The sequence below is a fragment of the Musca autumnalis genome, unplaced genomic scaffold (genome assembly GCF_047663935.1).
Source record: "Musca autumnalis isolate F117 unplaced genomic scaffold, ASM4766393v1 scaffold_3, whole genome shotgun sequence".
In the NCBI taxonomy this organism is placed as follows: Eukaryota; Metazoa; Arthropoda; class Insecta; order Diptera; family Muscidae; genus Musca; species Musca autumnalis.
In genome coordinates, this window is record NW_027411866.1 from 216,519,884 (window position 1) to 216,591,972 (window position 72,089).

The window sequence follows — 72,089 nt, forward strand, 5'->3', positions numbered from 1 at the left end:
ATAGGTATCAACTTTAAGGGGAGCATGTGCAACTAACGTTTTGAAAATTACAAGGCCGATATTACGTCTCAACGGAAATGTAATGTAATTGGAAAGCCGTTACTACACCAAAATGCGGGGCACTGCATTATCGATGCCATGTATGTATGTATTTGTTAAAATCAAGCTCTTGTTGTGGATACATAACTATCCCAGCAAAATAAATTGGAAGTAGTGCAATGTAGACTAGTTCTTTCACGGCATGTTTTTATGCAGTTCAAACGGATTCGTGAAAAAGGCACTCCATTCCTCACATTTTAACCGCATTTGGATGCAATCCAAAGAATCACATCCATTTGTCACATTTTAACAACATCCGGAGGCAGTTCAACGGAGTCGTGAAAAAGGCACTCCAATTCCTCACAATTTAACAGCATCGGCATGCAGTGCAAACGGAGTCGTGAAAAAGGCACTCCGTTCACTACATTTTATTAGCAGTTCTTAGAGATCCCTACATGTACATAAATCAGTTTGTACATCTCTACAGGCAGCGGAATACATCTCCAAAAAGAGATAATCATGTTAACATTTCCAAACATTTATTAAAACAAACTAAATAATATTTAATTTGTGAACATTTTTCCGGTAACTCACGAGAAGAAAATTTCCCAATGGAGTGCTGTTGGAGTACATGTCGAAATCTGAACTGGATTTAGCAGATGAAGCAAAAGCACTTAAGCTTGGATTAAATGAAGGGCGGAGGAAAAACACATGTTTGCGATTGAATTCAATAGAGAATTTTCATAATTTGTGTTAATTTAATAAAGTTATTAATATTTTTGTTTTACACAAAGAATAAATGCATTTTATTTTGTTATTCAAAACACGTGCTCTGGACTGCCTCCTATTCTACCCCAAAGGGTCAGTTAAAATGCAATGCCAAAGGATCAGTTAAAATGCAATGCCAAAGGGTCAGTTAAAATGCGGTGCAATGGAGTGCCTCTTTCCGGGGTCACTCCCTTGTAAAAATCATTAGTGAAAATGCATAATTTGATGCACTTCCAAATCACTTGTACATATCATTTAACTGCCTCTTTGGAGGCAAACTTTTCGCTGGGTATGTTTCTAATTTTTAAACAAGTTTTTGTTTATTGTTTTCTAAACATTTTTTGATAAACAAAAGATTACTCAAGGTAAACGAACAACTCAACTAAATTCCAGAGATAAAATAACATTTTATTTTCAGGAAAATTGTGTTTAAAATGGGAAAAATGGTAAATTGTGCGCCTTTTGAAGTAATGTAACACTTGTCGAAAACTGGAAGACTCTGGCGCGTAAAGGAACAGAGCTATTTTGTAGCAAATGTTACAATGAGTGTATACCCGTACAAAAAATTAAAACTTTTCAAATGTATAAAGAAAACATTTGTTTCTTACACGTTCTGGAACAGAGTTAATATGCTACTCGATGTTGCATATTGAGTGCATTTTGACAGTTGTGTGACTGACAAACTGCTAGAGTTTAGTTGAAAAAAAAAAAAAAAAAACAAATCAACTACCTAATTTCTGTTAATATTTGATAGGCCTCGACAACTGTGATTGAATTCTGTAACACATTTTTTTAGTTACCGACAAAAATCGGTAAAATAAAAACACAAACATATGAATAAAAAGTATCAACAAAGTTGACAACACTGTTGCTATCGGTAGAACTTAGCGACAGTTTGATTTTGGTTGTTAACATACCGAAAATTTTCGTTAATTACTGAAATTATAAGCTATTTAATTTTACCGATTTTTTTCGGTAAGTCAAAATATGAGTTACAGAATTCCACTACTGATATATAAAACCCATTCTTATCGATATTGTATATTTTCTACAAAATGTAGGGTATTACCAATTAAGTGGCATATGTCTCATGATTGTATTTTAATCACGTTTGTATATTTATATAAGATTTTTTTATCTTGTTACACTGAATTGATTTGTAGACATTTTTAAGCGTCGATATGAGTTATAAATTATACGCTTTATGATTGCACATTCGCCGGCTACATACATATACTGTACGTAGGTCAAGTAGAAAATTCTCTAATAAAAATAAAGGCCTCAAAACATAATGTTGTCTACATCACAAAAAGTCGGATGCAAAGCTGTAGGGAGAAGATCAATGTCCAAAAAAATATGATTAAAAAAACAGATTTAGGTACATATGTATATAACATATTTTTATTACAAACGACATACATACATATAAACAGATTTAAGATTATTGTGGTGAAAATCTGCATAGCCAAGAAAGGGCTTTGAAAAAGTTTGATCTCTAGAGTTGTGCCAAATGAACTATATGGAACTATCTACGAGTAGTTCACTACGCAGTTCCAATGGCCCACATCATTTGCATGAACAAACTGCGTATACATAACATCACACGTTAGATTTTATGAGGTTAACCATATGGTTTGAAGTACTACAGTGAACTAGGAACCAGATTAGGATCAACTATACTATTCTCCTTCTACGCTAGTGTCACCCTTCATGTGCCTACAGCAAATCAATAGTCCTGAACGTTTGAGCAAAGCGCTCAGAGGACAAACTAAGTTCATACTCGACAAAACGAAAAAGTAGTGTAGTGAGGCGGACTAAATCACATTACTTGGGTCATAGATGGGCTTTCTCGCATACCAGCGTTGGTGTGGGTTGTTTCTCTTTTTCGTTGTAGGTGGTCTCCGAGTTCGGCATTCACACTGTATCTTTGTATCCAATCTCATTTATACCTTAGAGAGGGGTCCTCTCTAAATCATGAATATCATGTCCCCAAGATTGTGGCATGGATGCTCATAGCGATAACACCCAAGCAGGTACTGCATTGACAACACCTTCTTGCGCTGGCTGATGCATAGATGAAATCTTCATCTCCTCATAAAGGTGGTACACTGGGGTCAATCCCACGGCAGCGGGTTCTTTCGTACCGGATGAACCCAGAACTACACAACATCATCGTTCCGGCCAGCGGCTGTCCCCTCAGTGTACATGTGTTTGTATTTGTTTCGTTTTTCTGTGCTGGGAGCAGCATATCCCGAAATGTCTGCTCCGGATTCTTTTGGTCCGTGCCGGGACGGAGGAAAACCCAGGACCAATATATTTGTGCTCGGTTTGTCACATCCGTATCTTCACCCATATGCAATCTTCGGTGAGATGCAATAGATGTGCGGAGTGGGTGTATTTAAGGGGTTGCTCTGGAATTGCCCACGCGAGGGACTACGAAAGGGACTATGTTGCTACATGATGCGCGAACACAGCCCCCACTGAGTCGTAGTCAGATTACGAAACTGCTTATTCGTCAGATTACGAAACTCCCCCGCAACAGCAGCCGCACGCGCAGCATTTAAGACCAGCCGTTGTTGTTCCAATCCCAGAAAATGCATCCTTTTTGCAATTTAATGGGCTCCGAGGTAAGATCGATGAAATAGTGGAATTTATGAATCGGAAGAAGATCAAGGTCGCGACGGTGCAGGAAATCATGCTGAACGACCGCAGCTCATTACGTTGTGATGGTTACAACGTAATACATGTTGAGGTGGGGGATTAGCTTTCCTTTTGCATCAGTCTGTTCAATACATACCTATCTCACTTGAGCCTGCGTCTAACGACCCGTACATGGAATGTATGGGGGTAGCAGTCAGGTGTGGAACTGCCGAGATTGAGTTGCTGAACGTATACATGTTTGAACTTAACCTGTATTTCAGATTATAAGCCTGACGTTAGTCCGCTTTTGGAAGGTCGTAATGGTCTGGTCCTGGAGACTTTAATGCGCGTCATGAGATGTGGCATTCGGCCCTCGAAAACGACCAGAGAGATACAGCGCTGGCTGAGCAGATTGATAGCTCTATATTTTGCTCGGTCAATGAGGACGCCCCTACCAGAATTAGAGGAGCGTGTCACAGTTAGCCAGACATAACCATCGTGTCACCTGGTCTGACAAATGACCTCATCTGGCAACCCGTCATTTCTCTTGGATCAGACCATCTCCCCATAATTGTCTCCATCAGCAGACTACCCAAGTTCATTACCTCTGAAAATTCGTCAATCATAAGAAAGCTGATTGGCAGAGTTTCAGAGAGTTCACCAATCACCCCTTCAGAGAACTGCCCAATCCTTCTGACGTTCGGGTAGCGGAAAGGACGTTCCGAGACATCACCACTGCTGCAGCCGCTCGCCATATCCCTGCTGGTCGAAGTAAGACCAAACTTCCCAGCAGAGGCGACGAGATTAGCAAATGAGCGTGATGAGCTTCGTCGAACCAACCCCAATGACCCCAGAGTCAGGGAGCTGACACTGGAAGTTAACAGTGGTTAAATCATCTGAAGAGTTGCAACATTGGAGCCGGTATAGGTGAATTGTGGGCAACGGTTAATTCACTCTCGAACCCTGGAAGAAGGGAAGATAGGACCTCAGTCACGTTAGACGACGTTACGCTGACTGATCCGAAGAGGTGCGCAAGTTATTTTAATCGACAGTTTGTCGAGCACCCCGAGAGTGACAGGGCGAAGAGAAGAGTATTACGTCGCATCAGATCCCTTCCTGCCGAGGAGTAACAATGGATGATGTTGCGAATTCCATCAGGAACGCTAAATCATCCAACGCGTTGGGCCCTGACGGAATTTCCATGGTAATGTGGAAACAGCTGGATGAGCCGGGAGTGAAGTATCTCACTAAAGTTCTAAACATGTCGCTAGCCACCCTTATTGTTCCCGAAGTCTGGAAAATGGTCAGGGTGGTCCGCCTACTGAATTCAGGCAAGGATGCCAGCAAAGGTGAATTGTACAGGCCGATTTCGCTTTTGTCACCTGTAGCGAAGACCCTTGAGGCCTTAGTCCTCCCCAGCATTAGAAATAGCTATCAAGTTGCCCATCATCAGCATGAATTCCGTAAGCAGCACAGCACGACAACAGCGCTGCACGCCATATCCAAACATATTTGTCAAGGACTCAACCAGGATCGACCTTGTGATAGAACAGTGATAGTGGCGCTTGACTTATCAAAAGCCTTTGATACTGTCAAGCACTCCACGCTGTCCGAGGACATCGAGCAGACAACCCTCCGGCCAAGTTTGAAACGTTGGAAAATCAACGATACGTGTGGTCGCAATGTCGTATGTGGAATTCAGGAACAATAAATTCAAGCCCCGTAGAGTGAAACAGGGAGTTCCCCAAGGAGGGGTGATATCTCTGGAACTGTTTAACCTCTACCTTTCCTGTATTCCGACCCCTCCAGACGGCATTGAGATCGTAACGTATGCGAATGATTGTACGATCCTGGCGTAAGGTACCTACCCTGATGGCATCTGTGGGAGACTGAACTCCTATTTATCCGATCTTACCACATTTTTCCACACGAGGAATATGCAGATATTCGCCACTAAATCGACGGCCAGTCTGTTCACCACATGGACGGCGCAGTATAGAAGAGAGTTGAATATCAGGATCGATGGTAGCAGAATTCCCACCACAATATGCCCCAAAATTCTAGGACGACTTTCACGTCGTCCTTGCATGCCGGCAACACTTGGGGATGCGATAGGTCGGTCTGTGGTAAGCTATGCGGCGCCAGTTTGGTCCCCAAATTTATGTGACAACTGTCCTGGTATGTGTAAACGCAGGGTTAATCATTGGGATTCCGCGTTGGCCCAATGCTTTGAATAACTTTGTGTTTCGGATGACATCTGCAACATCACCCATTGCAAATTATGGTAGTACCTCCTCGGCTGAAAGGGTTCTTATACGGCATTATACACTCTTCTTCGCCATATCACTCTCGGTGTGCTCTATAAATTACAGTTTAAAATAACACGCGCACCTCTTCGGATCTGTCCCTGTGACAACCTTATTTCCCGGATTCGACAGTGATTTAACCGTTGCCCACAATTCGCTCAATCTTTTACCAATGTTAGTTGCTTTGCTTCAGGTGGTCTAGCTAACCTAACCTGTTGACTTCAAAGAGTAAGTTCCCTAACTCTTGGGTCTCAAGGGTTCGTGCGACGAAGCACATCACGCTTATTTCCGGATAACTGATTGAACCGAAACCATCGTGTTTTGGCCAGCGGCTGCCAACCCACCCTTCTGCGTAGGTTTCTGTTCTGCTACAGCAACAACAACACTTATTTCCTAGTCCCGTCACATATGCTAGAAAATTCGATCTTATTTCGGATATTCAACCAAAAGATATGTAGTTTCAGAAATTTTTCTCAGCTACCTGAGGATCTGAGGAATGAGCAGCTCTTTGAAGTGGTGATTGGTAAACTCTCCGAACGCTTATAATTGTTCCACAAACATCTCATAAAGGACAAGGGAGACATCTCTCATATCAAGGAGTGCACCCCAATTCATTTTAGCTCAATGATATGGGATCTACAGTTTATCGCCGAGTCCGAACGGCGTGTCTAAGACACCACTTTTTGGCTAAAATTCTCAGGAAATGTTGCCAACATTACTGAGGGGTATTTGTCACTGTTGAAAAGTGTTTTGATGTTGCATGGACGGGGAATCGAACCCACGACCTTAAGCGTGCAAGGCTGGTGTGCATACCATTGCACCACGGTGGCACCCATTGAACCCACTGATTCCTTGCCAGTCACTTTTTCATGGTTTAAGCGGTCAGATGCTATGAAGTCAGGTGGTCTGTTAGACGATGATAGGAACCTGGTCTGAATTCTCTGAACTCTTGCCAATCAGTTTTCCATGGTTCAGGCGGTCAGAGGTTTTGATGATAGAAAAGTGGTCTGAGGCAAGATAAGTGGCGGGGGTCCAGAAAACGTAATTTGGCTTTCTATGGAAATCTCCTCTTATTCCTCTAGGAGTGTTTACATTCACTGTGCAAAATGTGGAGTTATGAATTCGTTCGGCAATTCTCTGATCATTACCTGACAAGGAATGCCAAAGCCAATGATGAGCATTGCAGAGAGGTCGATCGTTGCCAGAGAGAAAATCCCCAGATCAAGCAGGTTTAAATAGCATTCACGCGAATGCAGCCGCAGATGGCATAAACAACTATCGTGTGAATACGATCGTCGGAAAATATTTCCATATATATCCGATCTGAGGAACGTTAGCTGCCACGACAAACCAGAGTAGTTTTGACTCAATTATGCTTGGGATGGTGTAGCCGCCGTCCGAATTTATATAGGGCAAGGATCGATGACACCGTGCAAAACATATGCCTAGCATGCGGCACAGGGCCGCACAACACACTGCACCTTTTCAACTGCCTTGCCAAAGGGGTTCGATATGACCGACCATCCGATGCTGATTTTTGATATCATGAACACCACACAAAGTTGGATTGCGAACTACCTAAATGAAGCAAGCAATGAAGCAGCTAGCCCTTGACGATTTTATTTAACATATATCCTGGAAATATGTTGAATTTTATTTTATAATAAAGACGTGAGCTTCTAAAGTGTCTCTATTCACTTTCCGGACGAGAGAAGTCAACAAAAGTCGCCGATGACAGGTGTATTCCGACTGTTTATAACCCAAAGATGCTTGGAATAGTCTTCGATAATCTCCTTCACTTCCCTGCGAACCCTGCCCTCTACTCAACCAGAAGTTAAAATTCAAGAACACAGTCCTAAAAGGATTATCTTGCATATGTTGTGCCAAAGATATGGAGACGTTGATAGCGACATATAAGCCAATTGATCGCAATGTCTTCAACTGCCGTCCCTATCTGGACCTCCTTTCTAAGTGATACACGATAGATGATCCTACAAACGTCCCAAAATAATGCCCCCCAAATTGCTATCGTCCAGATGAAAAATATGAATCATGTTCATGGGAAGATCAGGATGTTGTCAGTCCGACAACATAATGGGGGTTATTCAGAATGAAAATTCCTTCTCAGTTTCCTCCTCTAAGTTGAAATGGCGGAAAGACGAAACTTATGGGAATTTTTATTTAGAATAAACCCAAATATGTTACAGACTAGTTGACAACACCGTTGCTATCGGTGTTCCCCGTTTTATTGCATACTTCAAATTGTTCGCTTCCCCGTAGTTTGAAGAATTATATATAGCGCATATGAGCGCATATTACCTACAGAAATTGTTCGCTTCTCCGTAGTTTGAAGAATTATATATAGCTCGGAATATGAGCGCATATTACATACAGAAATTCTGACAATATTTTTTCTTGCAAAATCGTGACTTTAAAATTACAATTAAAATTAAATTCCCACATTCCCTCAAAAGGAATATTTAGCGATATTGGGTCATTGTTCTTTGAATTACACACATGTGTCCATGACATCGTGGTGTTTATGACTTTTCTTTGAAAGATTGTGACGAAAATAATGAAAACATTTAAAATAAAACAAAAACAATAGCATGCAACAAATATCACATACCCTTCCTATCAGAAATAATAAAAGCATTACTTATATGACATTGCTATTAAGTATTTATACTCGTACACTTTGTTATCCATTGGACCAAACAGCAATTAAAGACAGTGGAACAAACCTATGGTAACTAAATACTAATAATTTGTTTAGTCCTTGGTCACACTAGCTGGTATCATTGAAACAATTTCATGAAATCTACGGTTCCTAGGTCGATATCCATACTAGAGCAAAATCATAAAGTTGCTGTAGTGGGGAACTCGATTTAAGAATCCCTAAAAGTTTCAATGAAACCACTCTAGTGTGACCTTCGACTTACTTCTCAAATCATTTTGATTCAATCCTGGAGAAGATTCAAGAGAAGCACATTTATTCTTATCACATTGTTTCGACAAGAAGTCTGCTTTAGACAGTTCTATTATTGTAAAAGGTCGTTCCAAGCTAATAAATGTTCTAATAAAGTACGAAAAACGAAATTAAAAATTTTTTGAAAAGGCATATTCCCGCAAGGGGAAGAAAATCTGGTAACAGATACAGATAGTGAGCTGATGATATATGTATGTACATACATATGTCGATGGTATCTAACACTTACTTAACAAAGTAAGGCTGGTAAGAAGTAGGCATCAGTAGTGAGATTCTCTGACGAATTTTTGGTCACCGACAAAAATAGGTAAAATTAAAATGCTTAAAATTTCGGTAATTAACTCAATTTGTAGGTAAGTTTGTAGCCAAAATAAATTTGTAGCTTATTCCTACCGATAGAAACAGTGTTGCTCATACTTTTCATTCGTAAATTTTGCGTTTTAATTTTATCGACTTTTGTTGATAACCAAAAAAAAAAATTCTTTAGAGAATCCCACTACAGAAGTTAAGTGCATGACCACGAAGATTCAAAGCGGAGCCGAAGATAATTTCTTTAAATTAAGCCGGAGGCCGAAATTTATACCACAAGCCTAGCGTTCTAAGTCTACCGTACTGAGTACTTACAATGAACACAATGTTTCACTTTCGACTACGGCTTAAGATACAGGCTCTGACCTTAGATAAGATACAAATAAACAACAATTTTCCCAAGATAGTCTCCTTGCATATCTGCAATGCAAAAGTGATTCATGGGAAACATAAGCGCACAAAAACAAACTTTTATCAAAAGAAGTTATCCACTGTAGGTATGTATGCGTGTTGGAAAATTGTATGACTGTTCCACATCATGCAATGGTGAAGTTAAATACAATTGAAAAAGTGAACATGCAATAGCATTCCACGATATAGCTAATCGTTTGTTTTTATTTCATTTTAAATATGGGAAATAAAAAAGGACATCGTTTAGGTGGCCGGTTTTTTGTCCGACTAAATATTTCCAGTGAAATCATTTATGGCCAACTTGTTTTCTGTCACACTCAAATGTAATTTTTGGTATGTATGTCACCGAAGCATAGTGTGGTTTAGAATCATTTCGGTCAAAATTCTGTAAGTTTAAAACGGATAGAGGATATTTTCACAATTTTCTCATCGACATAATTTCCTATACATCTAAAGTGATAAAATTCGGTCTAGTAGTTGCAGAGAAATTCAAGGTCATTGTTAAAATGCTGGTTTTTTTATATTTTTTGTATTAAAAATTAAAAAAAAAAAATGTTTCTATTTTTTTTAATTTTTAATTTATTTTTTTTTTAATTAAATTATATATATTAATGTTCATTAATTTTTGTGAAAATTAAAAATAAATATTTCTTATTATTATCATATTAGTGTTTCAAATATTTTTTAATTTTTTTCAATAATTTTGAAATTTGTTCAAGAAATAAAAAAATACTCCTAGGTTTTCTTTCATAAAACTCATATATTAAAAAAATTCAATTTTTGTAAAAAAGCTACAGCATCATTCTGGGAAAACGACACTATGTTCCATGCTGTTACCAAAAAGTTCTAGTCCATAAAAATGGAAATCCAATACAATTTAGTACGTGAGAAAAAAATACAAGTTGGCGCAAAAGTAATCTTCCGAAGTTTTTTGGCTGTAATTAAAAAAAATGAAAAACTTTAATTTTTCTTGTGGATTATTTTTAATTTTTTTTTTTTTTACATCAAGTCGAAAATATGATATCAGATAAATGGGGGCCGCCACCGTTTATTGTCTTTTGAGCCCTTTTTATGCAATTTTCCATCACTTTGGCCAAAACTTCCGGGGATAGGTTCTCACATTCTTGTCGGATATTGTCTTTAAGAGCTGAAAGAGTCTGAGGCTTGTTGGCATAAACCAGCGACTTCAAAAAGCCCCACAAAAAGAAGTCTGGAGCGCCTCTTCACTCAGGATTAGTTTTGATGAAAAATCATCTTGCTGTTGGTGGTGATTAAGGATGACTTGATCGTATGTTAGACGCGATTGGCGGTCAGCATCTAACATTTGATGCACCGTCTTCAAATCTTGTACCAAAATTCGCTGTAAAGACCGTCAACTGATACCCATTTGCGTGGCACGTCGTCTGGCCTATGTCGACCGCGCTTCCATGACATCCTCGGCTACAGCAGCAATATTCTCTGCAGAACGCATACTCCGGGGTCTGGCATGCATGGCAGCATCACGTGTTGTGCCAGTCTTTTCGAGGCGAGCGGCTAAACGTCTGCGACGAAATTCACGTTGTGCCAAAGTCACCGACCGATTATTGGCCAAATAAGTAGTCACCAATATTTCGCGTTCTGGAGCAGTGTAGCGTAACATTGTTTATTAACGTGTATTTTACATGTGTTTACTACACAAATGTCAAAACAGAACTGAAATTAGGGGCCAATCGCAAAAATTATAACATTTTCTGATAGGAGGATTACTTTTGCGCCACCTTGTATAATAGCTCACTTCGTGTAAACGCAACAGTGACTTATTAAAACGTTTCTGGACTCCGAGGTAAGATCGAGGAAATAGTAGATTTCATGAGTCGGAGGAATATCAAGGTCGCTGCGGTGCAAGAAACCAAGCTCAACAACAACTGTAGCTTACAACGTTGCGATGGTTACAACGTGCTAAGGAAGGATCGCACCAGAAGTGAATGTGGGGGATTAGCTTTCCTATTGCACCAGTCTTTCCAATACAGACCTATCTTGCTTGAGCCTGTCTCTAATGACCCGTACATGGAATGTATGGGGGTAGCAGTCAGGTGTAGGGATAGGTAAGTCGACTTTCGGTTAATCGATTAATCGACTTTTTGCAGTCAAAAATCTAAAAATCGTAGTCGACTTTTGTCTGGAGGGAAAATCGCATAATCGATTATCTCGTGATCGATTTTCGAGTTTGCCCATAGATTGTGGACTTGGCGGTTTTACACTTTTGGCGGTTTTACAGTTTCAAAAGAAAACTCGAAAATCGACGAATAGTCGATTATAATCGATTTTCTGCGGTTATGAAAAAGTCGAAAGTCGAGTTTTAAAACAACTGAAATAATCGCAAGACCGAAAAATCGCATTTTTAGTTTTAGGCCAAAATCGAAAAGTCGAAAAATCGATTATTGCTTTCCATTACCTATCCCTAGTCAGGTGTGGAACTGCCTAGATAGAGTTGCTGAACGTATACATCCCGCCGAGAAATAGCTGTATCTCAGATTACGTGCCTAACATTAGCCCGCTTTTGGAAGGTCATAATCGTCTGGTCCTGGGGGACTTTCATGCGCATCATGAGATGTGGCATTCGGAAACGACCAGAGAGGTACAGCGCTGGCCGAGCAGATTGACAGCTCTACGTTTTGCACGATCAATGAGGACGGCCCTACCACAATTAGAGGAGAGTGTCACAGCTCGCCAAACATAACCATCGTGTCACCTGGTCTAACAAATGACGTTACCTTGCAACCCGTCATTTCCCTTGGATCAGACCATCTCCCCATAATTGACTCTATTAGCAGACCACCCGATTTCATTACCTCTGAACGCCGCACATTCGTCAATCATAAGAAAGCTGATTGGCCGGGCTTCAGAAAGTTCACCAATTACCGCTTCAGAGAACTGCCCTATCCTTCTGATGTTCGGGTAGCGGAAAGGACGTTCAGAGACATCGCCACTGGTGCAGCCGCTCGCCATATCCCTGCTGGTCGAATACCCAAAGTAAGACCAAACTTCCCAGCAGAGGCGACGGGATTAGCAAAATAGCGTGAAGAGCTTCGTTGAACCAACCCCAATGACCCCAGAGTCAGGGATCTGACACTGGAAGTTAACAGGCTGGTCGGCGAACATAGGCGGAACAAGTGGTTAAATCATCTGAAAAGTTGCAACATTGCAGCCGGTATAAGTGAATTGTGGGCAACGACTAAGTCACTCTCGAACCCTGGAAGAAGGGAAAATAGGACCTCAGTCACGTTTGGCGACGTTTCGTTGACTGAAACGTTGGATAGTCAACTATATGTGTGGACGCCAGTCGTACGTGGAATTCAGGAATAAGAAGTCCAAACCCCGTAGAGTGAAACAGAGAGTTCCCCAAGGTGGGGTGATATCTCCGGAACTGTTTAACCTCTACCTCTCCTGTATTCCGCCCCCTCCAGACGGCATCGACATCGTAACGTATGCGGATGACTGCACGATCCTGGCGTCAGGTACCTATCCTGATGACATCTGTGAGAGACTGAACAACTATTTAACCTATCTTACCACCTTTTTCGATTCGAGGAATATGCAGATTTCCGCCACAAAATCAACAGCCACTCTGTTCACCACATAGACAGCGCAGTTTGGAAGAGAATTAAATGTCGTGGTCGACAGTAGCAGAATTCCGCCCACAAACTGCCTCACAATTTTTGGGGTCACATTCGACACTACCTTCACGTAGTGCGCGCACGCCACATCTATCTGCGACAAACTGAAAAGTAGGAACAAGGTCTCCAAGTCCCTAGGCGGCAGCATTTGGGGTGCAGATAAAGAAACCTTGTTGGTAAGCATGCGATGCCAGTTTGGTCCCCGGGATTATGTGATACGAATTAGAAAAAGCCAGAACGCTGCCCTGAGAACAGCAACAGGGTGCCCCCTGAAATCTACAGTGGACCATCTACATGAGGAGGCAAAGATTCTTCCAGTACGGCAACATAATGAGATGCTATCGTTGCAGTACTTGCTCGGGTGTTACCGCGAGAGCCATCCCAATCACCATCTGCTGGCCACCGATACACCCAGGCATACGAGCCCTAACCACTATTAATTCGTACATCAGGTATTTTTTCACTATTTAACATCAAACTTAATTAACATCAAATATATGTCTAAAGTGAATAGATTTTCATAAATTTTTGTAGGATTAATTTTTCAGCCACAATAATGATCTGGTAAACTTTTTTCCATCGATTGGAAAATAATTGTGGCCTGTAGAGCGATTTTCGGAAAATTCGTTTTTGGTCCCCATACAAAGCTCTATGAAAAATAAAGAGCGGCCAGAGAGCACGGGTTATCGTTAACCGATCATCATAAATTTTTGTAGAGATCATTTTTTAGCCACAATAATGAACTGCTAAAGTTTTTTCATCGATTGGACCATAATTGCACCCTTTAGAGAATTTTTGTGAAAATGCACCTTTGACCCCATACAAATTACTATGGAAACAAAGATCGCTCGGTAGATACGGGTTAACGTTAACCAATTCCCGTAAAATTTAATATATAAGAGTTTTTGGATAAAATCGAGACAAATTTAGTAGGTAGGAGCTCCAAAATAAAAATATTTTGTTTTTTATGGATCGCCCTAATATACATACTTTAGTAACCCATTGTTGAAATATGCTCTGTGTACGAATTAATAGTGGTTAGGGCTCGTATCAAGAAGGATAATCATGCTCTAGAGACGGAGGTCCAACAATATAGGAGAGGACCTCTAGATCAACAGGCATATTAGGCAGGTTTGAACAGCATTCACACGGACGCAGTTGCCAAGGCCTTAAGCAATTATTGTGCGAATGCAGTAATCGGGGTACATCCCCCATCTATAGCAGCTGAAGGGTGTCAGCTGCCACGACAAACCAGAGTTGATTTGTCTTAATTACTCTCGGGATATTGCAGTCGCCTATTGGTCGTGAATCGATCGCACCGTGCAAGACATCTGCCCAGTATGCGGCATGGGCCCGCACGATACTAAGCACCTATTCAACTGCCCCGCCAAACCTACTCATCTAACTCCAGTGGATCTGTGGTTACATTCCATCGAATTAGCCACTTTCCTGGAACTGGAGATAGACCCATAGCCAGCTTAAACAGGAGAACGAACATACAAACATAATAATAAAACACTGCTACAACAACAACAACTAAAATCCTACCTATTTAACAAAAAAAAAACAATGAACACAATATCTGTTATAGTTTCTGAGAAATAGCTGTTTCTTTCTTCAGAAATTTCCAAAAATTTAGTATTGTCCAAAATTGGAGCGTCTTTAGGAGCACGCCACGTCCACACTTCCAATAATTTTATCTACTTTTTGTTTTTCTTAGTTTCAATACGTTTACTATCGAATCCCATAGATATATTAACAAACGGTGACAACAAAAAACTTGGGGTATTTGCCAGGAAAATCGATTTCTGAACCTCTGTGCTCTGTTAGCTTTGCCCGTTTTTAGGGTCAATAACCGTGTCTAAATTTCATCGAATGTAGATAATTATCTTGAAATGCCTATTTTTTCCTTTATTACTCCTCTTGGGAGCATAGGGCTTCTACAAGATGTTTCCACTTATTCCTATCATTACAATATGTTTTTAATTCATCGAAGGATATATTAAGTTTCTTGATGTCTGTGAGGATTGTTCGTCGCCATGTTGTATATTTATTGGCGTCTCGTTTGTTTTCCTCCATACATCAGCGTTGGAGATTGTATTTGGCCAAAATATTCTGCATATTCTTCGTAAAAATTTGTTGAACTGGGTTTGAATTTTTTGATAAATTGCATTAGTTGTTAGCCACGTTTCACTTCCGTATAATAGCGTCGGTTTGACGCATGCATTGAAAATATCGACACCTCCAAATAATAGTATGCTAAGTCTAAAAAGTGGGTGCCACCGTGGTGCAATGGTATGTACACCCGCCTTGCACACATAAGGTCGTGGGTTCGATTCCCCGGCCAGGCAATATCAAAACACTTATCAACGGTGGCAAAATACCCCTCAGTAATGTTGGCGATATTTTCCTGAGTATTTCAGCCAGGTAAAACTTCTCTACAAAAGTGGTGTCTTAGACACGCCGTTCGGACTCGACGATAAACTGTAGGTCCCATATCATTGAGCTAATATGAATCGGGGTGCACTCATTGATATGAGAGAAGTCTCCCTTGTCCCTTATGGGATGTTTGTGGAACAATTATAAGTCAAAAAAGTGAGTTTTGCAAGAGAAGCTCTCAAAGTTTGGAATTTTTTTTGAACTTCAGTACTATGCTAAATCAATATTTGTTTATAACTTCTGTTCGGATTGACCGATCATTACCAAAATTAGACAGAATTTAAGTTAAAGGACGTTCGACACCTCCATATAATAGTTTGCTAATTCTGAAAAGCGAGTTTTGCAGGACAAGTTCTAAAAGCTTGGAAATTTCTTTGACCTTCAGTACTATGCTAAGTAAACATTTGTTTATAACTTCTGTTCGGATTGTCCGATCATTACCAAAATTTGACAGAATTTAAGTTAAAAGACGTTAAATAAAAAATGGGATATCTGTGTTGAACGCCATATATGGTTTAATCTACCAAAGACTGAGCGAGCTTTCCCTAACTTGTATTGGACGTCGTCATATATGCCGCCATTGTCCGACAATATACACCCCAGATAGCAAAATGAGGTCACCCATTCAATTTCTCCTAGCCGTTTACAATAAATTTATTGGTATTGTTGTGGTTGATATGCATGGTTTTAGTTTTTTTTTTATGTTCACTGTTAAACCGGCTTGTGCAGACAACTTCACTACATATCACTGTGTCTATGAGACATAAGACATATGTCATCGGCGAAATCAAGATCTTCGCGGTGGTTTTGAAGATTCCAAACTATCCCCCTTTTCTTTTTACTAACTTCTCCCATTATGTTGTCTAGTGTGACGGCGAAGAGTAGAGGTGATAATGGGCAGCCTTGTTTCACTCCAGCGTTAGTGGAAAAGGTTTCGCTGTACGTTGTCCCATGTCGAACCCTTAGTGTGGCTCCTTCGTAAATTGCTTTTATTAAGTTGACAATTTTAGGGGGTACTCCTTTGGCTTCCAGTGCTGTCCATATTACGCTTCGGCGGATGGAGTCAAATGCCTTCTGGAAATCAATAAATACCAGGTAGAGTGGAGAGCGCCATTCGATTGACTGGTCTATGATAATTCGAAGCGTGTTAGCTTGGTCAACGCTACTGCGGTGGGGACGGAACCCAGCTTCTTCGTCTCGTAGAGTTCTTTCTATTTCCTGGAGTCTAGTGTTAATTATGACTGCAATTAGTTTGTATATTGTATTAAGTAATGTTATTCCTCTACAGTTATTTAAGTCAGGTTGCCATTTTTGGCAATTTTATAATAATCCTCGTTTTCCAACTTTCTGGGAGTTGTTCCTGTTGCCAGGTTTCCATTATGAATGGGAGAAGGATTTCAGTTGAAACTAGTGGGTCGACTTGGAGAATTTCGGATGGTATGCCATCGTCTCCGGGTGCTTTATTTTGTTTCATGGCTTTTATTGCTGTTGCGATTTCGTCAACACAGGGCGGATCGATGTTTATAGCTTCTGTCGCCGATGGTGATTGGTATGTATTACCAGTTGCGACTTCGCTTTCCTCATTTGGATTTATGTTGCTGGTTGTTTAGAAATGTTCCTTCCAACGCTGGGTTTGTTTTTCAGTTGATGTCAGAAGTTGTCCACTGACATCCATAATAGGTTTGTTTTGATTAAAGTTTTGTTTTCCAAGTCGTCCTATGATTTGGAATAGTTGACGCATATTATTTGATCCTGCGGCTTTCTCTGCTTCGTCTGCGAGTGATTTCAGATATTTTCTCTTGTCAGTGCGAGCAGAGCGTTTAACTGCTTTGGCTATTGCTCTATATTCAGCCCTTGGGCCGTTGTCTACGTTGCTCTGCATTTTGAGGATGTTTCGCCTTTGAATAAGATTCCATGTATTGTCGCTTATCCAAATTTTACTTTCATTTTTATTTGCGTATCCTAGATTTGCTTCTGCTATATTGTTTATGGATTTACAAGTTTCTTCCCACCCTATGCGTTGGTCCGCACTCAGCATTTCTCTCATTGAGTCCGCAATATCTTTTTTCTTCCATTCACTAGAAAGCATTTTTAGGTCATATCGCTTGGTTGCTGCCTGTTTACTGTGCTGTCTATACAATTTGTTTAATTAGAGTTTGATGAGAGCTAGTACTAGTTCATGATCAGAGTCTATGTCTGCGCCGCGTTTAGTTCGCACATCAATTAAGGATGATTTCCAACGGTGGCGTTTGCAAATGTGGTCTATTTGGTTTTTGGTGTAGCCATCTGGCGATGTCCACGTATATTTGTGTATATCTTTGTGGGGAAATAGTGAGCCTCCGATAACTAGACAGAATCCAACAAAACGCTCACCGTTGTCGTTTTTACTTCCCATGCCATGTTTGCCCGTTATATTTTTTGCGTCGTCATTATTTGTACCAATTTTTGCATTAAAATCACCTGACAGGATTAGGACGTCACTTTGTGGTACTTTATTCATTACCGCTGTTAGTTCATTATAAAAAGTGTCTTTCGTGATATCATCCGCATCTTCAGTAGGCGCATAACATTGAACGATCGTTATGAATTTCTTGATAGATCTGTAGAATCGTGCGGTTATGATCCGTTCATTAAGACAACAGTTACAACTTTGCCTCTGAGATAAATTCAAATTTCATAACGGTTTGGAAGATATAGTCCTGACTAAATGACCCCTTTTTACATCAAAGCCTCAAACCTTCGGATGCCTATAACCGCGAAAGTTGATGAGATAAGAAAAAATGGCGAGACACGTGTCCTCTCTTTTTTGGCCTTCTATCACGCTGCGGTGTCAGAATACGGTTAATACGTGTTGTGTTTGAATTTTTCCTCGTTATTATCATGTATAAGATTTAGTGTGCATTCAAAGTGCTGTTTCCCCTCATTTTTATTGGACAAAGGAATGCCATTTTTGTCTGCAATCATAATTGTGCTCCTAGTCTTGGTTGCATTCTAATTAATTTATAATTCTAAAAATATTCTTGCCATTACCGTGTGCCTTCGCCAATTCCGCTTATTTCCGTGATTGTCTATGAACTTGTTTTTATCAGCTCTAAAAGATATATGTATTTTAAATCTTGAAAATGAGTTGGTATATTTTCTAACTGAAGATTTTTTCTTGCAATCGTTTTGAGCATCACCATTTTACCATTTTAATTTTGAGCGCATTATATCACGCCTTATATTGAATCTATATATCATCTGTAATGATATTCCGATTTAATAATGTTTATTTAAATTACAATAATTTTTTCTGGGTGTATTCAGCACCCCCCAAACAGGCATCAAATAAATTATACAAACATTTATTTAGTAATGTGCAATGAATATAAAAAACATCATCCAACCATTTCAACAGTTGATGAAATTGGAAATATGCACTCGTGTATAGAAAAATGTGTATAGATGTGCTTCAATGACGTCGTGTTGCTTTATCTAAAATACAAAAGTGGCGAAACTTAATAACATAAAGGTGCATTACAAATACAAATATGGATTAGAAATGTAAATTTTTATATGACGTCTTAAAAGCTCAGTTTATATTAATTTCGATAAAATGACCCATTCGAATAATTTGGGAATAAAAGAAAATATTTCGGACATTGAAGGTTGTTGTAATGACACACACATTCACGAGTCGTGCATGTTAAGTTTTCCACCGCACCAAAATATTAGAAGCCCCTAAAATGGTGGAAATATTTATTTGTCTTGCCATTTCAATATGTAATTTTAACGCATTTTATTTAGAAGAAAAAAATTTACTTCGAACTATTTTAAATTACACTTTTGTAAAATGACGCACATAGACAAAGTGTGTACCATGTGGCGCATACTTAACGACAACAATAATACGTTCTGAATGACATAATAAAAATTACACATCAAAATTACCATCTCAAATGAATAAGTACGATGACCGACAATGTGCTGACATTTTATTAATGCCTGAGGATTTTTTAAATGGGAAACATGTCTTGATGCGAAAAGGAACAACAAACGTTTCATCTTAAAGTAAAAGAATAAAACCGGTCAACCCTAATGCAAAATCAAAAAGTACCTGTTGGACCTTTCCTATCAAATTTAAAGATGTCTTAGGAATTAGAAAACTAGTTAAAAGAATCAGTCGGCTTTGCCAACAACTAAATATCCTTAGTTTACGACTATACAAAGAACAATAGCAGGAGTGGTGGACCTTACTTAATGTACTATGAACAGATCCCTTAATTTGAAAAGTAAATAGCTTTTTCGTAGGTGACAAAAGGCTGTTTGGAAGTATTCATATTCCACCCACAGACCTAACCCTGCGTTTACACATGACAGGACAGTTGAGTACATGTATTGATTGTCAAAAACCCAAAACTTGCCTGTGACGTAGGCGTCCAGACAACTGCAAAACCTATTGTAAAATTATGAATAAAAAATCGTCGATTTCTTTTTGTTTTCAGTCAACATATTTTGTTTTTGTTTTGTTACATCCCAGTCCTGTTGTCTTTTTTGTTATTAGATTTGTTTTCATTTTTTCAAAAATGTCCATGTTTACTGTCTACGAAAATTACCAGACAGTGCCGAGGTAACTAGCCAAATGTTTGTATGTATTAGTAAATCAGAGTTGTATTTGCAGACAGTCTGTCTTGTGTAAACGCCAAGTAACTACCGCAGGCTACGCCAATAAACACAATTCTTCTTATATAGCAAGAATTCCACGTGTACGGGGTATTTGAAAGATTGGGGACATTATCAAAAGGAGTATAGACAATAAACGTATATCGTTGTAACAAAGACCACAAAGACTATTAAAAGGTTTTGTGTGAGAGGTGTAGGAAGGAGAGGTCCTAAATTTTGGGACATTTCTGGACACATAACCCATAGCAAAACGACTACCCGCTATAAAAACTCCAATCGAGAAATGGATATAAGATCAAAGCTTGAGCTTTTGCGGATGAGTAATCTATAGATACATAAAGGGTAACTTGTAGACAGAAAACTTCCTAAATGGGCCTTTTATATAGAGAAAAAAACCTAGAGTGATATTTTATAGACTGAAGACATCCTTTTAAGATTCCTCCATAGACAGAATATTTCGTGAAGGAATTTACTTTACACAGGATACCTCATGAGATGATCTTTAATATACAGATGATATACTGACGGGGTATTTTATAGTATCCTGAAGGGGATTTACTCGAAAGTATGCTATAGACAGAATTCATTTGAGGTTCTCAGTAGACAAAAGACTTCCTGCAGGTATCCTCTATAGGCAGAAGACCCTTAAAGCTTTTCTCTGTAGACATAAGACCTTCTGAAGGTGCTTTCCTACTGAGAAGACCCCCCGCCACCCCCGAATTGGCATTCGAAAGGCAAAGACCTTGTCAACAATACCTTTACAGGTAGAAGATCTCCTGAAAAGGTCTTCTTCTCAATGGATCTTCTATAGACAGAAGACAACAGAAAGGTTGAGGATAAAAAGTTCCGGAGATATCACCCGCTTGGGGAACCCCTGTTTCACCTCCTGAAAAGGTATTCTATAGACAGAATAACTTCAAAAAGGTCCGCTATAGACAGAAAGAGCCCTTAAAGGGAATCTTTTATAGACAGAAGAGTCTTGTCTTGTATAGACAGAAGATCTCACAAGAATGTCTTCCTTAGATAGAAAACCTCCCGAGAAAGAAGATCTCAAAAGAATGTCTTCCTTAGATAGAAAACCTCCTAGGCGAGGACCTTCTAAAGGATACCTCTATAAACAGTAGATCTTCTGAAAGGTCTTCATAGATAGAAAACGTTCTCTTCTACAGACAAAAGATCTCCGAAAGGCGTTCTATATATAGATAACCTCTGAAGACATAATGTATTGGCATATTGCCTCCAGAAGGGGTCTTCTATAGACAAAATACCTTCCAAAGGTGTACTTACTTACTTAGCTGGCCCATTACAGAACATTTGTTCCATAGACCGAACTAAGAAAAGATCTCCAATTCTCTATATTTGTTGCTTCGCACTCTGAAATACCGCGCCTTGTCATCTCATCATCCACTTGTTTGCGCCATCTATTCTTTGGCCTGCCAGTTCTGCGTGCACCGCCATGTGGCTCGAATTTATACGCCTTTTTAGCGGGTTCATCATCGCTCATTCTTATTATATGGCCTAGCCAACGCAATCGCTGCATCTCGATACGTTTAACTATATTGATGTCCTTGTATAGCAGATACAGCTCGTGGTTCATACGACGTCGATATTCACCGTCAACGCAGATCGGTCCGTAGATCTTTCGAAGAATTTTTCTCTCAAACACGCCAAGCACTGCCTTATCTGCTTGCGCAAGTACCCAGGCTTCGGAACCATACATCCTCACGGGTAGTATCAGGGTTTTGTAAAGCGTTATTTTTGTTTGACGAGTTGTGGCTTTGTTTTTAAACTGCTTACTTAAACCAAAGTAGCATCTGTTGGCCAATACAATTCTTCTTTTTATTTCACATCTGATGTCGTTTGTTGTGTTTACGGCGGTGCCGAGGTATACGAAGTCTTTTACTACCTCAAAATTATAGGAACCAACTTCAACAGTTGGTCCGATCTCAACGGACGCATTACGCGTCGACACCATCAGCTTGGTCTTCTCGCCGTTTACCGGCAGACCCACTTTAGCACTTTCTTCGACCTTCATAAAGGTATCGGTTACTTCTTTTACTGATCGTCCCATGATGTCTATATCATCAGCATAAGCAAGTAACATGTGGCTATTGGTGTAGATTGTGCCACTTCTTTTGACGTTTGCCTCCCGAATAATCTTTTCCAGCAGGATGTTGAAGAGATCACACGAGAGGCTGTCTACGTGCTTGAAACCTCTTTTGGTACAAAATTCTTCGGAGAGGTTCTTTCCTATTTTAACTGAGGATCTCGTGTCAGTTAAAGTCATTTTACAAAGCCGAATGAGCTTTGCGGGGATACCAAATTCAGACATGACCTGGAATACCTTTGAACGTAGTGGGCTCTAGAAGGCGGCTTTATAATCGACAAAAAGTTGGTAGGTGTCGATCTGCATCTCTTGGGTCTTCTCCAGGATTTGCCGCAGGGTAAATATCTGGTTAATGGTGGACTTGCCAGGTCTAAAGCCGCATTGGTATGGTCCAATTATTTCGTTGACCATGGGCTTTAGTCGTTCGCACAATATTCCTGACACTATCTTGTAGGCGATAGGAAGAAGACTTTTGCCCCTATAGTTAGAGCATACAGTATTATCTCCTTTCTTGTGGACAGGACACAGGATGCTCAGGTTCCAATCGTCGGGTACGCGTTCTTCCTGCCAGATGGAGCTAACTATCTGATGCATACACCTTATCAGCGTGTCGTCTCCGGTTTTAAACAGCTCGGCTGGTAGGCCATCAGCTCCTGCTGCCTTATTATTATTCAGCCGGTTTATTGCTGTCGTTACCTCATCTTGGCCGGGTGGTATACATTCGATACCGTCTTCTTGGATTGGATCTGTGGTATCTTCGTCGACTCCGCTACTATTGGATACCAACAGTTTGGAAAAATGCTCTTTCCATATCCTTAGCACACTATCTGTATCAGTTACCAAATTACCTTGCTGGTCTCTACAGGAGGATGTGCCAGTTCCAAAGCCATCAGTTTGATGTTTCACTCTTTGGTAGAATTTTCGGACTTCATTCTGTCTCCTGTACATCTCGATTTGTTCACACTCCCGCTTTTCCATCTCTCTCTTTTTCCTGCGGAAAAGACGTTTCTCCTCTCTCCTTTTCTCCCGATACCTCTCTCGTGCGCTACGCGTTGCTACTGATTGTAAAGTAGCCCTATATGCCGCATTTTTCTCTTCGGTAGCAGCACGACACTCCTGGTCATACCATGGATTCCTTGGTGAAGGTCTCTGATATCCAAGTACTGATTTTGCGGCTGTTTGCATGGAGTGGGCAATGTTTTGCCATTGTCCTGATATGTTATCGGGACGAGGAGTGCTTTGATTAAGCAGTTGGGCCAGTTGAGTGGAATATGCTGTGGCTATCTGTTGTGATTGCAGCTTACCGATGTCAAACTTCCGTGTTGTGTCTGTTCGCACTTTGTTTGCTACGTTTAATCTGGTACGTACCTTTGCCGCAACAAGGTAGTGGTCCCAGTCTATGTTTGCACCTTGGAACGATCGTACATCCAACACACTTGATGCATGTCTTCCATCTATCACAACGTGTTCAATTTGATTTCTTGTTCTTTGATCTGGCGACAGCCAGGTGCCCTTATGAATATCGAGATGCTTAAATCTGGTACTGCTAACTACCATGTTTATTGCAGCTGCAAAGTCTATCAGCCTCATACCATTGTCAGATGTTTTACTGTGGAGACTGAATTTCCCGACTGTTGGGCCAAAGATATTCTCCTTTCCAATTTTGGCATTAAAATCGCCTAGTATAATTTTAATGTCATGGGCAGGGCAACGGTCATATGTTTCTTCTAAGCGCTCGTAAAATATATCTTTGGTCTGTTCGTCCTTTTCTTCAGTGGGAGCATGAGCACAAATAAAGCTGATGTTGAAGAATTTAGCTTTTATTCGAATTGCAGCAAGTCTTTCATTCACTGGGGTGAAGCTGGATACCAGATGTTTTAGTCTACGACTAACTACGAATCCACAACCAAACTCATGCTTTACGTCATGGCAGCTATAATACAGTGCGTCCCCTTTAGGTGTTGTTGTGACGCCTTTCCCAATCCATCGTATTTCCTGTATGGCAGTAATATCGGCCTTGTACTTTTCAAGTACGTCTGCCAATGCGAAGACTGCACCTTCTCTATAAAGAGTGCGAACATTCCAGGTGCAGATTCGCAGATCATGGTCCTTAAAACGTTTGCGGGGTTCGTCAACTTTAGAGGGGTTTGTTTTTCTTTTCTTTCGTTTTTTCATAGTAGGATGTTTTTTTCTAGGGGAGGGTTACTAACCAGACGCCCAAACCCAAGTTTTTAACGTTCTTATGGGTGAACGCGCGGCACATGTTAGCTCACAACCTTTAACGGGTGCTACCACGGGGAGGTCAGTGTCCACTTGAGATGAAAGAGGGACCAAGATAAATCCTGGGCTTTGCCATGTTAAAGCCGGTCAAGACCGTTGCTTGGTATCATTCATCCCCTACGTCACCCGAACTTTAATCCTAATCAACATTTTTGTCGGTTCATACGACCAACATTTTGAAACCCCACATTAGAAAATAAGCCTAAAGGTCACTTATTAAGACATCAACTGTTTAAATTACATTGTATTCAAAATTTATCTTAAGAAATTCGTCCTAATCAAAGACAAAGAGAATACTGAGAATACTTTCCAGTTTAAACTGACTCATCATTGAATGAATTCCATAACAAAAATATTTGCATACAAATATGCAAATTCATATAAATTCCTAGAAACACAAAAATACTTCATATCACCCTGACAATGTTTGCGGAAAGAACAACGCTCTGCTGCCAAACTAATTTAAATAAAATCCCCCTCAACATCAATACTCCGCATTAAAACTCGATATTTTACTATACATATAAAACTATTTGCAAGAGAACTGGAGCGCACAACTTGCAACTTTTTCAAATAAACAGTTAACGAGTATTCCGAGATACACACATGTACAGAGAGCGTAAAAACATATGACACACATGACAAGTCACTGAGTATCGACTGAGGACAATTTCAATTACGATAGGAAAATAAATCATAAGTGACCATAAAATACAAAAGGGGGTGTGTGGGAAATTAATTTTTATTTTGTTAAACAATGGCAGAAATAGGAGGCAAGAGATTATATTTGAAATCCATGAAAAAATAATAGAAAAGACTAGTTGATGTTCTTTAAACCCATTACCGGTTCCAAATTTACTTCCCAATTATTTTTACTCACTGTATACCTATAATTGTTTTTTTGTTCTTCTGTATAAAAATATGGACATGAGTACACACAAAAGACATACATAAATACATTTATTTGTATGTATGTACATAAGTCTACATTGTAGAAGGTATGTCCGCCGATTTAATCAATAAATTGATTACGGAATTTATTCCGATTTCTCAACTGAGTTGTTGCAAAAAGACAAAAAAAATCGCAACAGTAACAACAACAACAACACAAATATCATTATTTCAAACATTATTGTCAAGGTCAAGTTGAATAAGAGTAACCAGCCAGCCGGCAATCAACAAGTTTACCAAGTTTTAAATATTCAGACACTTGTGCGAATGTGAAGGCTTCGTATATGTGTAGGGGTATATATGTTTTTGTAATATTATTAGCAGTGAAAGCTTACAATTAATTGAATCTAATATATCAACTTTTACAAAGAATTAATTATCAAAACAAAAAATAATAATAAATAAAAAAATTGCGGCACAACTTTTTTTAAAAAAAAAGGGTGCATTGAACTCGGAGTGAAATATTATCTAGTATTAAGTTGTTGTGGGTTGATCTTCCAGTGTTAGATGATGTCAAATAGGTTTGATATAAAATGCATTGTCTTTAGAAAAGAAGTAAAGAAGTACCTTTTCCCTTGCCTTGTGATATTTCTTTATTCCATAATTGCTAACGTCAATTAAATACGAATATTCATTTAAAATCAAGAGGTATTTTATATTCCTATTCAAAAGATTCTCTATTAAAATACAATGATTTTTATATACATCGTCAAAGTATGGATATTCATGGGTTATTCACCACTGTACATGTATTCAAAATTTAATCCTACAATCGCAGTTTCCGTGTGGAGCACTTTGCATACTACCCGAAACAATTGTTTAAAAGCACTAAAAAATCTACGGTAAACAACTAGATTTTCTGTCTTGAGAAATGCCTGTTTCGGATTATTTTGGTCCGTGTCGGGATGGAGGAAATTCCAGAGCCAATAGGGATACTCTCGTTTTGTTACATACGCATCCACCACCGCAATCTTCATTGAGATGCAATAGATTTCGGTAGGGTGTGCATTTCAGGGGTTAGTCAGGGGTTTTCCATGTGCAGGACTACGACAAGGACTAAGTTGCTGCGTGACCACAGTCCCCAGTGAGTCGTTATTAGGCATTAAAGTGATCCGAGAACTATTTTGTATTAAGAGGTTAATGGACGTGATGACCAATAACAGCAAAAAACTTTCAATTTTTAAAGGATAAATCAACATATTTGGGACGTATACGTTGTGACAACAATCATACGCACTATGTTCTCAGAAAGTGGTATTAATCAACGAGAAGAATTAGAATGACCAATATTCGTAAGTTTTTTGATGAATATGTTAGAAGTATGTATCTATTTTTTTAATAATCGTTATTTTTATACCCTCCACCATAGGATGGGGGTATATTAAGTTTGTCACTACGTTTGTAACTACTCGAAAGAATCATTGTAGACCCCACAAACTATATATATTCTTGATCAGCGTGCAATTCTACATCGATATAGCCATGTCCGTCCGTCTGTCTGTCTGTCCGTCTGTCCGTCTGTGGAAATCACTCTAGCGTCCGAACGGATTGACGTAGGTGGATGAAATTTTGGGAAAATCTATTATTTGTACGTAGGACTTTTGGTATTGAAAGTGGGCTATGTAGGTCTACGCTTTCGTATAGCCCCCATACAAAATGACGCGTGACGCGTCGTCGTTTTAAGGAATTTTTAGGATATTTGTCCCATTTTACCACCGAATTGGCTGTAATTTGGTATTTTATGTCTCCAGAGGCCAAAAAACATTCCTACCAAAGTTGGTTCATATAGGTCCACGTTTTGGTATAGCCCCCATATAACGCCCCATATAAAGTACGCGTCATTTTAATATATTTTGAATGTATTAGTCCCATTTGACAACAGAATCGGTTGCAACTTTGTATTTTGTGTTTCCAGAGGCTAAGAAACATTTCTACCATAAAATGTTTATATAGGTCCACGTTTTGATATAGCCCCCATAGGACGGTATCTCCCGATTTTCGGTATTTTTAAGGTTTTGGCCTCATTATCACATCGAGATGGCTGAAATTTGGTATTTAGTCTTCGTTGGGGATATAAAACTTCCCCCCCAGAAATTTTAAGTATAGGTCCGCGCCATCATATAGCCCCCATAGAACGGTAACTTCCGATTTTCGGTATTTTGAAGGTTGTGGCCTAATCCACCGAAATGGCTGAAATTTGTGGTGGAGGGTATAAAAAGTTCGGCCCGACCGAACTTAACGCTTTTCCCACTTGTTTTTAAATATTTTTCAATAAACGTGGATTTTTAAAAAATATTTTTTTGATTGCTTAAGTCTGAGTATTCCCCCAATGGCTTAGCTTCATTATTACTCTCTATTACAGTGAGTAATGTTTTTCAAAACGAACTGACAATGTTGCACAAAATCATCATTTCAAAAACTGAAAAGACAATTGGTAATTCTCTTTGCCGGGATGAAATCATCGGGCATGTGGAATTCACCGTGTATCCATTTCACATCACACATGCACTTCACCTGTGAAAGCAATTGATGTTCTGTGTTTCACGTGAAAAGAGCTTTCATATTTCATGAAAGAACTTTGGAAAGCTGTATTACAGCTTTCAAACTTTATCATTAACAATGAATAATATCATGCGTGTGTGGGTATGTACGCTTTGTTCGTTTGATTGTTTACGAAACAGGCGTAAACAAAGAAACGAACGTCTACAAGAGCGCGTACATGTTGAATTTGGTACTTTAAGAAAAAGCACATTTTTAAATCATATTGTGTTAAGGAAATTAAATATTTTTTTTAAATGCTAATAGAAAACACATATTTTAGTCCTATGCAGTTTTTTGTAGAAAATGTTAATTAGTTTCTTTAAAAAATAAGGATTCACTCAGCTCTCGCCATCAAAATTACAGTGTGAGGAATACACCCCAACTAGGTGTAAAGTGTGTTGCAGAACAGCTTTAGGTGTGTTATATACACGTGAGGTGCAGAGGTGAATGCCAGAACATGCCTGCATGATATTGGTGTCGATCAGTAAAAATTTTGCAACACTATCAGTTTTGAAAAACATTACTCTATGTAATAGAAACTAAAAATGAAGCCATTGGGGGAATACTTCAAGCTTAAGCAATCAATGAGATTGAATCTTCAAACAATAAACAAAATAAATATGTCGATTAAATAAAAAACCAGAATTGTTTGAGCTTGAGGTCTTATTTTTGTTGTTTATTTATTTATCATTTCCAATATTTCGCAATTTACATGAATTGCATCCTCAGGGAAATAAGTAAAATCAAAATAAAAGTGTCAAGTTAGCTTAAAAACTATGATGGGCTTCACCATCATCGACGCTTGTAAATATAAAAAAAATATGTTTCGAATAATCGTGGATTTTTAAAAAAAATATTTTTTTAATAAACGTAGATTTAAAAAAAAATTAATAAACGTGGATTAAAAAAAAATAATAAACGTGGATTTAAAAAAAATATATTTTTTTAATAATCTTTCATTGGGCATGTTTTCACTTCACTCATGCAATTCCCCTGTGAACGTGAAAATAACTTTCCAAAGCTTTTTTAGAACTTTCATCAATAATTACCTTCGTTGGCACCTCAACGAAAACACATGCGTGCGAGGGTATGCGCGCCTTCTACATGTTTTTGCTTTTGAGTACATGTTGAATTTGGTACTTTAAGAAAAATAACTTTTTTAACACATTTTGTTAAAAAAATTAAATAAATTTTTAAATCCTCATAGAGAACACATTAAATTTTAGTATTATGTAGTTTTGAATGTTTTCAATTAGTTTATTTAAAAAATAAGGATTCACTCATCTGTGATCTCACCCGAATTGGATGGAAAGTGTGTCGCAGAAACGCATTGCGTGTGTACATTTCACTCGGACGGGTAAGGTGAATGCCAGAACAGACCCGATAATTTTTTAAGAATCGTGATATTTTTTTTTTTAAATGTTATTTTTTTTTTCAAAAAGTGTTGGATTTTTAAACAAATATTTTTTCAAAAATCGTGGATTTAAAAATATATATTTTTTCAATAGTCGTGCATTTTTTTAAAAAATATTTTTCAACAATCGTAGATTTTTCTAAAAAAAATTTTCAACAATCGCAGATTTTTTTAAATGTTTTTCAAAAATCACAGATTAAAAAAAAATATTTTTTCAATAATTTTAGATTTAAAAAAATTTTTTTCAATAGTCGTGGATTTTTTTAAAAAAATATTTTTTCAATTATCGTGGATTTTTTAAAATGTAATTTTTCAATAATCGGCAATTTTTTAAAAAATATTTTTTCATAATCCTGAATTTTTTTAAAAAATATTTTTCTCGAAAATCTTGGATTTTTTCAATAATCGTGGATTTTTAAAGAAAATATTTTTAAATATTTTTTATTTTTTATTTAAGAAATATTTTTTAATAACCGTGGATTTTTTTTATTTTTTAAAAATATTTTTTCAATAATCTTTGATTTTTTTAATTTTTTTTTTTTAATAATCGTGGATATTTTTAAAAAATATTTTTTCAGGAATCGTGAATTTTTTAAAAAATAGCTTTTCAATTATCGTGTTTTTTTTAAGTTTTCAATGATCATGGATTTCTTAAAAAACATTTCAATAATCGTGGATTTTTTAAAAAACATTTAAATAATCGTGGATTTTTTAAAAAATATTTTTTCAATGATCGTGGATTTTTTTAAAACATCTTTCTTCAAAGATCGTGATTTTTTTAATTTCCAATAATCGTGTAGTTCTTCTAAAAAAAATATTTTTTAATAATCGTGGATTTTTTAAAAATATTTTTTATTTAATGATCGTGTATTTTTTTAAGCATATTTATTTCTTCAATGATTGTGAATTTTTTAAAAAATATTTTTTTCAATAATCGTAGATTTTTAAAAAAATATTTTTTTCAATAATCGTGGATTTTTTTAAAAATATTTTTAAAACATATTACTTCAATAACCGTGGATTTTGTAAAAAGTATTTTTCAATAATCGTGGATTTTTAAAAAAATATTTTTTCAATAATCGTGGATTTTTTTAAAAATATTTTTAAAACATATTACTTCAATAACCGTTGATTTTTTAAAAAGTATTTTTCAATAATCGTGGATTTTTTAAAAATATTTTTTTCAACAATCTTGAATTTTTTTTTAAATTTTTTCAATAATCCTGGATTTTTATACCCTCAGCATTTATGCTGAAGAGGATATATACACTTTCATACGAGCAAAATGTGCCTAATCGAAATGATGGTTTTAGATCCGAAGTATGTTTCGACGAAATCCGCTTCAGACAATTTGGAGTCGATATAGCAATGTCAGTCCGTCTGTCTGTCTGGTGCGCACGATAACTCTCGAAAGGATGAACCGATTTGGTCCAAAATTTATATCCGTCCACTCCTTCTGGTACCTCCCCCACAAAAGTTCGGAAAATATCTATCGCGATATCTATCGAAAAGATATGACTCCCAAAATAAGATTCAATTCCATAATGGACCATGTCTGTCCATTCCTTTAAGTACCTCCTCTGCAACACTTTTGAGCTTTAATCCTAATCCATATTTTTGTCGGCAAGTTCAAATGTCCAAAAAAGGCCACAAAATAATGAAAAGACCGTAAATACATTTGATATGACTGTAGATTAAAGTTTCAATTCACATATGCTGAGGGTATATCTCTTTCGGCAAAGCCGACTGATTCTTTTTTACTTGTTTGTTTTTTTAATTTTTTCCAATCGTGGCTTTTTTTTAAATTTTCCACTATTCGTGGATTTTTTAAAATTTTTTTCAATAATCGTGGATATTTTTAAAATTTTTTTTTCAGTAATCGTGGACTTTTTTTAAATCGTTTATCAATGATCGTGGATTTTATAAAAAAGTTGTTTAATGATCGTGGATTTTTTTAAATATTTTTCCAATAAACGCGGATTTTTTTAATATTTTTTTTAAAAATATTTTTCAGTTATCGTGGATTTTTTAAAAATATTTTTTCAACTATCGTGAATTAAAAAAAGAAATCAATGATCATAGATTTAAAAAAAAACATTTTTAATGATCGTGTATTTTTTAAAAAATAATTTTCAAACAATAGAATTCTAAAAAATTATAGTAGATTTTCCAAAAAAAAGTCTAAAAAATCTTGGATTTTATAATTTTTTTTCTACAAAATTATCGTAGATTTTATAAACATTTTTTCTAAGCGTTATCGTGGTTTTTATAAAAAATATTAAATGATCGTGAATTTAATAAAAAATCCAAAAAAAAAATGTTCATGAATTTTATAAAAAACTTTTTTTAAAAAAATTATCATTGATTTAAAAAAAAAAAATTATGCTATTGTCATCAGCATGGGTTGCGTAAGCATCCCGGCAATAGCGATCTACGCCACCCCCACACATATTAGTCAAGAAATCAACCAGAACAAGCCCTGAAATAGGACAGTGTTGGTGGTGTTCGGGTTATCAAAGCCTTTGTACTGGCAAGCACTCCACGATTTTTGAGGACATCGAGCACACAACGCTCCGTCCAAGTTTGAAACATTGGATAATCCATTATATGTGTGGATACCAGTCGTACGTGGAATTCAGGAACAAGAAGCTGAAGCCCCGTAGTGTGAAACGGGAGTTCACTAATGGGCCGATTCCGTACAGCGAGGCGAGTCATGTCGCGTCGTCTATCGTCTCTGTGACAAAATTTAAAAAATGTACTACGTACAGCGATAGAAAATAATCGTCGATAACAAGTTATTTTTATTTTATTTTTATTCGTTAGTAAAAATGTACGGCGACAGCTAATTTGTTGTCGCCGGAAAATGAACATTTCGGCGACAAAATTTGACGACGTCAGGCGATATTGCCATACGGAATCGAAAAATTGCATTTGGCGACGCGACACGACTCGCCTCGCTGTACGGAATCGGCCCATAAACCTTTAACTTTACAGCCCAATCATGAACATCATCTCACCGTGAGTTTTCTCACTCTCGCCTCCTCCCTTATTATAAACAGCATAAGGGAGAACAAAACTCACGTTCGTGAGAAAAGTAGCTATCATAAATGTCAAAAAAGTGAGAATGTGAGGCAATTTTCTCTCACCACAGAAATCAAGGTGAGTTGAACAAAAAAATGTAACTATGGACATTTTTTATAGAAAAGATCGACAAGAAACGAATCTTTTGCAATGATTATCAATTGTATTTATTTGTGTTTTATGTTAAAGGTAACAAATAAAAAACAATTAGAAATTCTTTTGGCAACTATACATGTTTATCCGTGTATCAATGAAGCAAGGAAGACCTCAATCGAGTTTGGCGTAATTTGGAGGTGAAGTTGAAGTTGGCCAAAATTTTTCAGATATGGGAAGCGGTTCAGAATCATATGATGAAAACAGGAATGGAAGAGGATCCTATCAGGAGCAACACCTTTCTAAAAATTTTTTTGTAGGTACTTCGCTAAGGTTCCCAGCAAAATATTCGATGCCAAAGATTCTATTCAAGCATGAGTGCAAGTTATATGTCACCTTTTTACCACCTTCGCCCATTCTTTTTACAAGACTGTGACCCCTAAAAGATCCAAATCATTTTGGATGGCATCTTCAATAACCCAGTGGAATGGTATCTTAACAACCACCTTGGCATGGCATATTCCACGAACAAGCCACAATAGGAAGGATTAAATTTATAGAAAAGAGCATGTTTATATTATATAGCCTTTTGCAGGGTTAACCTTCTTGAAAATTGAGAAATTGTATTTAAAATCCATGAAATTGGTTCAAATGTTGAATAGGATCCGAATTTCACGAATTGTACTTAGCGTTCATATAATTGATCCTATTGCTGGAGAAAAGATCGGATGCTTCACGTATTGTATTTATTTACAATTCTTGAAATTCCTTCCAAATGATGAAAATGGGATCTTTCACAACTTCATTTGAACTAATACAAAAGATCCAGTGAGATATTGGCATCGCATGGAACGACTTCCACAAAATTTTGCTTGGTTTTCTTTGTGTTCCTCAGCGTTTGTCGTTTCGCACATCATTCAAAATGCAATATTAAACATTTTCATTTCTTTTTGCCATTTAATGACCTTTAAACGGTTTTTGTTCACTTTTTTGCAAATTGCGGAAATTCTTCGGGCGTAAATAAACAATTTTTACGTACATATGTATGTATCTGTCAAAACAAAACAAAAACAGCTGTTACAGATGTTGCCACATATCAAACATTTAATATTTTTATCAATTACCAAGTATTTTTAAAGTGGATTGTTGATAAAAATTATTTTTCGTTTTAGAAATATTAATTTAATTTAAAATAAATTAATGTTTTATAAAAAAATTACGAATTTAGTTATTGCAAAATTATTTGTAAATAAAATAACGATATGGCAACGCAAATTATATTTTCAAGGGTTCACAAAATGCGGCACTATTTTCAATTTTCAAACTTGTGAAACCCTCTTCACTTTTTTCGCTCCTCCCTTGTCATTTGTGATAGGTCGAGACGTGAGAAGTGAGCTGCAACTCACTCGTGAGAAGCTCCCTACGTGAGTATTCATGATCGCTATGTTACTGTATTTCATCCCCTCCACACGGCATTGAGATCGTTATGTATGCGGATTTATCGTACGATCTTGGCGTCGATGACATATGTGATAGGTTAAATGTTTACATAGCTGGCGTAGCGCTTCGTAGTGGATGAATACCCAGCAAAATGTTTGCCTCCAAAGATGCAGTTAAATTATATGTACTAGTAATCTGGAAGTGCATCCAATTATGCATTTTCACTCATGATTTTTACAATAGCGTTACTACTGAAAGATGCACCCCAAAGCACTGCATTTTAACCAACCCTTTGGCACTGCATTTTAACTGACCCTTGGTACTGCATTTTAACTGCAAATGGATGTGATTCTTTGGATTGCATCCAAAAGCGGTCAAAATGTGAGGAATGGAGTGCCCTTTTCATGACTCCGTTTGAACTGCATCAAAACATGCCGTGATAGAAGTAGTCTACATTGCACTGCTTCCAATTTATTTTGTTGGGTATTTAAACCTGCGAGAATTCTCCTCATGACACAAGTGGACCATCTTCATGAGGATACGAGGGTGGATGAACACACAGGAGGTTGTCGATGCAGTACCTGTTTGGGTGTTGTAGCTGTGAGCAACCCTGCCACGATTTAATGGACAGGTTCCCCACACCCAGGCACGTCAAGAGAGATCTTCACAATCTGGAGAGACAGGTTCAAAGGTATAAACGAGCGCCTATCAGGCAGGCTTGGATAGCATTCAGTCGCACAGGCAGTACAGAGATACAGTGTGAATGCCGTATTTGGGGACCACCCCCATCTATCGCAGTAGAAGAACGCCAGATGTCAAGGCAAACGCGAGTGGCTTTAGCCCAGTTAAGACGATGCAGCCGCATCAGTTCGTATTGGGTCCGAATTAATACCACGATACCCAACACATGATCGGCAAGTGGATTGGGACCACACGACACTCTGTATTTGTTTAGCTACCCACCTAATCCCACTCACATGTCTGCTGATTCTTTATGAACGCAACCAGTCCAAGTTGCAGAAATTTTAAATCTGGATACAAAGGAAGCAGAACCAGATAACTGAAATAATTCTCGAATGAACATATTTCCGTTGCTACAACAACAACTGATTCATTTTTTACTCGTTTAGACTTAATGCAAACAGAAAAGACTCGATGTTGCCCTGACGTCTTAATTAATGTAAAACCATTCATGTTTGTTGATAACCAACCGAATGAAAAACCCTACAAGAAGATAATTTCAATTACATTACATTCCATTCCATTGTGTTACAGTGTGTCGTTATCAGCTACATACAAACGTATTTCGAAGAAGTAGTTTGAACAGGTCTTAACCGACTATTTAATTGATATTGAATAATATCAAAAGGTATACAAATTACATTTCTAAACATTGGTTTATACAGTAAAATCAATTGTTTAAATTTATGCAATGATGTTAACTAGTAGCATTTACACGTCTGTATATGTTTCAGCTTCTTTTCACATTCGCAGATTTCGCTTGGAATTCATTAAAATAATCTTTAGCTCCAGAAAATTGTTCTCATGTCCCATTAAATTTAGATCGGAAGTGAATTTGTTTTGCAAATTCGATATGAACGTAGTAAAACTTTCGCTTTTGAATGGTTGTAAAATTGAATTGCTAAACTACAGCTACATAAAAAAGCAAACATTTTTATACTCACAGGCTTCCGAATAATTTGCATTTGAGTTTGATGTTTTGAATCTGAGTACGTAGTGTCTGTTAACCTTGTCTGGAAATTTGCATTTTAACTTTATGAGACATTTGAGATGGTTGTATTAAGTAAAATGGATATTGATTTAATAGAGTTTTAACTTGAGGTTTTTAATTTCATAAAGAGGCTTTTTATGTAACTTGCTTAGAACTACTGTTAAACACTAAACGAAAAAAGGAAAAAAAAAAAAAACAAAAAAGACACATTATTTTAATAAACATTTAAGAACTAAATATTTGTTTGTATTATTAACCATAATATGTGAAACACAACTTATTACAAATACAATTTTATTTAATTTTATATAGTATTTTTTTTTAAATTTGTTTATGTATATATTAATTGTGCCAAAGCAACAATTAACGAAAGAATAAATTAAATTTAGAATAAAAAATACCACTTCATAATTGAATGGAGATGTGGAGTAGAGTTTTATTCTACTTAATTAGAATGTAACAAACTTAATTACTAACCATGTGATTGATGATTTATTTTCTTTTAACTTCTCTCTTTCCCTCTCTTTCTCTACATATGTATCTCATATTTGGCCCTATCAACATCGGGACCATTCATTAAAAACGCATTGATATACATTTGTGTTAGCACAAAGATATCATGATTTTTGAGAAACTCATAATCATCAGCATCCAAGGGACATTTTTTGACATCAACAAAACAGTGAGTGGCCTTAGATGCTATGTTGGCGCAGGAGCTGTATGGTGTTGTGGCTTCAATTATCTCACCTTTTCCCGCCTTAATGACATTCTTTAAAGCATCAACATTACGATTACTTATACGTAATATGGCTTTAATGCCGGTAAATGCTCCCAATATTGTACCAGACAAATCTTTACGCCAACGATGTGCTGCCGTTGCAATAACTTGTTCATCCGCTGTTAATTGTGGTAAATTCAGTGCCTTACAATTACCCCACTCATATAGTTCTTCATCGATAAATACATCCTTGGCAAAACATTCTTCAATATATTTTAAACTGAGTACCCATTTTCCGGACGATATACAGCCCAGCATCTTTTCACCACGATTGGGTTTCTCACAAACAAAATGTGTACACTCGGGATCGAAATTAACCAAATTTTCACAGACCTATAAATAGAAAGAAGAGTGGGAATTAGTTTTAAACATCAAACATAATATTTTGAGCGATGATTTCAAAGAAGAGAAGGAATACAAAGGCAAAACCTAATACTCCAATGATTAAATAGAAGACGTTTTTCCTATTGCCCCAGTCTGTTCAAGTCATGAAATGTATGGCGGTAGCAGTCACGTGTGGCACTGCCTGGGTAAAGTTGCTTAACGTATACATCCCGCCGCTAAATAGCTTTACTCCAGGTTATAGACCCAGCATTAGCCCGCTTTTGGATGGTCTTATGGGACTTTAATGCTCATCATGTGTTGTGGCACTCGATCCTCGGCAATGACAATAGGGGGTTTGTACTAGCTGAGCAGATTGATATATCTACGATTTGCACGGTCCATGAGGACGCCCCACCAGAAGTAGCGGAGAGTGTCACAGTTCGCCAGACATAACCATCGTGTCACCTGGTCTGACAAATGACGTCACCTGGCAACCCATTGTTTTCTTCGGCCAGACCAACCTCATAATTGTCTCCATCAGCAGACCGTGGGAAAGCTAATTGGCCTAGAGAACTCAGTAATCACCGCTTCAGAGATCTGCCAATCCTTCTGATGTTCGAATATCCGAAAGTGAGACCAAATTTCCCAGCATAGGCGGCGAGATTAGTCAAAGAGTGTGATGAGCTTCGGTGAGCCAAGCCCAGTGACCTCAGACAGGGTGCTGACACTGAAAGTTAAAAGGTTGGTCAATGAGCATAAGTGGCTGAATCCTCTGAAAAGTTGTAACATTGGAGCCTGGAAATAATGAAGATAGGACCTCAGTCACGTTTGACGACGTAACGCAGACTGCTCCGAAGAGGTGCGCAAGTTATTTTAATCGACAGTTTGTCGAGCAGTGGAATTCTCAACCAGTCGCTAGCCACCCACATCGTGGATGAAGTCTGGGAAATGGGCAGGGTGGTCCCCCTACTGAAGTCAGGCAAGGATGCGGATTTACTCCTACCCAGCTTTAGAAATATCTATCGAGTTGTCGATCAACAGGTTGAAAACCGAAACCAGCACAGAACTGCCGCAATCTCTACACTTATCAGTCGAAGAATCAAACAGAAAAGACCGTGCGATTGCACCGTGTGTGTGGGACTCGACTTATCAAAAGCCTTTGCACTCCACGCTGTTCCAGGACATCGTGCGGACTACCCAGGTTTGAAACTTTGGATAATTAATTCTAAGTGAGGACGTCAGACGTACGTAGAATTCAGGAATCAAGAATTCCAAGCTCCATAGAGTGAAACAGTGAATTCCCCAAGGCAGGGTGATACCTAACCTCTACTTTTTTTAAATTCCACACCCTAAAGAGTGTATAGAGATCTTAATGTATGCAGGTGATTGTACGATCTTATCATCGGGTCCTATCGTCGATGAGCTTCCCACTCAGGAGACATCGTCAAGATCTGGAGAAAGGTCCAAAGGTATAAACGATAAACATACTGATGAGGTACTCGGTGTGAATGAGGTACTCGGCGACCATCCCCCATCCATCTCAGCAGAAGAACACCAGCTGCCAAGGCAAACACGAGTGGTTTTTGGTAGAGTTGGGTAATCTAGTTCCTTGTACTAGTTCCAAAACGAATAAGTATTATCATAAAATGTAACGTGTGATATTAAGTATACGCAGTTTAATCATAAAAAATGTCGACCATTGGAACTGTAAAGTGAACTAGATAGGTCCATATAGTTCCTAGTTCCAGGTAATAAGAGAAAGTTTTTCTCCTTTAAAATTTTGTCATAAACCTGAGCTTGTTTTAGATGAAGACCTCCGTCTTAGAATGACTTTTCTATATGAAATTGATTGGTATCTATCAACCCAAAATCGGAACTTTTAAAGTCGGATATTAAAGGGAAGCAACGTAAATTTTTTGGTTCTGTTCCAGAACCTGCAAGAATCTACGATGTTGCCTTTATGATATCGAAAAAAATAGTAAAAATTAGTAGATTTTTGGAGTTCGGGAACAGACCAATAATTATATCAAATCAAAATTTTCTAAAACTTACCTCACCACCCAACTGCAAGATCTTCGAAATGATATCATCTCGGGTCTCTTCTTCCGAGCAGGAAATGCTAAAACGTGGTGTACCTTGATATTGCATAGACGGGGCCACTTGTCGTGCTGCCTTACGTTGAGCATGAAATTCGGTGGGATCACGCCAACCTACCATATCTTCAGTTTGTAATTGTTCCGATTCAAATGGTTGGACATAGTGTGCCTCGGTTTCCATTGAGTGAACGGTAGATTGTTGATGATCGCTGCTAAGGCGGGTACGTTTTAAACTTTGTCGCCGTGAATCGCAGTTACGTAAAAATTCTGTGATTTGTTTAATTTCCGGAGAAGCACCCATTGGCAATGAAGGTCTGGTTGTTGCTGGACTTTTCGCGGCATTAGAGGTGGATGCAGCGGGATTTTCTTCCAAATTAGTTTCCTCGAAACTTATTTTATCAAAATTAATTGTTGACTTGCCTATACCGCCCAAGGATGCTCGCTGTCCCAATCCACTGGGCGATGCAGATTGTGTCACGCTACGTCGATTATTCGCCGATGTATTTGGGCTTTGTGTACAGGGTATAAATGTATCAGATTTTCTCGATTCATTAGCAGGTATATTGAAGCTGGTGGCAGTCTTTTGATGATCGGGTGTATTGTTTTGTGCAAATATTGAACGTGGCGCAATTGAGGAGCTGCTGCGTAAACTTTTATTATTCAATGGTGTGGTATCCAAATTGCTACTCGATTTTGATCCGAGAGATTTGCGGCTACTTGAAGCCTTTTCTTCATCTTCATCACTGTATGGTATGCCCATTGCTTTACAGGTGGCTCGCAGCACACGTTTACGTATCTCATCTATGGGTGTGTCCGGCTTCATTTTCTTTGTTGGCAAACGCCAACGTCTTTCGAATTCATCAGCCATACGTTTTTCAAACTCTGGTGTTGTACAAAAATCTGGTATACCTTTGGGTGTGGGTACTTTACGATTTATGGGTGTACAAGCTTGCCGACGTATTCTTTCCAATTCCGGAGTTTGATTGTTTTTCATTTCATTGATGACTTCACGTAGACATTCACGCTCCTCTTCGTTTTCAATTTCTGCCAAAATATTTTCCATGAAATCAAAATTATATGAAGCCTTGGCATAGTTGTTGGTGGGTGTGTGAGGTGAATCGGGTGTGCTGAGACTTGTATTGCCGCCCAATGATTGCCGAGTTACCCGACCAGCTAATTCAGAAACCCGTTTGTTACGCAATGGAGTAAATGTATCGGGAGCTGGTGGGTTATTGTCCACCTCAGTAAGAGTGGCACTGCCTTCATTATTTTCAACACCATCAACATCCATACATTGGGGTGGAGGTTGTGGTGGATTAATGGGTGTAGTAGGGGTGTTTTTCTCCACATTCTTTCTTGCCGATGAAGTCATTGTTGTGGTATTGCGTTCACGCAATGTGGGAGAGAGGGGAAAATCTTCTGGACTCTCACCAACCAGGAACGGGCCGTATGCCACTTTTTTACCCTCTTCAGCACATTTCAAAAGCCATTCTGATGTCACAACAGGATAACGCCATTTCAAAGCTCCTTCATATTTTGATCCCTCTGGAGAGGGACATATAAGCAGTGGTCTTTCCTTCTTTACAAATGTTTTATTTACATTGGCACCCAATAGCTGGGCAATGGAATCAATGAAATCTCTTTCCAAAAGGGAATAAATTGAAATGACAATTGTCATGCCCTGAAGAGGCTGGACATCAGCTGTGTGAGGGATGTGTTTGTGATAATATTCGATGGGCACCAATTTATTGACTTTCATACAACTTTCCTGGAAGAAGAGAAAGAAAATTAAAATGTTATTTTCAAGTATCTAAATTGATCCTTAATGGTATACTTACTACATATAACTCTGTTACAATATTTCTTGCCTTCACTGGCAATTTACTTGCATCTAATGTGCTTTCAAACGACACAATGGCATAATCCACCGGATCACGAAATGTGGCTGGTACAATATTGCCCTGAGCCGCCTCACATTCACTTATCATTTGTGTGTAAAATTCTTCGGGGAAATGTTGTTTATCAATGTACAGTGACATGCCTTGGAAGAAATCTAAATTTTCATAATCAATTGTAAAGCCTGAAGCATCTGTAAGATTTGAAGGTTGAGCTTGAGGAGCAGGAGCAGCCGTTGTTGTTGCTGATGCTTTTGCTGGCTGTTCATTTGGTGTACATTGTGTTGACGATGCCATGGGATGAGACATTGATTCATCTGGCAGTATGGTAGCATTTTGTTGTGGCGGTGGCAATGGTACCGGAGCTTGGGGTACATTTTCTTGTGAATATTGTGCTATAAGATCATTCTCTTCAGCCTCGGAAGGTAATTCAATGGCATTTTTCGGGGTCGATGTAGCATCGGCATCATTATTGTCCATATCCTTTTCGGCATCTTTTGAAAATAGTTTCTTTTTAATGGGTTTATCTGGTTGTTTGAAACTATGATTCATTGATCGTAAAGTTTTTTTGGATGAAGGTGAGGGAGCATCCGGTTCTCGGCTTGTTGGCAAGGATACACGATATACAGCTTCCGAGGCGGTTTGTTTTATTTTTATGCTTTCCAAAAGCCAATCGAGGCGGACAATGTGAATACCTGAAAGAATATGAAATAATGAATATTTGATACATTCTGAAATGAGTCTGTAAAGATGTTATAACCTCACTTTAACATGTTAAAAAGACATTATGGATACTTTTCTGAAAGAAAGGGTGATTCTATAGAACCTTTCTAGAACAATGGGTACTTCTATAGACCCTTTCGGAAACAAAGGGAGCTTCTATAGACCCTTTCGGAAACAAAGGTGCTTCTATAGACCCTCTCGGAAACAAAGGGTACTTCTATAGACCCTTTCGGAAACAAAGGGTGCTTCTATAGATCCTTTCGGAAACAAAGGGTGCTTATATAGACCCTTTCGGAAACAAAGGTTGCTTCTATAGACCCTTTCGGAAACAAAGGGTGCTTCTACAGACCCTTTCGGAAACAAAGGTTGCTTCTATAGAACCTTTCGGAAACAAAGGTTCCTTCTATAGACTCTTTCTGAAACAAAGGGTTCTACTTTAGACCGTTTCCTTGAGAAAGGGTGCTTCTATAGACCCTTACTATCAGAAAGGGTGCTTTTATAGACCCTTTCTGAAGGACCCGGTTATCAGATGTTTGAAGACATAGATTTCTAACCTCTTCTTCCTACCTACCACATTGCCCCAACTTCTTTCTAAAGTAATCACTTATACACAGGCATGCATGCCTTTACATACCAAAGTTTAAAAAAATACCACAAATTTTATACATATTCTCCCTTACCTGCTAATAGATTATCCTTTTTCCAAGCTTTAAATTCACTATCATCCAATTGCCCGACAATGATATGAGTTATCTTCTCATTATAGACATCATAACGTGTTGCACCGCCAGCATTTAGAATACGATTTAGTTTTTCCCTTTCTTCGGTGCGAAAACCACTCAAATAAATGCAACAACCATCTAAAAAGTTTCCAGCTTTCTTGGCTTGTTTTGGGCAAATCTCTTCGTACACCATGCGGTAGTGGGTACCGGACCCAGCTTTTTTCAGCAAATCTTTTTTAAGATCTTTCGAGACAGGATTGACAGGGGCAACAAATGTTGGTCCACTACTTTGAGTTTCATTAAGATTTGAACAAATCGTATCATTGACAGTGGTCATTTCACTACTGACACGGCCACCAGTTCCCACAGTACTAATTCGTGAGATATCTGAATTTTCTGATACCGTAAAATCGGCTAAACTTTGATCTGTCTTTGTTGGAGTTGATACCTTCAGCGATTTGACTTGATACGGTTTGGTGGGAAGGGCAAATCCCTTTTGTACACTATCAAATATCCATTCGGGTAAAAGGATGTCTTTCTTGTAGCGTACAGCTGCAGCATATTTTTCAGAATTTGTTTTGTTCTTTTCCGTGATGACAATGTCCACTAATTGGGATCTAAAGGCCCGATGATAGGTTCCACCGTTTTCATTGACCAAACGCATTACCTAAAAATATGACAGACAAATAAAACATTAAAAATAAAACAGCTGTTAGTCCCATGCAGTTACCTTACCTTATCTTTCTTCTCCGTATCCAATCCAGTACATGTTATATTTGTACCAAAAAATATGGGCAATTTATATTTATCGAATTCTTCATCGGTGGCCGAGACCTGGGCAGCACAACAGCTACGTTCCCAAACCCGCTGAACCCAATCAACATGCATCACCGGGATGCCATTTAGTGTGGCGTGTTCATATTTTGTCGACTTAATGGTATTCGATATTAAATGGGTCACAGATCTACCGAAATTTTGAAAATAATGACCACCCATCCAATGTATTAGATTCTTCAACTTATCCTTCTCCTGTGCTGTAATGCCAGTTGCTGAGATTTGCAGATCTCGCATTGCACATGTAAAAACAGGACTTGTGCCCAATGGAATTTGCTGGTCGTTTAACAAACATTGCGTTAGACAGGGTGGCCCAATTATCAGCGATTTAGTTTGTTGTAATTGTTGGAAAAAATCTCCCTCAAAACGATCAAAAATGAAGACATCTTTTTTTGTAAGCTTTCCAGAGGCTATCAAAGGAAATCCCTCACTAGCCTTGATTTGTCGAATATTCTCCTCTGGAATGTGATTTTGTAAATAAGTCAATGACTTCTTAAAGTCTTTGATGGCCTTCTCGTCGCTGTCATTGCTGGCAGCATTAATCGTTGTAACAAAATAGGCATTGATGGTATCGTCTAAACTCATTTAGGATGAACACGATTTCAATTGAAATTTGCACAAATTATATTTGGAAATTTTAACAAATTTTTGCACAATTATTTCTTTTTACTATAGCTCCGCGTTTTCTTTCAATGATGTTTGACAGGTTTTGGTAGTACATATTCGTTGCGCCAAATTAAATTCACCAACTGTCATGTTATTTATTGCAAACACAGGGTTGAGTTTTTAACGCAATGCAAATGTTGCCAGATTTGCTGTGAACATTACACAATCACCATGGGTGTGAAGAACTTTTGCATGGTATAAGTAAAGAGGTAGATTTAAATGAAAAAAATCTATAGAACCCTTGTTTTTCCTGAATTCCTAAAACTTCAAAATTAAGCAACAAGTGGGTTTGTTTACAACACCAATTTTGAGCATTTTATAAAAATCGCGAAAAATGAATGAAGGACCAATGTTTCTCCGCATAATCAAGTTGTGGATATGATAAAATGTTTGTTTCAATAATAACCTGGCGAATTATTTCCATACAAATGTTCCAAAAATAATTTTAAAAATCATTGAATTCGATTGTTTTTAAAATTGTTTGACATATTATTCAAACACCACACACACATACACAGTTTGTGTATATTGTTTTGAAGTTTTAGGAATACTCGAATGAAAAAATTTAAATTGACATAAAGCTTTGGCTAACCTTTCTTATTAAACCATGAACTTTTGTGAATGACATGGAATGAATTGAATACAATATCAAAATTTGTTAAAAAGAGTACGACCCGGTCCACACTAGAGCGATTGCAATGAAATAATTACATGAAATTAGGCCTGAATACATAAGCAGCCTTGCTGATTACGTTGCTTGCTTCTAATAAAAGAATAAAAACGATAAGGGCAACCTATGCTTAGTTTACATTTGGCGTCGTTTCGTGATTTCGAAGGCGTTTCGTGGTTTCGCGCGGAATCAAGCAAAATTTATCATGATTTCGCATACAAAAATGAAATCCTCTCATTTCGTGATTTCAGCGAAATCAACATCGAAATCACAGTACACATGATATACAACCCTGCTTTTGCCTAAAAAAGTACCAAAAGTTGCAACACTTTTCACGTATCACAATAAACAAGGTAGATGGTCAATTGCTGCAACAAAAAATTTTATTATCAAAATTTGTAAACAATGTGAAAAAATATTAAATTACTTTGTTACAATGATATTTCTTATTGTGTTCCCGTACTATTTAATGGTAATGTTAGAAAAAAGAGCGAATTGTAAAAACTTGCTTCCCCATACAAAATTCTTAAAAAATACGGAAACGGAAAAATGACGGAAATTGCAAAAACTCCAGCATAAATATCAAAATCAACGTATCGGCTATCATATTAGATGCCAATGAACATGCTTGCTGCTAGTTTCTACTAGGCCAAAATTGTATGGCAGAAAACAGGAGAAGAGGGTGTTATTCGTCGCTATTTTTGTTGAAAGAGAAGTGCAAGTCTTGCTAGATTTCGGAGTATGAGTACGCATTTTTAGCACTAAACGGGAAAACTACTGCAAGTACTAATATTGTGCAGGTTCTGAGCACAACTTTTATCTATCAAAATTTATTATAACGATGTTTCAACGATAAAATCATTTGTTTATTTTTTTCATTTGTTAGTACTATACACAATTTATACGACATATAGATATTTTTACGATAATTTTTCGAATAAAGTTGTAAAGTTCTATATTGTCGTATATTTTTGATGAATAATTCAATTTACAACAACTTGTTTTGAAAATTCATGTTCAATTAGCTGCGCATATGCATCTACCTTGATCATTGTGATATGTTTGAAATCAACAAAAAAATAAGTGTAAACACCGGGGTGTATTTCAGGATTTCGTGAAATCCAGTGGATTTTGGAACGCAAGTATAAACTTGGCACTAGTTCGAAAATTGGCTCGGCCTTCTTTATTCTTGTATCAGAAGCAAGCAAGGCAAAGGGGCGAGGCCATGGTATAAGTAAAGAGGTAGATTTAAATGAAAAAAATCTATACAACCCTTGTTTTTCTTGAATTCCTAAACCTTCAAAATAAAAGCAACAAGTGGGTTTGTTTACAATGCATTTTTTGAGCATTTTATAAAAAAACGCGAAAAATGAATGAAGCGTTAAGTTTTCTCCACATAATCGAGTTGTACGAACAAGGTGAAGTAAATACTACAACAAATACAACTCAACAACAACCACAAAGGAATTTGTTTGTAACGTTAAGTCCAATTTACATATGTATATTAAATGATTTCGTTTTACCAAATCCTGGAATCAAATAAAGTGTATTTACATCTGTATTTTTGCGTCATTTGTTTACGCACACAATCGCACATACACACTTATGTCAAGTTTACACTTGCGCTCCAAAATCCACTGGATTTCACGAAATCCTGAAATACACCCCGATGTTTACATTTATTTTTTGTTGATTTCAAACATATCGCAATGATCAAGGTAGATGCATATGCACAGCTGATCGAACACGAAATTTCAAAACAAGTTGTTGTAAATTGAATTAATCATCAAAAATATACGACAATATAGAACTTTACAACTTTATTTGGAAACTTATCGTAAAATTATCTATATATCGTATTAATTGTGTATAGTACTAACAAATGAAAAAATAAAAAAATTATTTTATTGTTGAGACATCGTTACAATAAATTTTGATAGGTAAAAGTTGTGCTCAGAACCTGCACAATATTAGTACTTGCAGTAGTTTTCCCGTTTAGTGCTAAAAATGCGTTCCCGTACTCCGAAATCTAGCAAGACTTGCACTTATCTTTAAACAAAAATAGCGCCGAATAACACCCTCTTCTCCTGTTTTCTGCCATACAATTTTGGCCTAGTAGAAACTAGCAGCAAGCATGTTCATTGGCATCTAATATGATAGCCGATACGTTGATTTTGATATTTATGCTGGAGTTTTTGCAATTTCCGTCATTTTTCCGTTTCCGTATTTTTTAAGAATTTTGTATGGGGAAGCAAGTTTTTACAATTCGCTCTTTTTCTAACATTACCATTAAAAAAGTACGGGAACACAATGAAAAATAGCATCGTAACAAAGTAATTTAATGTTTTTTTCACATTGTTTACAAATTTTGACACTAAAATTTTTTGTTGCAGCAATTGACCATCTACCTTGTTTATTGTGATACGTGAAAAGTGTTGCAACTTTTGGTACTTTTTTAGGCAAAAGCAGGGTTGTATATCATGTGTACTGTGATTTCGATGTTGATTTCGCTGAAATCACGAAATGAGATGATTTCATTTTTGTATGCGAAATCATGAAAAATTTTGCTTGATTCCGCGCGAAATCACGAAACGCCTTCGAAATCACGAAACGACGCCAAATGTAAACAAAGCATTATACAATAGCACAAACACACGCACACAATATATTTATTCAGAAAAATAGGAATTTCACAACACAAATGTATATCAAATAACTAATAATAAATAAAAACAAAAAAACATAATTTTTGCAAGTTTTTTAACCATTTATTTTCACTTTTGTCATCGTTTGAGTATTTTTGCTTTTTTACAACACACACAAACAAACAAAGACATCATAAAACAGTTGCATTTTTTGGTAGTTTATGACGAAAAAGCTTGGTTGCGTATAAAAGTATGATGTTTTCGTGAGTTGTTTAGAATAAATGACGTAGCTATCGTCATTTATTTTTGTATGGTAAATGACGCAAAATGTTGCCTGCTTTAGCAAATAAATGGCGAAACAGCTCTAAATGACGAAAAAGTTGCTAATGTAAATTGGACATTACTGTCACCGGTACATGTAAACAAAACAAGGAAATGTCTACAAATTTTTGGTATTTAAAAAACTAATATTTTTCACATTTGATTGAATATTTTGGAAAACATGAATGAAAATTCGTTACATTTTCAATTTGAATGTTTCCATATCATTCCACTAAATGCATAATTTCTCGCAGAAAGTAGAATTCTTGCAAAAATGTTTGGTGTCACTGGTAATTCATCGAAGAAGGAGAAGTTGCTTCAGTCTTTTGTTTTTGAAAACAAAAAAGCAAAAAACACACGTTTATTAGGGCTTTATTTTTTTCAAGTTAACAAAATACCACACATATTAACAAATGCTCTGTTCTTTTACGTACCTGAGGTTACCATTTCTTACCATTTTTAAACTGCAAAGCGTTCCTTTACTTTAAAAAGCACGCAATTTATATGGGAGCAGTTCACCACTTTTACCATTTTTTGCCACTGTTACCATTTTTAAAAGTAAAGGAACAGACCAAAATATTGTACCGCCTCTATAAACGGTGTTTTAGTGTGCGGCACGTCGTTCGAACTTGGAGGAGGTTACATGTCAATTATATGAAGAAGTCTTTATGGGAAATACTCTTTTTCTGATGAATAAATTTGTTCTTCAAAAAAAAAAAAAAAAAATATTCCTATTATACATTGAACATAGAAATAAATATATAAAATGTCGTATGGAATTTGACATTTTATATATTTATTTCTATGTTCAATGTTTAATAGGAAACTAGAGTGAATTTCATTAAAAAAATTCACGAAATTAGGCGTTCTTAGATCGAATTCCCTACTAAACAAATTTAATAAAATTACTTTAGTATGGAGCTCGTTCTAAGAACGTATTATTTTATGAAATTATTTCAATGAAATCACTCTAGTGTGGACCGGGACAATGGAACTCGATGGTCAGACTAGCACGATTTCAACATGGCGACGTCAAGTTTATGGGCGAGGGGTATGAAGTAGTGAAACCCATGTACATGGTTTTCTGTGTTTGTTGTGTTGCCTCTTCTTGTTCTTCGCTGCAAGATTTTTCAATTTTCTTTCATTTTTATTTTCTCAAGCAAAAGTTAACAACAAAACAAACATAAATATATTTAATAAAAACATTTAATTAATGAAATAGTGAAAATTTAACTATTAACATTAATTTAATTATTAATGTTAATTGTTTTGTGTTGTTTTTTGGTTTATTTATGTCTTCTTTTGTTTTTATTGGTATGAGAAACACAACAAACGCGAATGGTAAAATAAAGAGGACACGCAAAGATCTTAAATTTCACGTTAACGTGTGTGGACATTAACGAAATTTGAAAAGAAACTTTAAGTCCCGGTACACACTAGCGTGAATTTCATTAAAAAATTTCATGAAATTAGGTGTTCTTAAATCGAATTCCCCACTACAGCAATTTAATGGTTTTACTCTACTATGGACGTCGATCTAGAGACGCATAATTTCATATCAGAATTTCAGTGAAATTACTATAGTGTGGCCCGGGACTAACGAAATAGGTTTCATGAAACCTTGCTAGTCTGACCATCGACGAAACGCATAATTTCATGTATAAATATCATTGAAATTACTCTAGTGTGGCCCGGTACTTAAAAAGAAAATTTGGCAAAATTTTGAAGCAGGCGAATGTTTTTTCCTGGTTCTGATATTTCTTTATTCCTTATGGGTACTTTACACGATATGTTTTTACATATGAATTGCCACTTTTCATATACATTTAATACGGGAGAAGTGACAACTCATATGTAAAAAACATATCGTGTAAAGTACCCATTATATGTAAGGCAAAAGAAGTTTCAAGTTACTGAAGTACTATACGTCCCGGTCCACACTAGCGTGAATTTCATTAAAAAATTGCATGAGATAAGGTGTTCTTAAATCGAATTCCCCACTACAGCAATTTTATGATTTTACTTTACTATGGAGGTCTATCTAGAGACGCATAATTTCATGAAATTTTTTCAATAAAATCACTCTAGTGTGGACCGGGACTACAGGAGCGTCCTTTTTTTGGATAAAACAATTATTGCTCTGTTCCAGAACCTGCAAGAAGCTACTATTTTTTACTACGATAACATGTTTTCCTTTACGTTATCGGAGTAAATAGTAAAAATTAGTAGATTCTTGCAGTACTGGAACATACCAATTTTTTCCTTTATGTTATCGGAAAAAATAGAAAAATTAGTAGATTTTTGCAGTACACAATTTTCCCATTTCTAATTAGAATTATGGTAAATAAAGCAAAGAGTGGCAACACCATTATCATTTTGACAGCAATGACTTAACAGCTGTCCAGGGTTACCATTCTTACCACACATATCTGCACTCAATTTTTTGACATTTGTTTTCATTAGGAAAAATTAATCGAACACGTCAGCTAGGGCCATCAAAAAAGTTTAATTTCAACAATTTAAAGGGCAAAACTAATAAAAACTTAACAAAAATCACACTCAGTTAACGGCAACAGAATAAATAAAGAAAACACAAGATGGTAAGATAAAAATAACTTGGACATTTTAAGAAAACAACTATAACAACATCTACTCTTTCATGGGGGCTGATGATGGTGATTGATTGTGGTGCTTACAGGTTCTTATAGCGGCAGCGGTGTGTACCAAAAATGGAAAAGGTTTGTAGTGAAATATTCATAATTAATAACTTAAGAATTTGTTGTAACAAAAATTTCCACTTGCAGTGATTATCTCCCGACAATTTGTGGAGATGACAAAAGCTCGCATTGAGGGTTTATTGGCCGCCTTCCCCAAACTAATGACAGCAGGCAAACAGCATACATACGTGGAAACTGATTCTGTGCGTTATGTTTATCAGCCCATGGAGAAATTATACATGCTACTGATCACCACCAAGGCCAGTAATATTTTGGAAGATCTGGAGACATTGCGTTTATTCTCCAAGGTTATACCCGAATATTGTCACACCTTGGAGGAAAAGGAAATTTTGGAAAATGCATTCAATTTAATTTTTGCGTTTGATGAAATTGTTGCCTTGGGCTATAGAGAAAGTGTTAATTTGGGCCAAATTAAGACATATGTTGAAATGGATTCACACGAGGAGAAATTGTATCAGGCCGTGAGACAGACACAAGAACGAGAGGCTAGGCAAAAGATGCGTGAAAAGGCCAAAGAACTGCAACGGCAACGTATGGAAACGGCCAAACGTGGAGGACCCATGGGTGGTGGTATGGGTGGACGTTCCAGTGGAGGATTTAGTGCCGATGGCTTTGGGGCCAATACAACCAGTATGGGTATGGGTGGTATGGGCGGCAGTGGTGGGCCATCTATTGAAATGGATAAACCAATTGCACCAAAACCACAGTAAGTTTTTGAGACCTACCTCACGGCATATCAGATACTAACAAAGTATTATGTTGATTTGTTACAGGAAACCAGTGTCACGCAACGCCTTGAAATTGGGTGGCAAAACCAAGGACGTGGACAGTTTTGTGGAACAACTTAACAGTGAAGGCGAAAAAATTGCCAAGCTGCAACCAGCAGCCTCAGCTGCTAGTTCTGCTGTTGCCGCCGTTAAAGCTAAAATCATATCGGATGTTCATATGGAAAGTATACATTTGAAAATGGAAGATAAATTGGTCGTACGCATTGGTCGTGATGGGGGCCTTCAACAATTTGAGCTGTCCGGTTTGTTGACATTACGCATTTCCGATGAGAATATGGGTCGCATTAAAGTCGCTTTGGAAAATAACGATTCACATGGCATCCAGTTGCAAACACATCCCAACGTCGATAAGGAGCTGTTTAAGACACGTTCGATTATTGGTTTGAAGAATCCCGCCAAACCATTCCCATTGAATACAGATGTTGGTGTATTGAAATGGCGCTTTGTTACCCAAGATGATTCAGCCATACCATTGACAAGTAAGTTGAAGATGAACATTGCATTATGTAGGTTTATCATGGTTTTAGAGCAGTGATGGCCAACAACAACTTTCTTATGCCCGCGGGTATACGACACACACGTACACTGTAAACTCGTTAGGCTAACGCATTGTTTACGTTTCCACTCACACTAGCGCAAGTTAAAATCTGCAAATGTGTGTTTTTGACCATCACTGTTTTACAGTGGAAAGATGTAGTAAGATCGATAAATAGGAGGGGTGGATACAGAAAAGGTTGAGGTTAAACAGTTCCGCTGATATAACCCCTCTACGGGGCTTCGACTTCTTGTTCCAGAATTCCACGTACGACGGGCAGTAACACATGTAATTTAATTGTCAACGTTTCAAACTTGGCTGAAGTATGGTCTGCTCGACTAAAAGCCTTTGATAAGTCGAACACCACCAACCCTGTCCTGGCTTGTTCTGGTTGATGTGTGGAGCTTGCGTGGAGCTCTGTTGTAGTGCCGTGCTTCTTACGCTACCCATAATAATATTTGATTTGAAAAATATTTTTTAAAAGAAATCCACGATTATTGAAAAATATTTTTTTTAAGAAATCCACGATTATTAAAAAATATTTTTTTTAAGAAATCCACGATTATTGAAAAATATTTTTTTTAAGAAATATTTTTTTTAAGAAAAAAAAATCCACGATTATTGAAAAAATATTTTTTAAAAAATCCACGATTATTGAAAAAATATTTTTTAAAAAATCCACGATTATTGAAAAAATATTTTTTAAAAAATCCACGATTATTGAAAAAATATTTTTTAAAAAATCCACGATTATTGAAAAAATATTTTTTAAAAAATCCACGATTATTGAAAAAATATTTTTTAAAAAATCCACGATTATTGAAAAAATATTTTTTAAAAAATCCACGATTATTGAAAAAATATTTTTTAAAAAATCCACGATTATTGAAAAAATATTTTTTAAAAAATCCACGATTATTGAAAAAATATTTTTTAAAAAATCCACGATTATTGAAAAAATATTTTTTAAAAAATCCACGATTATTGAAAAAATATTTTTTAAAAAATCCACGATTATTGAAAAAGTAATTTTTAAAAAATCCACGATTATTGAAAAAATATTTTTTAAAAAATCCACGATTATTGAAAAAATATTTTTTAAAAAATCCACGATTATTGAAAAAATATTTTTTAAAAAATCCACGATTATTGAAAAAATATTTTTTAAAAAATCCACGATTATTGAAAAAATATTTTTTAAAAAATCCACGATTATTGAAAAAATATTTTTTAAAAAATCCACGATTATTGAAAAAATATTTTTTAAAAAATCCACGATTATTGAAAAAATATTTTTTAAAAAATCCACGATTATTGAAAAAATATTTTTTAAAAAATCCACGATTATTGAAAAAATATTTTTTAAAAAATCCACGATTATTGAAAAAATATTTTTTAAAAAATCCACGATTATTGAAAAAATATTTTTTAAAAAATCCACGATTATTGAAAAAATATTTTTTAAAAAATCCACGATTATTGAAAAAATATTTTTTAAAAAATCCACGATTATTGAAAAAATATTTTTTAAAAAATCCACGATTATTGAAAAAATATTTTTTAAAAAATCCACGATTATTGAAAAAATATTTTTTAAAAAATCCACGATTATTGAAAAAATATTTTTTAATAAATCCACGATTATTGAAAAAGTATTTTTTAAAAAGTATACGATTATTGAAAAAATATTTTTTGGAAATCCCTGATTATTGAAAAAAAAATTTTAAAAAAATCCACGATTATTGAAAAAGTATTTTTTGGAAATCCCTGATTATTGAAAAAAATTTTTTAAAAAAAAATCCACGATTATTGAAAAAGTATTTTTTAAATAATCCACGATTATTGAAAAAATATTTTTAAAAAATCCACGATTATTGAAAAAATATTTTTAAAAAAATCCATGATTATTGAAAAAATATTTTTTAAATAATCCACGATTATTGAAAAATATTTTTTAAAAAATCCACGATTATTGAAAAAATATTTTTAAAAAATCCACGATTATTGAAAAAATATTTTTAAATAAATCGATGATTATTGAAAAAATATTTTTTAAAAAATCCACGATTATTGAAAAAATATTTTTAAAAAAAACCACGATTATTGAAAAAATATTTTTTAAAAAAAACACGATTATTGAAAAAATATTTTTTGAAAAATCCACGATTATTGAAAAAATATTTTTTAAAAAATCCACGATTATTGAAAAAATATTTTTTAAAAAATCCACGATTATTGAAAAAATATTTTTTAAAAAATCCACGGTTATTGAATTTTTTTTTAAAAAATCCACGGTTATTGAATTTTTTTTTTCTTTACATCAACGATTATTGAAAAAATATTTTTTTAAAAAATCCACGATTATTGAAAAAATATTTTTTTAAAAAATACACGATTCTTGAAAAAATATTTTTTAAAAAATCCACGATTATTGAAAAAATATTTTTTAAAAAATCCACGATTATTGAAAAAATATTTTTTAAAAAATCCACGATTATTGAAAAAATATTTTTTAAAAAAATCCACGATTATTGAAATAAATTTTTTTAAAAAAATCCATCATTATTGAAAAAAAAAATTTTAAAAAATCCACGATTATTGAAAAAATATTTTTTAAAAATATACTATTATTGAACAAATATTTTTTGAAAATCCCCGATTATTGAGAATATATTTTTTTTAAAAAATTCCCGATTATTGAGAATATATTTTTTTTTTTAAAAATCCACGATTATTATTTTTTTTTTTTAAATCCACGATTGTTGAAAAATATTTTTTAAAAACTCCATGATTATTGAAAAAATCCACGATTATTGAAAAAATATTTAAAAAAAACAAGATTATTGAAAAAATATTTTTTTTAAAAATCCATGATTATTGAAAAAATATTTTTAAAAAATCCGCGATTATTGAAAAAATATTTTTTAAAAAGTCCATTATTATCGGAAAAATATTTTTAAAAATCCACGATTATTGAAAAATATTTTTAATAAATCCAAGGTTATTGGAAAAATATTTAAAAATTCCTCAACTATTGAAAAAATATTTTTTAAAAAAAATCCAGCGCTGTTTACGGAACCCATGCTGATGATCCACAACTAAATACCTACTTTCGGGGTGCTCGATAAATTGAAACCTTTCGGATCAGTCGGCGTTACGTAGACAAACGTGGCTGCGGTTCTATCTTCTTTGTCCTCAGGGTACGAAAGTAACTTAACCGTTGCCCAAACGTCGTGAGAGCGATCTATGGGACCCATGGTTTGGCTCAACGAAGCTCATCCCGCCCATTTACTTGTTTTCAAATTAGTTGTCTTCTTGAGAGCCCTAAAAGTCTTTACAAAAATCCACGTTTTCTTTCTCCTTTAGATCCCCTAAAAAGTCCACACTTGCATCCTCCAAGAATACTCCTTTAGTACTCTGTTGGAATCCTTCAAAAATTCATATTTGCCCTCAAACTTGAATCCTCGATTAATATCCTCTTTGAATTTTAGTAATTGCTTTTATTTTCTTATTTTATTCCCCAGTAAATTGCTGGCCATCCGAGAATGGTGAAGGTGGATGTGATGTCAACATTGAATATGAATTAGAAGCTCAACATTTGGAGTTGCAAGATGTTACAATTGTTATACCATTGCCGTAAGTAACATAATACATATCCTCGAAAGCTCCTTTCTTGAAATTAAATTTAATGTTCAACATGTTTTCCTCACAGAATGAATGTTCAACCACAAGTTGCCGAATATGATGGCACCTACAACTATGATGCACGTAAACATATTCTCCAATGGAATATTCCTGTTATTGATGCTTCCAATAAATCGGGATCCATGGAATTCAGTTGTAATTCATCCATACCTGGTGATTTCTTCCCAGTGCAGGTAAGATATAAATCTTTCTTCCTCTCCACTTTAATGACAAAACAATTAAACAAATATGTCTTCTTCCTTAGGTTTCCTTTGTTTCAAAAACGCCATATGCTGCTCTAAAAGCTAAAGATGTTGTTTTGGTCGATAATGATGAACCTGTAAAATTCTCAACAGAAAACATACTCTATGCAGATAAATATGAAGTTGTTTAAGGAGTGAAGTGATGATGAATTCCGAAATTCATATTTTTTAGGAATATCTACAATAATAATGCAGCATATTAAGGCTTGAGTCATGGTAGACGTTTCTTTTTTTTGAAAACTTGAAACGTCACCGCGGAACAAGTCTCTAATGTAGAATAATTGATTTACAACAACAAAACTTATTCCCCAATCATATGGGGGGTTATTCTGAACGAAAATTCCCTGTGAGTTTTTGTCTTTCCACCGTTTCAATATAAGGGAGAAAGTGAAAAAAACTTCCGGGGAATTTTCGTTCAAAATAATCCCAATGTTCGTTAGTTGTTCGCTCGCTCATAATTATGATTTTTGGTTTTTCTTTCGAAATGGAAATCAAATCTCTGGGGAATGTTTGTTATTAGAATTCCAACGCTTTGAGTAATCATTTACTACCACAAAAATATATGTAATTTGTCTCTTCTTCATATTTTATTAACTATTGTCTGTTTTGAGTCTTTCTTTGTATGTTAAAAACATAGAATTTTAAGTTTATTTCTCTCGTATTCCACAAACATAGGGGGATCAGAAGATCGTATTGTTCCTCTCTCTGCTATATATATAAAAAAATACATTAAATTTTTTATATATACAACACAACATACAGCGTTTATCGTTTACATGATTATTATTACTATTATACAATTATATACATACAAGAATAATAAACAAAAAGAAAATATTCCAAACAACAACAAAAAATGAAATAATTTTATAAAAATTACAAAAAAAACAGTAGTTATTAAACAAACACACACACAAGAATCATAAATAAATGATAAGAAAATGAAAAAAGCGTGTTTTTTTAGATAAAGAATTATTGTTAGCGGAAGTGCGGCATACAAGCGTGTTTATGTATCCAGTCTTGTTTGCCGTGCTATGCTGATTTTTTCAATTAAGCGTTGACTTGCCGACAAACGAAAAACCGTCTAATCTGTTGTTGTTGTAGGAACACAAATAAGTTCATTCGGTATGTCTTTTTCAGTTATCTGGTAATGGTCACTATACCTTTGAATTGCCTGTGAAACTATATTTGATTGATTTAGAGGTTCTCTTTTGTACCACATTTATCTCATTAGATCATTTCGCAGGGGGTGGGGGAATTCTGTCCACAATGCAGGTATTGCATCGATAATGTTATTTTTATACCGATGTACCGAGGATGTACAGGGCGGCGTTCTGGAGGAGGTGCTATCATTTGAATACCTCACTGGCGTTTACAATAGGTCGGACTATTAGTTTATAAGAGGTCAACAAGGTTCCTTTGTCAACACCTGAAGTGCATCAGCCAACGACTTGAGGACTTTGTTTCTACTTCTAATCTTGTCCCAAAAGCTGTGCCTTGAGCAGATGATTTAGCATACTATCGAAGTGTACACCCAACTTTTTAGGGTTATAAGGTCAGCTATGTAGATATTTAACATATCTCATACATGTCATCAACCATGGCACCCTAGATCGTCTGGAGGGTGTGGAATTTCAGAAAGTGTTACGTGGTGCACTTAGGGGACTAGTCCAATGGCCACCATCTAGCTCATCCGCTTCTCTTGGGTGTGGTCCCAACCCTTATGTCCCGATACCCAACACGCAACGATAAAAACAATGCACTATTATACACATACTATAATGCAAAACACATCACTACCAATTCCACCCACAACCTGCTGGCCCATAAACTGCCCACCCAACCAAAGGTCACTCTTTCCTTTTCTTGACACCTAGTGACCCCACACACCGCCCACATCACATCACTTACCTCGTCACACAGTCATCCAAATAATATCTAACACATCATCATTTCTTTACAGGTATATAATCAAGTCATCTTTTTTTTATTCTTAGGTCTCTAAAACAATTTAATCCTATTACAAACGCTTTCCTTAATAAATATATAAAAATGGTTACGTGGCACCTAATAAGCAATAAATAAAATAAAAATGAAAAATTACATAAAATATGTCTTAATGATTGTTTTTGAAATCCTATTAGGAATTTTAAATTGTAACGGCTATTTGCCAAAAACAAAAAAACACAAACGTTAAACGAACGGTTTCCTTCTTTTTTTGTCGAATTAGACTGCCAAAATATTCGGCTTCACTTTCCCCAATGTCGACAGCAAATTAGCGCTGTACTAACATAAAACAATTATTAAAACATCAACCCACCCTAAAATCCACTAAAAAGAGCTCTTTTGTCTGGAAAATTTCTTAGGGGGATTATTCTAATTGAACTGCAAACTATGTCACTTGGAGAAAGCTAACAAAAAAAAACGTTGCAGAAGGTAACAGATAGCTACAAAATACAGATAACACTAAAATTAATACTAATAATAATAATAAATATAATAATGGGATTTTGAATAAATATAGATAGTTACTAAAATCAAATTTAAAATATACGTTTATAATTGTCGCTTTAAAAAAAATCAAAATTTTCAAAAATTGGAGTTTAGTTGTTCAGCATTATGTCACACTTTATGTGACAGACTGTGTTTGCCTCTAATAAACTTTTCCGGCATCAAAATCTATTCATTTGCTGATTTAAAATCTCTATTGGTTTTTAGGGCCACAATTTCCATTCGCCCAATAATCACACTGGTGTTTTACGTTACGGTCAATTCGCCGGATGACCGTAGATTGTTGTCTTGGGAAAATATAAAGGCAAATTTAGGTTGGTGCTGAACCTTGGAACGGTGGAGAGAATGATACCGTTGGTACTGTCCAATAGATGGCGACGGGACAGAGCTTTATTCAAATTATAGTTCCTACCTTGACGTAACGTGGCGTTATCATCCAATGTAGTTAGTATTGCTGTATTCCAACAGGTATCGCTGTTCACATTCAGTTCGATACTACCGTGCATCCAAATTCGGTTGTCCTAGCCACAGAATGTGAATATTTTATTATTTAAAAATTCACAGGATATTTTCACATTATTCCATTTACCTTATTGACGTGCACCGAGTATTATATTTTCTTAGATGCTAATTGTGTAACGACACTATCAAATGGCTCTCCACACTTCACCTATTTAAACAATTCTAGTATTATTTCACCTTTTTAACAAATGTTTTGTCCAATTTATTAACTACCTTTGTTTTAATTGTCAATTTATTTACGCTTTGAGTTGTTTTATAGGAAATTTAATTAAAAAAAATAAATTTTTATTGCAAAATACTTTAATTTCACACACTCAGAGGATTTCTGGTTCAGCACCAAAAGACAAACTAGATCTTTCTCTTATCCATTACTCTCTTTTATAACCTCTGTAGGGCGCAGAAGCAAACTTCCATTGGTAGACATTTTGTCGGGTACCATCTGTCTATCCTTCTTTAATATTAATTAATTTGTCCCTTTCTTAAAAACCTCTTCGCGAACCTTCGGGATTTCTCCCACCTTAACAGAGGACTCTGTTCCCACATTAACATTTAAGAGAAACAGGCCACTGTGCCGATAATACTGTTCCCCACTAAACTACTGGGTTGGCAACACATTACTCTTGGGCTATTATCCACAAGTGAATGCAACCACTTGACACTTCATCAGCTGACATTTACTGGAGAGATTGGTTTGTATTGTATCGTTCCACATTAATTTTACATTTTTAATGAATATTTTTACTTTTTTCTCGTTTCAGGCATTTCTCTGGTACTGGTCTGCACAAGCCCACCCAAACTCTCAGTGGACCAATATACTATTCATTAGAAAAGCATATTCGTGCCCTGAGGGAGTAATGAACTTGTGCATTCCAATACACGAGGAACTGTTGACAAAGTCCTGGCTTAGCATACCCAGGCAAGAAGCAACAACACAATTTATATCAGTGGCAAAGCAAAACATATATTTGCATGTCTCCACACCAATGAGGCATGTAGATTAGCATATTTGCCACCTTATGAATGTGGCCACAAATAAAAAAAACAAACAACATAATCTGCCACCCCTTTAACAACTTGGCCACCACCAACCGACGAGCATGGCTAACTACCCGCGCAGATGTGTAGTTACCCGAAAGGAGTGCTCCCGAGTGGTTCAAGTTTTATCCCCTGACGCTCCAACATCAACAAATTGGGAGTTATATGTTTTTAGTGTGGTTTAGAGACTCCCACAAATGGCAAAAATGGTCTCCCCTTAAGGTACCCCCACGCAAAATTTTTTTTTGCAGTGGCGGACTTTGGTGTGCCTAGGCCCCGCAACAAAAGGTAGAGGATAAGAACGTTAAAAACTTGGGTTTGGGCGTCGGGTTAGTAACCCTCCCCTAGAAAAAACAGCCTACTATGAAAAAACGAAAGAAAAGAAAAACAAATCCCTCAAAAGTTTACGACCCCCGCAAACGTTTTATGGACCATGATCTGCAAATATGCACCTGGAATGTTCGCACTCTTTATAGAGAAGGTGCAGTTTACGCATTGGCAGATGTACTTGAAGATTACAAGGCCGACATTACTGCCATACAGAAAATACGATGGAACGGGAAAGGCGTTACAACAACACCTAAAGGTGACGCACTGTATTATAGCTGACATGACACAAAGCATGAGTTTGGTTGCGGATTGTAGTTGGTCGGAGGTTAAAACATCTGGTCTCCAGCTTCACCCGAGTGAATGAAAGACTCGCTGCAATTCGATTAAACGCAAAATTCTTCAACATCAGCTTTATTTGCGCTCATGCTCCCACTGAAGACAAGGACGAACAGACCAAAGATATATTTTACGAGCGCTTAGAAGAAACATATGACCGTTGCCCTGCCCATGACATTTAAGGGGTCGATCGTCGATAACAATTATCGTTGAGTGGCGTTGCCAGTTGTCAAAATTGATCCACGTATGTCAACTCTCAACTGAAGTTGCGAATCTCAGTTGACGAAGCGGCTGTTTTTCACCAACCACCAATTTTCAGTTGCAGTGAACATTTTCGAAGAAACAAGAAGTAAAATAAACATTTTGTTAACAATTATTGATTCTTTGCATCATTAATTAATTTTGTGTATCAATATGGTGAAAATAACAACAAAGCAGCAGTTCGAAATATTAATTGATAAACTGAGTGAAAATCTAAACTTAGCCCGATGAGTTCGGGAGTTTTGGTGAAACCAAAGCCACAGCGGATGAAGTGTGGAGGTCCATTTCGGACAGTTTAAACAGCCATGAACCTCTAACACGAACACCTGAAGAGTGGCAGAGTCTGGATTTACTTTAAAGCAAAGCTGAAAAAGAAAATGCCTCAAAATAAAATATAAAATTATACTAGGCGATTTTAATGCCAAAATTGGAAAGGAGAATATCTTTGGCCCAACAGTCGGGAAATTCAGTATCCACAGTGAAACATCTGACAATGGTATGAGGCTGATAGATTTGCAGCTGCAAAAAACATGGTAGTTAGCAGTACCAGATTTAAGCATCTCGATATTCACAAGGGCACCTGGCTATCGCCAGATCAAAGAACAAGAAATCAAATTGATCACGTTGTGATAGATGGAAGACTGTATCAAGCGTGTTGGATGTACCATCGTTCCGAGGTGCAAACATAGACTCGGACCACTACCTTGTTGCAGCAAAGGTACGTACCAAATTAAACGTAGCAAACAAAGTGCGAACAGACACAACACGGAAGTTGGACATCGGAAAGCTGCAATCACAACAGATAGCCACAGCATATTCCACTCAACTGGCCCAACTGCTTAATGAAAGCACTCCTCGTCCCGATAGCATATCAGCACAATGGCAAAATATTGCCCATTCCATGCAAACAGCCGCAAAATCCATACTTGGATACCAGAGACCTCCACAAAGGAATTCATGGTATGACCAGGAGTGTCGTGCTGCTACCGAAGAGAAAAATGCGGCATATAGGGCTACTTTACAATCCGTAGCAACGCGTAGCGCACGAGAGAGGTATCGGGAGAAAAGGAGAGAGGATAAACGTCTTTTCCGCAGGAAAAAGAGAGAGATGGAAAAGCGGGAGTGTGAACAAATCGAGATGTACAGGAGACAGAATGAAGTGCGAAAATTCTACCAAAAAGTGAAACATCAAACTGATGGCTTTAGAACTGGCACATCCTCCTGTAGAGACCAGCAAGGTAATCTGGTAACTGATACAGATATTGTGCTAAGGAATGGAAAGAGCATTTTTCTAAACTGTTGGTATCCAATAGTAGCGAAGTCGACGAAGATACCACAGATTCAATCCCAGAAGATGGTATTGAATGTATACCACCCGGCCAAGATGAGGTAAAGACAGCAATAAACCGGCTGAAGAATAATAAGGCAGCAGGAGCTGATGGCCTACCAGCCGAGCTGTTTAAAACCGGAGGCGACATGCTGATAAGGTGTATGCATCAGCTAGTTAGCTCCATCTGGCAGGAAGAACGCGTACCCGACGATTGGAACCTGAGCATCCAGTCCCCGTCCACAAGAAGGGAGATAAGACTTTATGCTCCAACTATAGGGGCATAAGTCTTCTCCCTATCGCCTACGATATAGTGTCAGGGATATTGTGCGAACGACTAAAGCCCATGATCAACGAAATAATTGGACCATACCAATGCGGCTTTAGACCTGGCAAGTCCACCACTGACCAGCAAATTCTGGAGAAGACCCAAGAGATGCAGATCGACACCTACCACCTTTTTGTGGATTATAAAGCAACCTTCGACAGCCCGCTACGTATTTGGTATCCCCGCAAAGCTCATTCGGCTTTGTAAAATTACCCTAACTGACACAAGATCTTCAGTTAAAATAGGAAAGAACCTCTCCGAAGAGTTTTGTACCAAAAGAGGTTTCAGGCAAGGAGACAGCCTTTCGTGTGATCTTTTCAACATCCTGCTAGAAAAGGTTATACGAGAGGCAAAGGTCAAAAGAAGTGGCACAATCTACACCAATAGCCACATGTTACTTGCTTATGCTGCTGATATAGACATCATGGAACGATCAGTAAAAGAAGTAACCGATACCTTTATGAAGGTCGGAGGAGCATCTGCTAAAGTCGGTCTGGCGGTAAACGGCGAGAAGATCAAGCTGATGGTGTCGACGCGCAATGCGTCCACTGAGATCAGACCAACTGTTGGTTCCTATAATTTTGAGGTGGTAATAGACTTCGTATACCTCGGCACCGCCGTAAACATAATCAACAACATCAGTTGTGAAATACGAAAGAAGAATAGTGTTGGCCAACAGATGCTACTTCGGGCTGAGTAAGCAGTTTAGGAATAAAGCCACATCTCGTCAAACAAAAACAACGCTTTACAAAACACTGATACTACCCGTGCTGATGTGTGGTTCCGAAGCCTGGGTACTTGCGCAAGCAGATAAGGCATAAGGTGGTTGAGAGAACAATTCTTCGAAAGATCTACGGACCAATCTGCGTTGACGGTGAATATCGACGTCGTATGAACCACGAGCTGTATCTGCTATACAACGACATCAATATTGTTAAACGTATCGAGATCCAGCGATTGCATTGGCTAGGCCATATCATAAGAATGAGCGATGATGAACGCGCTAAAAAGGCGTATAAATTCGAGCCACATGGCGGTGCACGCAGAATTGGCAGGCCAAAGAGTAGTTGGCGCAAACAAGTGGATGAAGAGATGACAAGGCGCGGTATTCCAAAAAGCGAAGCACGAAAAAGAGAGAATTGGAGATCTTTTCTTAGTTCGGTCTATGGAACAAATGTTCTGTAATGGGCCAGCTAAGTAAGTAAGAGGATATAAATTTCCGGAGATATTACTCCGCCTTGACAAAATCCCTGTTTAACTCTTCGTGACTTTATCTTTCTGATTATGCAATCTTTCAAACGCCGCTTTATGTCATGGAACAGATTGACATGGTTGACGGTATCGAAGACCTTGGATAGCTCAATAGCCACCATAACTGTTCGGTCGCACAGCTTGTTCTGGTTCAGTCCCGACGCAAATATCGGTACAGGGCATTGAATTTCAGAAACGTAGAGGTTGAGCAGTCCGGAGATATCACCCCGCCTTAGGGAACTTCCTGTTTCAATATACGGGTCTTCGATTTATAATTTCTGAAATCCACAATCGGCTGCCGTCCGTATCGTCAGATTCTTTGTAGTTTTTAAACTTCGTCAAAATATTTCAGTTGTACACTCATGCTTTGTTCCTCGAAAATGCAACTAAATGCATCAGAAATAAAAACGATACATGTTTGCTTTTTACCTGTGTTAAAAATGCGTAATTGTGACGTTTTAAAAAACATAGCTTCGCAGTTGTTAAGTACAACGGCATTAATAGTACGATTACACTATAGTTTTTTGCCGGGTAAACACACTTCGAGAGAATTTATTTGACGTTTGCGCTATGGAATTGACATTTGAAATCCAAGTGTAACCGGGGTATAATACCCCGTTTATATATAACCGGATTTAACAAACCGATTGGGTTTTATATGTCAATTCCATTGCTTATATTTCAAACAAATCCTCATAAAGAAGGTTAACCCTGCAAAAAGCTCTAATATAAACAGCATATAAGAAACATAATACTTCGCAGATTTTCAGTCATTTGTAAAGCAACTGACGGAACTCAGCCAAGTACACTAGTAAAAGCAAAGCATATGTATATTATTTAATATATGTACAGATATTTATATTTATTTAATATACCTTGGTGAAAAATAATATAAAAAAAGGTTAAGAACTTATAGTACGTTTATATATAACAGGATTTAACAAACCCACTGGGTTTTAAATGTCAATTCCATTACATATACGTCAAACAAATCCTCATAAAGAAGGTTAACCCTGCAAAAGGCTATAATATAAACATGACCTTATACCCCGGTTACACTATTGAAGGTTAACCCACTGGGTTTAATAGATCCAGTGGGTTAATCTTTGCTGGTTACACTTAGCTTTTCGAGGATATAAACTGTCAGCTGATGTTTGTTTACGTATACATACAAAATAACTAATAAAGTCGTGTTTAACACTTTTACAATTTCTCGCATGAGATATCGTCCCCTCTTTGCTCATATTGGTATATTTTACACACAGGGATACATTTTTGTATCAAGGTATCAAGCGTACTTTTTGTTAAAAAAGTGTCTAATGTAAAAAAATAAATAATTTTATGATTTTCAAATAAATTTAGATTTGTGAACTCCATAAAATCTCATGCGACCAATCGTAAACGTGTAAAACACGACAAACTCTGTTGCAAAAACAGTTGCAACTTTTGGTACTTTTTGAGTAGAGTTGGATTTTTTTGCACAAATACCGAATACAACACTGTATTTTTGGTGGATTTATGCCGGATTTAAAATAAACCCAGTCGTGAGAGGATTTAATTTTTGTATGACAAATCTGGTCAGATTTGACCAGATTAAGCAATAAATCCTCATAAAGTGGGTTAACCCGGCAAAAAACTGTAGTGTAACCGCACTATTATGCCAAATATTTTAACCTAGTTTAATAAATTTCGCAACCGTTCCCTTTGATGGTAATGTCTTTATGTTGGCAATGCGACATTTTTACGCCGCCGTTACTTTCATATTAGAAGGCCTTTGAATTACCAACTCAGCTGAGTGAATAGGGGAAAAATAAAAAAAGTGAATAATAAACAAAAAGAAGAGCAAAGATTCATTCCATCTGTGTTTTTCATAAAGTGGAGATTTAATTCTTTTGTAAAGTTAAAGTTTAGCATTAAAACAATGGAACAGCAATTGGAAAAAGCTTTAAATGAAATGTAAGTTCTATACTAGCACTTGTAATTAAGTAGTAATGAATTAAACCCATTCTAGTAACTCGCAACCTGAAACTGTGGGATGTCTGATAACAAATCGACAGGGTCTTTGTCTGGGAGGTAGGTTGTTATAATGAATTTTATCAATTTGTTATAAAATTTTTAAAATAATTACAGCCTCCGGTAAAATCAATCCCAAAATGTCTGGCATAGGTATGGCTATATCGGAGCAGGCATGTAAACTGGAACCCAATCTAAACCCACCCACCATTGTTTTATATAGTGGGAATAAGTAAGTTAATATGTAATAAGTATAAGACTGCTGTTTAAGTTGTTTAAGTCCAGTTTGGGAGCTTAATTTGGTTTACTTTTAAATATTTGTCACAGACAGACCTTCATCAGTTATAAGATATATATTTTGTCGGAAGAGTCCAAAATATCTACAAAATACATTTTATTACTACTTAAATATAAAATACATTTTATTACAAAGTAATCGAGAATTACATTAGACATGCTTGTATGGCGTTATAGGCATTAAGCGTATGTAAAATGTACTTTGTCATGAATTTGCTTACATCTTTTCAGACGCTGCATAATCCAAAAGGATGGCGAAATAACTGGTGTCATTTATAAGGAAAGCTCAAACTAGTTCCTTCTGTACAATGATGGGTAATGCGTTGTGAGTGTGTGTAATATTCCCTTAATCTTAGGGTGCTAATAGGTTTTTGAATCCATGACGAATTGATGAATTGGAATCTCAAATGTACTTAGCACTTTAAAGAATTATTGGTGATATTTGCCAGACGGGGGGTTCCTCCAGTCTGCTTGGATTGTCGTCTCACTCAATCGTTCATGCTTCCATTTGTGATTAAATGTTAATTAATATTAAATAATATATAATTTATTTGTAATACAATTTCTATTTCTCTAATATGTAGTTTTTAAGCTTTACCAATTATCATATTTTGCATCTCTATCTCTCTCTATACAAGAACACACTTTGTATAAATATAATATTTCTGAAAATACATACATAAGTATATTTTTTCGATAACTACTTTGTAGAAATTAAATAAAACATCAAATCAAACTGAAATTACAAACGAGTTTTAATGGGTAGAAGGAGAGATTGTCAAATAACTTTTAAACCTTCAAAGAAAGGCTGAAATTACTAAGGAGTTTTAATGGGTAGAAGGAGAGATTGGCAAATAAATTTTAAACCTTTAAAGAAAGACAAATGCATATGCAAAAAATACATGAATAAACCACAAAAACTTTTAAAGGTATATGTAGTATGTATTTCTGCAACAAATTATTAGTATTCATCTTAATCAATTTATCTTTTAAAAGAAGTAAACTACAACTAATTCCATTAACTATTTTAGTCTATTAAAATGTGTATAAGTTTATAAACATATCCCGCATAAGTTGACAAAATTCACTCGGGCGAATATGCGGCTAGTTTGCTCAACAAACATGTATAATTTATCCTGGAATTTATTAAAGGAAATAAATCTTTTAGAAAAAGTGCATATATGTTTCCAGAAAGTATTTTTGGTGAAGTCTGATCAGTTTGGTCAATCTTCCATAAGGAAGTTCAGTGGAATGAGAAATACAGTACAACAAATTAAAGGTGGCGTACTATAATAAGGTAGAGACTCATATAGCGCAGAAGGTGTTCCTTAAAAAAATTATTAAAAAATTCACGTTTATAGCGTAGAAGGCGTATTTAAAAAAGTCTTTAAAATCCACACTAATAACTTCAGAAGGTGTTCCATAAAAATTGTTTAAAAATCCACGCAGAAGGTTTTCCTTAGACAATTCTTTGAAAAACCACGCTTATAGCGCAGAAGGTCTTCCTTCAAAAATTCTTTAAAAATACTCGTTTATAGCAGAGAAGGTCTTCCTTAAAAATTCTTTAAAAATCCACGCTTATAGCGCAGAAGGTCTTCCTTCAAAAATTCTTTTAAATCTACGCAAATAGCGCAGAAGGTCTTCCTTAGAAAAGTCTTTAAAAATCCACGCTTATAGTGCAGAGGATCTTCCATAAAAAATCTTTGAAAATGCACGCTTAAAAATTAATTAAAAATCCACGCTTCAAGCGCAGAAGCTCGTCTTTAAAAATTCTTTAAAAGTCAACACTTATGGCGCAGAAGGTCGTCCTTAAACAATTACATATTTTAAAATCAATACTTATAGCGCAGAAGGTCTTCCTTAAAAAAATTAAAAATCCACGCTTGTAGCACAGCAGATCTTCCTTAAAAAATTCTTTAAATATCGACAACTAAAGCACATAAGGTCTTCTTTCAAAATTCTTTTAAAATAAACGCTTATATCAGAGAAGGTCTTCCTAAAAAATTCTTTAAAAATCCACGCTTATAGCGCAGAAGGCCTTCCTTAAAAAAGTCTATAAAAATACAAGATTATAGCGCAGATGGTCTTCCATAAAAAAGTCTATAAAAATCCACGCTTATAGCGCAGAAGGCCTTCCTTAAAAAAGTCTATAAAAATACAAGATTATAGCGCAGATGGTCTTCCATAAAAAAGTCTATAAAAATCCACGCTTATAGCGCAGAAGGCCTTCCTTAAAAAATTCTTTAAAAATCCACGCTTATAGCGCGGATGGTCTTCCTTAAAAATCTACGGTTATAGCGCAGATGGTCTTCCTTAAAAAATTCTTTAAAAATCCAGGCTTATAGTGCAGAAGATCTTCCTTAAAAAATTCTTAAAAATCCTCGCTTGTAGCGCAGAAGGTCTTTCTTAAAAAATTCTTTAAAAATCCACGCTTATAGTGCAGAAGGTCTTCCTTAAAAAAAATTCTTAAAAATCTACGCAAATAGCGCGGAAGGTCTTCCTTAGAAAAGTCTTTAAAAATCCACGCTTATAGTGCAGAAGATCTTCCATAAAAAATCTTTGAAAATGCACGCTTAAAAATTAATTAAAAATCCACGCTTGAAGCGCAGAAGCTCGTCCTTAAAAATTCTTTAAAAGTCAACACTTATGGCGCAGAAGGTCGTCCTTAAACAATTACATATTTTAAAATCAATATTTATAGCGCAGAAGGTCTTCCTTAAAAAAATTAAAAATCCACGCTTGTAGCGCAGCAGATCTTCCTTAAAAAAATTCTTTAAAAATCGACACCTAAAGCACATAAGGTCTTCTTTCAAAATTCGTTTAAAATAAATGCTTATAGCAGAGAAGGTCTTCCTAAAAAAATCTTTAAAAATCCACGCTTATAGCGCAGAAGGCCTTCCTTAAAAAAATTCTTAAAAATCTACGCAAATAGCGCAGAAGGTCTTCCTTAGAAAAGTCTTTAAAAATCCACGCTTATAGTGCAGGTGGTCTTCCTTAAAAAATACTTTAAAAATCCAAACTTATAGTGCAGGTGGTCTTCCTTAAAAAATTCTTTAAAAATCCACGCTTATAGTGCAGGTGGTCTTCCTTAAAAAATTCTTTAAAAATCCAAACTTATAGTGCAGGTGGTCATCCTTAAAAAATTCTTTAAAAATCTACGCTTATAGAGCAAAAGGTCTTCCTTAAAAAATTCTTTAAAAATCCACGCTTATAGCGCAGAAGGTCTTCCTTAAAAATTCTTTAAAAATCCACGCTTATAGCGCAGAAGGTCTTCCTTAAAAAATTCTTTAAAAATCCACGCTTATAGCGCAGAAGGTCTTCCTTAAAAAATTCTTTAAAAATCCACGCTTATAGCGCAGAAGGTCTTCCTTAAAAAATTCTTTAAAAATCCACGCTTATAGCGCAGAAGGTCTTCCTTAAAAAATTCTTTAAAAATCCACGCTTATAGCGCAGAAGGTCTTCCTTAAAAAATTCTTTAAAAATCCACACGTATAGTGCAGGTGGTCTTCCTTAAAAAATTCTTTAAAAATCCACACGTATAGTGCAGGTGGTCTTCCTTAAAAAATTCTTTAAAAATCCAAGCTTATAGCGCAGAAGGTCTTCCTTAAAAAATTCTTTAAAAATCCAAGCTTATAGCGCAGAAGGTCTTCCTTAAAAAATTCTTTAAAAATCCACGCTTATAGCGCAGAAGGTCTTCCTTAAAATTGTTGAAAAATCCACGCTTATAGCGCAGAAGGTCTTCCTTAAAAAATTCTTTAAAAATCCACGCTTATAGCGCAGAAGGTCTTCCTTAAAAAATTCTTTAAAAATCCACGCTTATAGCGCAGAAGGTCTTCCTTAAAAAATTCTTTAAAAATCCACGCTTATAGCGCAGAAGGTCTTCCTTAAAAAATTCTTTAAAAATCCACGCTTATAGCGCAGAAGGTCTTCCTTAAAAAATTCTTTAAAAATCCACGCTTATAGCGCAGAAGGTCTTCCTTAAAAAATCTTTAAAAATCCACGCTTATAGCGCAGAAGGTCTTCCTTAAAAAATTCTTTAAAAATCCACGCTTATAGCGCAGAAGGTCTTCCTTAAAAAATTCTTTAAAAATCCACGCTTATAGCGCAGAAGGTCTTCCTTAAAAAATTCTTTAAAAATCCACGCTTATAGCACAGAAGGTCTTCCTTAAAAAATTCTTTAAAAATCCACGCTTATAGCGCAGAAGGTCTTCCTTAAAAAATTCTTTGAAAATCCACGCTTATAGCGCAGAAGGTCTTCTTTAAAAAATTCTTTAAAAATCCACGCTTATAGCAGAGAAGGTCTTCCTTAAAAAATTCTTTAAAAATCCAAGCTTATAGCAGATAAAGTCTTCCTTAAAAAATTCTTTAAAAATCCACGCCTATTGCAGAGAAGGTCTTCCTTAAAAAATTCTTTAAAAATCCACGCTTATAGCGCAGAAGGTCTTCCTTAAAAAATTCTTTAAAAATCCACGCTTATAGCGCAGAAGGTCTTCCTTAAAAAATTCTTTAAAAATCCACGATTATAGCGCAGAAGGTCTTCCTTAAAAAATTCTTTAAAAATCCACGCTTATAGCGCAGAAGGTCTTCCTTAAAAAATTCTTTAAAATCCACGCAAATAGCGCAGAAGGTCTTCCTTAAAAAATTCTGTAAAAATCCACGCTTATAGCGCAGAAGGTCTTCCTTAAAAAATTCTTTAAAAATCCACGCTTATAGCGCAGAAGGTCTTCCTTAAAAATTCTTTAAAAATCCACGCTTATAGCGCAGAGGGTCTTCCTTAAAAAATTCACATTTATTGCGCAGAAGGTCTTCCTTAAAAAATTCATACTTATAGCGCAGAAGATCTTCTTAAAAATTTTTAAAAATCCATGCTTATAGCAAAGCAGGTCTTCCATAAAAAAATTTATAAATCCACGCTTACAGCGCAGAAGGTCTTCCTTAAGAAATTCTTTAAAAATCCCCAATACCATCCTACTGACTTGCTAAAGTGTCCCTTAAAAAAATTGTAGTAATATGCTCATAAATTTTGCACTCTACCCTTTTCATAACCCCCCTCATATTGCATATAGCTTAAAATGTTCTTATTGTAATAAATTCAATTATATTGTAAGTCATCCTGGTCCATAGCCACAACTAAATGTCCAGACTAAAGGAAAACAAACAAGGTTTTAAGGAATTGAGGTGAACTATTTTTTTTCTGTTACAATACAATTCGGTGCAGTTTGTCCGTCAGTCACTCATCTGGGTTACCACAAATAAATCCTTGTCTGGATGATATTAAATCGTTTAGGAAATTCCAAGAAGAAAAAAATATTTCAATAAACAATATGATGAAAATAGAATAAAACTTATCGTGTGTTGGTTAGAAGAATGCAGGAGGAGAGGATGTGATGGAAAGAAAAAATGTTTATGTGTGTGAGAGTGTATTTGAATTCAGTTAATATTTTACATAACTAAGAATTCTGCTAGAGGTATTATTGAGGTTTTTGTTTTTGAACTGGGAATATGTTTACTCAACAAGGATTATAATCAGGAATAAGGACTAATAAAAAATAAATCAGAGAGGAAGAATATTTTCAAGAAGAATTTAAGGAGTGTAATCTGGGATTTTCAAAGTATATTTTTAAGATGTCTTTCAAAGAATATTTTTGCCATGAGCTTAAGCACTATAAGCGTGGATTTTTAAAGAATTTTTTAAGGAAGGCCTTCTGCGCTATAAGCTTTGATTTTTAAAGAATTTTTTTAAGGAAGACCTTCTGCGCTATATGCGAATATTTTTAATTTTTTTTAGGGAAGACCTTTAGGGCTGTAAGCGTGAATTTTTAACGAATTTTTAAGGAAGACCTTCTGCTATAAAAACGTATATTTTTAAATAATTTTTTATGGAAGACCTTCTGCGCTATAGGCGTGGATTTTTAAAGATTTTTTAAGGAAGACCTTCTGCGCTATAAGTTTTGATTTTTAAAGAATTTTTAAGAAGACTTTCGTCGGTATATTTTTTGATATTTAAAGCGGTATATGTGTTGATTTTTAAAATTTTTTTTTTAAAGAAGACCTTCTGCGCTATAATTGTGGATTTATAAAGAATTTGTTAGGGAAGATCTTCTGCGCTGTAAGTGTAGATTTTTTATGGAATACTTTCTGCGCTTGAATCGTGGATTTTTAAAGAATTTTTTAAGGAAGACCTTCTACGCTATAAGCGTGGATTTTTAAAGAATTTTTTAAGGAAGACCTTCTACGCTATAAGCGTGGATTTTTAAAGAATTTTTTAAGGAAGACCTTCTACGCTATAAGCGTGGATTTTTAAAGATTTTTTTAAGGAAGACCTTCTACGCTATAAG

General features: G+C 36.2%; 3 protein-coding genes and 1 long non-coding RNA gene across 6 annotated transcripts; 3 read left to right on the forward strand and 1 right to left on the reverse strand.

Moving 5' to 3' along the window:
• Positions 1 to 35,946: 35,946 nt before the first annotated feature.
• mus101 (mutagen-sensitive 101) lies at positions 35,947 to 43,999 on the reverse strand. Of its 3 annotated transcripts, none has more exons than XR_012411735.1 (6): positions 43,132 to 43,990; positions 42,355 to 43,063; positions 40,895 to 41,646; positions 39,013 to 40,824; positions 36,336 to 36,969; positions 35,947 to 36,015 (listed from the first exon to the last, which is right to left on the reverse strand). XR_012411735.1 is itself a non-coding variant. In XM_073976762.1 (5 exons), exons 1-5 carry the CDS (start codon positions 43,813 to 43,815, stop codon positions 36,388 to 36,390), a joined length of 4,539 nt encoding a protein of 1,512 aa, XP_073832863.1. In that variant the 5' UTR covers positions 43,816 to 43,999; the 3' UTR covers positions 35,947 to 36,387. The 3 variants fall into 3 exon arrangements, 1 of the variants encoding a protein (XP_073832863.1); XR_012411734.1 differs by having other exon boundaries at positions 35,947 to 36,025; XM_073976762.1 differs by having other exon boundaries at positions 35,947 to 36,969; positions 43,132 to 43,999.
• Positions 44,000 to 49,896: 5,897 nt separating this feature from the next.
• deltaCOP (coatomer subunit delta) lies at positions 49,897 to 56,490 on the forward strand. The gene is made up of 7 exons (XM_073976765.1): positions 49,897 to 50,132; positions 50,231 to 50,270; positions 50,337 to 50,976; positions 51,044 to 51,537; positions 55,118 to 55,229; positions 55,306 to 55,471; positions 55,543 to 56,490. The coding sequence occupies exons 1-7, from the start codon at positions 50,130 to 50,132 to the stop codon at positions 55,669 to 55,671; spliced, it is 1,584 nt and encodes a 527-aa protein (XP_073832866.1). The 5' UTR covers positions 49,897 to 50,129; the 3' UTR covers positions 55,672 to 56,490.
• Positions 56,491 to 59,230: 2,740 nt separating this feature from the next.
• On the forward strand, positions 59,231 to 60,913 carry LOC141397111 (uncharacterized). The gene is made up of 2 exons (XR_012411306.1): positions 59,231 to 59,262; positions 59,332 to 60,913. It is a non-coding gene; the product is annotated as an uncharacterized lncRNA (long non-coding RNA).
• Positions 60,914 to 65,237: 4,324 nt separating this feature from the next.
• Positions 65,238 to 66,493, forward strand: Lamtor5 (Late endosomal/lysosomal adaptor, MAPK and MTOR activator 5). Its single transcript, XM_073973033.1, has 4 exons — positions 65,238 to 65,397; positions 65,453 to 65,514; positions 65,572 to 65,686; positions 65,983 to 66,493. The coding sequence occupies exons 1-4, from the start codon at positions 65,363 to 65,365 to the stop codon at positions 66,044 to 66,046; spliced, it is 276 nt and encodes a 91-aa protein (XP_073829134.1). The 5' UTR covers positions 65,238 to 65,362; the 3' UTR covers positions 66,047 to 66,493.
• The last annotated feature ends 5,596 nt before the right edge of the window (positions 66,494 to 72,089 follow it).

What these genes read in the sequence shown, in the direction of transcription:
- mus101 (XM_073976762.1), bottom strand. Translation starts at nt 43,815, where the DNA reads ATGAGTTTAGACGATACCATCAATGCCTATTTTGTTACAACGATTAAT. An exon ending in ATACGGAGAAGAAAGATAAG is followed by an intron (nt 43,064 to 43,131) that starts GTAAGGTAACTG and finishes TCATATTTTTAG; the next exon opens with GTAATGCGTTTGGTCAATGA. An exon ending in TTGTAACAGAGTTATATGTA is followed by an intron (nt 40,825 to 40,894) that starts GTAAGTATACCA and finishes CTCTTCTTCCAG; the next exon opens with GAAAGTTGTATGAAAGTCAA.
- deltaCOP (XM_073976765.1), top strand. An exon ending in TTCAGCCATACCATTGACAA is followed by an intron (nt 51,538 to 55,117) that starts GTAAGTTGAAGA and finishes TTTATTCCCCAG; the next exon opens with TAAATTGCTGGCCATCCGAG. An exon ending in ACAATTGTTATACCATTGCC is followed by an intron (nt 55,230 to 55,305) that starts GTAAGTAACATA and finishes TTTTCCTCACAG; the next exon opens with AATGAATGTTCAACCACAAG.
- Lamtor5 (XM_073973033.1), top strand. Translation starts at nt 65,363, where the DNA reads ATGGAACAGCAATTGGAAAAAGCTTTAAATGAAAT. An exon ending in ACAGGGTCTTTGTCTGGGAG is followed by an intron (nt 65,515 to 65,571) that starts GTAGGTTGTTAT and finishes AAATAATTACAG; the next exon opens with CCTCCGGTAAAATCAATCCC. An exon ending in GTTTTATATAGTGGGAATAA is followed by an intron (nt 65,687 to 65,982) that starts GTAAGTTAATAT and finishes ACATCTTTTCAG; the next exon opens with ACGCTGCATAATCCAAAAGG.